A 66,992-nucleotide genomic window follows, 5' to 3' on the forward strand; every position below is an offset into this window, starting at 1 on the left:
GCCATTTATCAAAAGTTTAAGCTGCATCCTTGATAATGTATACTGGGATCGGACTTGGCAGCGGACTTGAGGGACAGAAAGGAGGGTAGTGTTATCAACAGAAATAGATGGGGGTAGATGAGGGAGGTGTGTGTGTGTGGTGGGGGGTTCCAATGTAATATGGCCAAGAGAAAGCAGGAGACACGAGACATAAGATAAGAGCAGAGGTTAGGTTAGGGTGTTAGGTTAGGGAATGAAAGATTTGGTGTCATCAGTATACAGGTGATAATGGAGGCCAAAGGAGCGGATGAGGTCACCAAGGGTGGAGGTGTAGAGTGAAAAGAGCAGGGGGCCAAGAACGGATCCTTGGGGAGCTCCGACAGGTAAGGGAAGAGGGGGGGTGTCAGGCACCGTGCCCGCTGTCTCCCCGTGAAGTGGGGATGGTCGCCTGGTACTTCCGGCCGGGGCCCACGCAACGCCCCGGCCGTCCTTGCGCCGTCAGGCGTATGCGCATTGACACGTCCCATTGCTAGGCAACGGGATGCTTCCCTGTGCGGCAGTCAGCGTGACTGACCGCCCCTATCCTCTCCTCCTCCTATCTCAGGGTGACAGCCTCTATTTAGACCTGGCTCTGGCACCATTAGGGTGCCAGAATATCAGGTCATCTGTTGTCCAGCAATTTGTTTTCCTGCTCCTGTATATGGCTCTGACTCAGCTTTCCTGACTTCCCTTCTGGATTGAGTTTTGTTCCTCTTGTGACCTCGGCTAGTTTGACTATTCTGGATTCCGCTTCTTGTCCTTCCGGGTTTGACCCTGGCTTGGATCTCCCATTGGTACCACCTGTCTCCGTTTGGCTTCTGACCCAGACCTTTCTAACCAATATCTATCACTACACTGATAACTGTCCTGGAGGACCGCGACCTGCGTACCCTGTGAAGTGAAGCCCAAACCTCCTTGCGGGGGTCCCTGGTGAACACCAGGAGTACGTCAGACTCCACATCTCCTGGTTCAGTGGCGCTAATACCAGTTAGTGGTTTCCCTACATTGAGTCCTCGCTCCCCGAAGCCTGACAGGGGGATGTGGAGTCAGATCTAGAGATAGGAACGGTTTGTGAGGTAAGAGGAAAACCTGGAGAGAACAGTGTTACAGAGGCCTACAGATTTGAGAGTTTGCAAAAGGACGGAGCATCGAAGGCAGCAGGATGGTCGAGAAGCATAAGAAGGGTAAAAGTGTCCCTTAGATTTAGCGAAGATAAAGTCATTAGTGACCTTAGTGAGGGCAGTTTTGGATGAGTAGGAGTAAAATCTGGATTAGAATGTGTCAAGGAGGGAGTGTGATGAGAGAAAGGAGGTGAGACCGTTGTAGATGCTATAAAGTGAACTATCCCTCAAAGGAATATCATCATGATTGGTAGCACAAGCGATATTGTATACACTATGGGCCTCATTCAACAAGACACCCATAGCGAACGCAACGTGCGTTTATTTTCAAATGCACGGAATCCAGGCATACACACGCCAGAATTCAACAAGGAGTGGATCTGATACAGGCTCTGACGAATTCGGGTGTAGATCTGCTGTGCTCTACCACACAAGACACTGCAGGATACATCCAATATATATGTGGAATATAAATTTGCAAAATAAACACACAGAGGAAGCAAAATCTAAGTTTTATATTTTTTCTTCCATGAAATACATTTATTAGGATGCTGTTAATATCTACTGAACATAATATACATTTGTACAGGTGCTCCTGATTGCAAACACATGTTATAGCATGCGTACAATACTGTCATCACTACTGATCAGGACTTAGACTAACCCTGTAGCTGGAGAAAGAGATACGGCAGAAAAACAAGAACCATTGAGATGCCCAAAGCTTGAACTGGATCCCGCTGCGTTTGCGCGAGTTTGGCACGCCCTTAGTGTACATTGACTACGGGCGAACAGCCTTTCCCCACCCCCTCCCAGAAATCGTAGGCTGTAGTAAGGGTCCTTTGCGTACGAAGATGAATTGAACATTGCTGCGTTTATTTGCCTATGGTCTGATTCTGGACATGTGCAGATTACATTTGCGGATTATACGGCATTTGCATTCCTTGATGAATCAGGCCCCATGCATTTACATCCATGGGGCCAAAAACATACTAGTGGGTTAATTGGCTGCTATCAAAATTGACCCTAGTCTCTCTCTCTCTCTGTGTATATTAGGGAATTTAGACTGTAAGCTCCAATGGGGCAGGGGCTGATGTGAGCGAGTTCTATGTGTGCAGCGCTGCGGAATAAGTGGCGCTATATAAATACATGGTGATGATGATGATGCTTCACTAACACCCTTTTATGCTTAAATTTACTAGTCATTCATCATCATCATTTATTTATATAGCGCCACTGATTCCGCAGCGCTGTACAGAGAACTCATTCACATCAGTCCCTGCCCCATTGGAGCTTACAGTCTAAATTCCCTAACATACACACATAGACAGACACAGACTAGGGTCAGTTTTAATAGCAGCCAATTAACCTACCAGTATGTTTTTGAAGTGTGGTTGGAAACCGGAGCACCCGGAGGAAACCCACGCAAACACGGGGAGAACATACAAACTCCACACAGATAAGGCCATGGTCGGGAATTGAACTCATAACCCCAGCTCTGTGAGGCAGAAGTGATAACCACTGAGCCACCGTGCTGCCATTGAATGTCTTCATGCTAAGAACACATATTTTCCTCTGTAATCCTCTTGGATGGAAACTCCAACTCTCCTACGTATATATCTGTAGCTGTAGAGCAGTGTAAGGACGACATATGAGGTGTTAAAGGACAGACCACTAGGATGCACACTAACAAAGAATGTATGACTCAGCTACTTCTTCCAGCAGCAGCCCCAGGCAGCTTCACATATATTCCCTGCATGAGACAGTTGGAGTTTCCATCTAACAGGATTACAGAGGAACAAATGTGTTCAAAGCACGAAGACGTTCAGGACCTGATTCATTCAGGGATGTAAACAGTGATTTTGTGCGTACAATCCACAATATCGCTCTGCGCATGCCTAGAAACGGTCAATACGCCACAGAATGCAGCGGCGTTCAATTCATCTTCAACCGCAAAGGACACTTACTACAGCTTACGATTTCAGAGAGGGAACAGGGCCGGGAAGGGGCGTTTGCTCGTAGTCAATGTACAATCATTAGCAACTGTAAAAATGTATTTTATGTACAGTAGACATTAATAACATCATAATAAATAAATTTCATGAAACAAAAAAAATTGAGAAAAACCCCCACTTTTTATTATTTTTTAATGTTTTACCATTAATGCCTATATTATAAACAGGTGACATTAGTTGAATAGTTGTTTATTTTCTGTGCATTTTTTTTGGAATTTTTTACTCCACAAATTTATTGGACGTGTCCTGCAGGGTAGAGTAGAGCAGGTCTGCATCCATATTCATCACCACATGTAAGCGTGCCTTAATGAATCAGGCCCTCAATGTCTAGTAAGTTTAAGCACAAAAGGGTGTTGGTGACCCATGGATGTGAACACAGAGTTGTATATTTACTAAACTGCGGATTTGAATAAGTGGAGATGTTGCCTATAGCAACCAAACAGATTCTAGCTGTCATTTTGTAGAATGTACTAAACAAATGACAGCTAGAATCTGATTGGTTGCTACGGGCAACATCTCCACTTTTTAAAACCCGCAGTTTAGTAAATATACCCCCATAGTGTGTACACAATATCGCTTGTGCTACCAATCACGGTTATATTCCTTTGGTGGATTATTCATTTTATAACATCTTGTCGAAAATACTACACTACATTCTGATTTCTCTGATTGCTTTTTGGGTAAAATGTTGAAGATTATTCTCACATCCATTTGAAGATATAGAGCCATTGCAACAAGATCTTTGTAAGAGCTTTGGTAACCACAGAATTCTGCTGAAGGACTTATACATTGATTTTATTTATATATTTGTATGTACATTTGATGACATACCATATCTTGTTAAATTGTGTTCGGTGGACGCTTTGAATAAGGAGTGGGTTGACAGCTAAAATGTGCTCTAATATGGTATTGTGTGGGGTTTATTGATTTACTCTATGTGAAAAGCTATAGCGTTTAAAAATCTACCATCTTTTTTGTATATCTAGATTGTATCGGTAAGTTTTAGCTTATTTGGTATGATAGGAGTGCTGCAGTTTTGGATTAGAGCGATCTAGGATGTGCTTTAATGCCAAAAGGAAAGAGGGAGATAGGACAGTAATTAGAGAGAGACAGGGACATTTTTTAGAGTATGAGACAAGAGCATGTTTAAAGGAAGAAACGAAGGTACTACAGAAGAGGGACAGGGTAAGGTTGGCAAGGTAGGAGCAAGCCGAGAGAGGGAGCAGAGGAGAGGAGATGGATTGTGGTCAAATGGGCAAGTGGAGGGGGGCGTGAGGATAGGAAGGTGCAGATACCACCTGCAGATACCAGAGTGAAGGAAGGTGGGTGGGCTAACGAGTAGGGGTGATGGTGGAGAGCAAGGGATGGAGATAGCATCCACAGAGGAGGGTGGTAGTCCCCCAAAAAGTGGGCAGGGAGGGGGAGAGCGTGGGGCAAGAAGAAACCGATGGGAGGAGATTTCATAACGTATTGACTCAATTTTGTAGATGAAGTGGGTAGTAAAATGAAGAGCAGAGAGTGAGGTGGGGATTTGGAGGGTGGGAAAAGAGGGATTAGTAGGTGGCAAACACAGCTGTGAGGGTTTGAAGATTGGGAAGAAAGGAGAGTCTTGAAGTAGGACTGCTAAGAGAACTGTAAGAGGCGAGTATGAACTTGAAGTGAAGGAAGTCAGCATGAGTGTGTGACTTCTTCCATAGCCGCTACGCGCTACAGGAGCATTTTTTGAAAATAGCGGGTAAGTTTGGAGTGCCAAGGTTGACCGACAAAGTTTGATAGTGGCAGCCAGGGCAGCGATGAGGGTGTGATTATATAAAGATACATCCTGATTGGGGCAAGAAAGTAAGGTCATGGGCGAGAGGAGCAAGAGCATGGAGGAGGAGAACGTGGTAGCAACAATGATGTCCAGGTTATGTCTTTGGAGAGTAACGTTAGGGGATGGGGATGGCGGGAGGAGTGGGTAAATGCTAAAATCGAGGAGATGGTGGGCAGATAGAGGGAAAGGTGATTTGTTGAAGTTGGAGACAGTACAGAGGTGGGAAAAGACCAGATCAAGTGGCTACTGGGCTGGGAGGGATAGGCAGTCGAGAGAGAGAGAGAGAGAGAGAGAGAGAGAAGTTTGGAAGCAGCAAGATCTGAGGGATTATCTATAGGGATGTTAAAGTCCCCCCAAGACGAGAGGCGGAGGTCAGAGGAGTTATGGAACCAGGTGGCGAAGTGATCAAGGAATACAGACAAGACCAGGAGGACGGTAGATAACGGCAACACCTAGGTGCGCTGGATGGAAGAGGCCAATGTACCTCGAAGGAGGAGAAAGAGAGGGAGGGTTTAGGGGGAATAACCTGGAAAGAGCAGAGGGGAGAAAGAAGTATTCCAAAGACACCACTTTGCCAGGCCCCAGTTCTGGGTGTGTGGTAGAAGGACAAGGCCTGAAAAAGAGAGAGCAGCGGTAGAGGTGGAGTCATCGGGGGAAAGCCAGGTTTCAGTGATGGCAAGCGGATTGAAGGAGCTAGAGATAAAGAGATCATGGATAGAGGCCAATGTGTTACAGACTGACCTGGCATTCCAGAGACCACAGGATAGAGAAGGAGAGGTCAGGTCATAAACCAGAAGTGCCTCAGGCATGCTCATTGGAATGTGCGGAGTGAACCTGTCAGGCTCCGTCTCTGTACCGTTACTAGGTACAGGAGACGACTGCCTGTCTTCTCTGATGATCACGTACCGTTGCCTAGCAACTTCCTCCTCCAGCCTCGCACTGCGCAGACTTCCTTTGTCACCTGTCGGCGGTCAGCTGTGTTTGACCGCTGAAATTATGCTGCCCAATGAGGGCTCAACTTCCTCCTTAAATAGCAACCTCTGCCACCATTAAGGTGCCTGCTCCAGCACTTCCTTGTTGTTCCTCTCTCCTGCATTACATTTGGTTTGTCCCGGCTTCTCCTTTGACTTCTCTTCCAGATTGCGTTTTTGTACCTTATTGACTTTGACTCCCGGGTTGACCTAACCACGCACTGGATTACCCCTGTGCAAATTCTGCCCGGCTGGTTCTGACCCGGATCTGTTCGACCGCGTCTGTCTTGGGGAACCGAGACCTTGCGCAACCTCTGCAGCGACATCCAAACTCCCTTGCCGGGGTCTCTGGTGAATACCAGGGGTGCATTCGGCTCCGCGCCTCCCTGTTCAGTTGCGCAAATACCAGCTAGTGCTCACCTCTGCTTATTACGCGACAGACCCATATCGACGAGTTGGTGCAGATTCAAGACGATTTGTGTTGAGTACCAAGATTGGTTTGTAAATGATCTCCCGCATTTGGTACATAGCTGTCTGAACAGTTCAGCAGCACTACTGGAGTTAATTATGTTTTTATAGCCATATATTCAACAGAGAACTTCCACAGCCAACTGCTAGCCATATATTGTACAGAAAACCACTTAAATTCCTGCTGATATGTTATTACAGATAGAGGTCTCTTTCTTTGATAGGGTTCTCTGTCTTTCATTAAATGTATTGTTTTAATTTACTACTAAGATTAAGGATAACATGTGGCCCTTTTGAAGGTCAGAGGGGGCCCCTGTGATTCATCAAGTTGCCTGTCACTGACATGGACATTCTAGTTCAGTGATGGCTAACCTGTAACACTCCAGGGGGTAAATGTATCAAGCTGAGAGTTTTCTGACGGGTTTGAAAAGTGGGGATGTTGCCTATAGCAACCAATCAGATTCTAGCTGTCATTTTGTAGAATGTACTAAATAAATTATAGCTAGAATCTGATTGGTTTTTCAAACCCGCTGGAAAACTCTCAGCTTGATACATTTACCCCCAGGTGTTGTGAAACTACAAGCCCCAGCATGTTTTGCTAGTAGATAACTAGCTGATAGCTGGCAGAGTGTGCTGGGACTTGTAGTTTCACAACACCTGGAGTGTCACAGGTTAGCCTTCACTGCTCTAGTTTTAAGTTTTTAAATGACAGAAGTTCTATAAAGATGTGCGCATTCTCCATCCAGCACAGTTGAAAGAACCATCAGCACTCACCCTAAATTATGCTTTCAGCACCCCAAAAAAAAATCATGAATTTTGCCACCAAAATAATTTCACTCCAAATTCTGTTTTAAAGATCTTGGATTAATAGGGATTATTGGGATGGGATGGGATCCTACAACTGGTTCACGCTTCAAAACAAAGACAATTACAAAGTCAGACAATACTTCCAGCATTGTAGATGGGTGTCCTGTGTTTGCTAATCATGGAAAGCCTAATCCTAGATGAAGCAACCTCAAATCTGGGGAGTACGACAAAACTTTTATGCTACTTTCAAAGGCAGTTAAAACTTCACATTGCTACCCACACACTTTTGACACCCATATGACGTAGTAACACATTGGCCAACCCGCACCCGGTTTGCAGAGCTCTTAGCCCGGCCTCTGGATGCGCACGCGTATTGCAGTGCTACCGTTGTCCTGATTAAGTTTTCCAGCTCATTGATAGTTTCGGTCCGGAGTTTGCAGGAGTTCAGCCCGGTGTCTCCATTGTCCAGAATCACCGGAGCAGCTACTTTGTGCGGAGCAGGTGGGTACACTGCAAACTAGAGTAGGTAACATTGTCTCTATGTCCTGCCCAGCCCTTTGTATCAACACTGTAATATATCATTATTGTGTCTTTTGTGCAAAGCTGAGCTAGACTGCTGATGCCTATTAATAGCACACAAACTATACTGAAGAGTCTTCCTAGTGCATTATACACACACAATCACTGATGACCATATCACTGATCCCTTGGTCACAATTACTACTATCGTTTGTTTAGTTACATAAGTTGAATGATTTGTCAGTAAACAGGACACATGTGTCGCAGACATCCATATTATTTTGGAAATCTTTTTTCTGACCTAACTCTGAGACTTTCTACAATGTGTGATGTACACTTTCATTATACTCATATTTTTATTAAAAATAGACTGTTGATGAATAGTGGCAACTCCTTAATTACGTGATGTAAAAGAAAACATGGTTTATCAGACCAGGCCACCGTCTTCTATTGTTTTATAGTCTAGATCTGGTGCCCAAAGTAGGCGCTTTCGGCGGTGGGCTAGGGTCAGTATGGGCACTCTGATCGGTCTGCGGCTATGCAGGAAGCAGCGATCGATGCTCTATGTGTTCTGACACTTTTCTATCATAGTAAGCATTACCTCATTTCAGTGCTTTGTGCAACACTAGCTCTTCTGTTGGATTGGACCAGGCAGCCCAGCCTTGGGCGCCCAAGACCCTTTTGCCGGTGCACCAGTTCACCTTCCTTGAACTACTTTATTGGTATGTACTAACCACTGCATACTTGGAACACCCCACAAACCCTGCAGTTTTGGATATGCTCTGACCCTGTCATCTAGCCGTCACAATTTGGCCCTTGTCATAGTCGCTCAGATCCTTACGCTTGCCCATTTTTCCTGCTTCCAACACATCAACTTCAAGAACTGACTGTTCACTTGCTGCCCAATATATCTCACCCCTTGATTGGTGCCGTTATAACGAGATAATCAATCTGAATCTCTTGGCTTGTCAGTGGTTTTAATGTTGTGGCTGATGGGTGTATATATTGTATTGGAAGCTTTTTATCTGACCTGTTACTGAGTAACTCTGTGTCTTGGTACCATGTGTAATGTACACTATCTCGTTAAACTCAGTCTATTTTTAATAAAAGTATATGTTGAGGAATAGTGGCAACACCTTAATTATGTAACTGATTCTGAGTCAAGCGACTAGTTCATTAGTGCCAGCTAAATGAGTTTCTATATGGATGTGTCAATACAACTTTTGAATTATTTATTTTTTAAAATTAGATTTCAAATTGTTTCATTGTTCAACCTGTTTGGTATAATGCCTCATTTATCATTGTAGAATGAGGCACCGCTTGTTCCTTACGTGTTAATGTGTGCTATCCGTACAACAGAACATATTGGTAAAAGTGCAACACATGGAAAATTTATTTTTAAAATGCGTCACTAAAGCGAGCGTTGGCTTTCGTTTATTTTTACTCATTTTAACGGTGCATTCGTGTGAATGAGCCCTATAGGATTACGCTATCTCCTGCGCAAGCAGCGCTTTCCCCCACCACCACAATCAGTGGATTCAGACTGACAGTTATGGGGGCAGCTCAAACTGTTAGAATGGCAATATTACTCGGCCCTGGCGCAGAGGCGTAGGAAGCTTAATTGGCTCCTGGTGGCAACCGCGTGTGAAAGTTATCGCAGCGCCCAGCAGTTACACGCCTGTCCTGTATGTCCGTGTGACCGTGTGAATCACACAGACATGCAGAGAATGACGGGTAGTGGGGTGCTTGAGCACGTGCCTCTTGGGTTCAGCAGCTCTGCCACCTTGTTGGCAGCTTTTCATTTACCAGACAGCTCTCTGTGTAGATCGGTCAGGGGCCGGGGGGGGGGGGGGGTGTCCCCCTGCGGTGGTCCCTTAGTGGGCTACCTTGGGCTGAGCCACTGGACTACCTGCATTTTTTTGGACAAATGCAATTGATTTTTTTAATGTAGAAATGACAAATCCACAATAAGTATATTTAGCTGATGTGTGAAGTTATAAGTTTACATGAATACAGAATATAACCTTGCGTTATGGTATTATAAAGCACCATGTTGTATTTTCATACAGATTACTCTAAACTTAGTTATTAGAGGTGAGTGTGTATCAGGAACAAGCTGACAATTATTCAGTGCTTGAATAGAGAGACTGACGACTTTACACCATGGTGTTTGTTTACATTTAGAGCTTGTTTGGGAATTTCTTTCGCTCTTCACTTTGCAGAAGTGTTTAGCATGTTAAAGTCACTAGTTTCTAACTCCGAGCTGGAAGGAAGTTGCTGACGCCAAAATTCTTTGAGAGTACGCTTGAGAAATTCCTGTTATCTGGGCAGCTTGGGGTTTCCACTTCAGTTGACGATTTATTTTGATCACTTATAATGAAATGTTGTTGTCTGGATTTCAATCATAATCCTCTGTGTATCATTGTTTCGTTACCAGTAGCGACACACAACCTGTGATGTCTCAACCGTCTGCTGGTTGTAATTCTGAGAATGTGCAAAACAATGTAGTGGAATGAGCAGAGTTCAGCAATTCCCAAAGCAAGAGTTTGACATAGTTGTGGACTGTAGTCATTGCACGATGCCTGTAGCATAACAACAAGTAGCTTTTTTTAATGACTTTGCACACATTTTCCTATATAGCATTTAGAGTGTAAGCTCTTTGAAGCAAGGGGCAGAGAGTTCCTTTAGATATCATTGAGCAACTTCTTACATTGTGAACTTTTCCCCATGTCCTTATCTTGTAATCTATTTTGCACGCTGCGGCAACATTGATTTTCCTTGCAAATCGTTATTCCTCTGCTGATCCACTCTGTCTCTACACTGGTTGCCTGTTTTCTACCGAATCCAATATAAAATACTTTTACTAACCTACAAGGCCATCAATAAAGCTGCACCAACATACATCTCCTCTCTTGTCTCAAAATATCTCCCAACTCGCCAACTCCGTTCTGCACAAGATCTGCGTCTCTCATCCACCCTCATTACATCCTCCCATTCCCGGTTACAGGACTTTTTTCGGGCTGCACCCACTCTATGGAATTCTCTCCCTCGCACAATAAGACTCTCCTCTGGTCTACAAACTTTCAAGTGTTCTCTGAAAACCCACCTCTTCAGACAAGCATATAATATTCCTCACCCACCCTCTTAACCTCACTACATTACCCTATTACCACCCGTTACACCATTTCACACAAGACAACTACCCCCTTGACCAACATAGTTGTGTGACAGGATCATTTAGCTTATGAGTCACTTTTACCTTTGCAGTCTGGCTGGGCCGAAATGCAAAATGTAGACTTAACCTCATGTGTCAATCTCCCATTGTCCCATAGATTGTAAGCTTGCGAGCAGGGTCTTCTCACCTCTTTGTCCGTTTTACCCAGTTTGTTTATTAGTTTACTGTGTTTGTCCCCAATTGTAAAACGCTACGGAATGTGTTGGCGCTATATAAATAAATGATGATGATGAAGGTGATACGTACACTGGTCTAGCTATAGAAATGATACAGAAATACAAGTAGAGCCACTAATCTTTTCTGTTAGGTTCTCTAGTGCTGGCTTGGCCAACCTGTGTCTCTCCAGGTATTGTGAAACTACAAGTCCCAACATGCCCTGACAGTTATCCACTGGCAAAGCATGCTGGGGGTTTTAGCTTCACAATACCCAGAGAGCCACAGGTTGACCAAGCAAGCTCTAGTGCACTATTTCAGCTACTTAAACACAGGATTTGAAAAACAACGCTCATTGAATTGAGGTAATTCACCCTGCTTGCCGGGATGCATAGAGATTTGAAAAGATGAACATTCCCATAAAAACCCTATTGTATTTATTGAGTGTTAGGTTATTGATATCTTTTTAATTCAGCACCGATCAGAGTGATTGGTCTGAGTGTTTCTGCTTTACGTCCTGCCTATAAAAGGACAAAATATATTTGTTGCAGTTTTGTATTGATAGTAGGAGTAGTGTGAAATGTAAAGTTTGTTTTACCATTTTTAGTCCGTTTCTTGGAAGTCAACCTTTGTTGGCAGGAACAGGGTCAGCAACATTCCTTTAATACGTACGAAAATGTCTTACTGTCGTACAAGGTTCCAAAACAACTCTGCTGTATGCTGGTTCTTGGAGTCTCCTCCTTCTCTCTACTAAATCATTTTTTTTTTTTTCATCCTTGCTTCCATTCTGTAAATTGTGCAGTTGAATTATATTTATCTCATCGTGTTCCAGTGCAAATCTAAAATGCAAGTTTATCCAATATGACAAGTAATTTAGTAAAGTTTAAATACAATGACAGGGAGAACTCAAGGCACTTTACACTGTATCCACACTTGTTATGGGGTCTGGGGAAAAAAAATCTGCTGATCCTGCTACTGAAGCAGGATCAGCACTGTTATGCCACCCCTCTGCACGTCTGCTTTGGTGAGGTGATGTGGGAAAGAGCCCCGGCAATCTACTGTTATGTAATCAAAACCCTTTATTGTGTTGTTATTGCTCAGATATTTTAATCAGTCACTTTCACCATACAAATTAAATTTATGAAAACTGACTTCACTGTTTCTTATGGAAGGAGTGACCTAGCGTAAGAAATGTTGTGTAGCCTGTGCAGTAATGTGTGTTGCTGAGCCTGGCCCCCAAGTGGCATCACCCCCTGGCCTTTTATTCTGAGGTGCTGATGATGCAGTAAATGTAAAACCCCTAATAATTCTTAAATAAAGAATGACCCACGCGTAGCAGCAACAGTTCTCTGATTGTAATTGTACATGATTTGAAAGGCGCCTGCAAAACAAGTTACCATGATTTATTGTGTGTGTTTATATATGATTGAGAGATATCTATCTATCTATATAATATTTTATTTATAGATCCTTTACAAAAACTCACAGAAAGGTATGCCAAAACTAGTCTCTTCCTCACAGCACTGGGGTCATGAGTTCAATTCCCGACCATGGCCTTATCTGTGTGGAGTTTGTATGTTCTCTCCCTGTTTGCGTGGGTTTCCTCTGGGTGCTCCGGTTTCCTCCCACACTCCAAAAACATACTGGTAGGTTAATTTCCTGCTAACAAATTGACCCTAGTCTCTCTCTGTCTGTCTGTGTGTATGTTAGGGAATTTAGAGTGTAAGCCCCAATGGGGCAGGGACTGATGTGAGTGAGTTCTCTGTACAGCGCTGCGGAATTAGTGGCGCTATATAAATGGTGGTGATGATGATGACTAGTGTAAGTCACTAAATATGTTTAGTAGAGGGTCTGCCTTAGTTATAGTGGCCAGGCACAAATATATACTTTATAAAGCGAACCTGTCAATTACACGAAACTACCTCTTACTCACTGGAATTAAAATTATCATGCTTTTAGTAGCTTATTTCCATGTCGGGCAACCGTTCTATAGCTGACAATGGTTTGTTAATTAATAGCATTCCCACTGCAATTTTATTTCTTAAGCTGTACTATTAATATTAGATTTCCCAAACTGCATGACAGGTGCCCTTTAACGATTTATTTGTTTGTTGTTTCCTTTTAAATGAGGGCGGCTGCTCATGAGGAAAGACTGTAGTAGGTCTCTCTGATTGCCGGTACTAATAGCTAGTCTATCTGCTACTTTTACATCCAGCGTGCACATGATCTAATAGCCCTGATGTACAAAGACTTATTATAGATCTCCTCAATCCCCAACTTGTCCCTTCAGCCAGGGAAATCCCCAGTGATGACAAAGGACGATGCTGAATTGCATCTAGTGAGCACAATACAACCTGATAGTTGCTGGCTGTAACAAAGAAGCCCTATCATTGGTTGCTAGTGACAACTACAAATGTAATTGTTCCACCAATGGTACTTTACGGTCTGATATATATATATATATATTATTTTTTTTTTGTAGTGCTACTGTTGATCATAGTTAAAAAAGCGCAGGTTAAACTGCAGCAGCCTTGTTAGCACTATGCAAACAGAGGACAAAGTATCACTGCACAACAAGGAAGTGTTTTTCAGGGATAAATATGCAAATTCCTCTGCTGTCATCTTGGAGTTACACCCAGTGCCATAACTCCAGTCATTCCCTGGCACCATAGAAAGGCTATTATCAAGAGTGAGTCAGGGTGTAATAGTGATACGTGCTGACGACATGAGTGTGGATCTGTGCAAACCTGGCATCTGTGCAGTTGGGGAAATTCCATGAAGGTTCATGTTTATCTCGTGTGTCAGAAATCTACGCGCTGGGTCTGTGACATAATAAAAGCCAGCCTCAGGCTGTTGTAGACGCAGATGGTCTGCTGAAATCATCAGACAGGTACAGTGTGGAAAACATAGGGGGCTATTTTTTTTTTTTTTTTCAACAATAAGGATGATTTAGAAAAAAAAATTATCATTGCGATAATATCTCTTATTGCTGCAGTTTATCGAAAACCCTGGTATGTGTGTGTATATGTATATATATATATATATATATATATATATATATATATATATATATATATATATATATATGCTCCCTTCAGTTTTCAAACAGGCTGCAGAATACCCTTAATTTCGGCAATAATTAAGCTAAAAAATGATCTCCACATCCCCACTCCACTCATCCCAAAATACCTTACCTGGCCTTATATATTATACCTGCCACTTACACCTTCTACTTGCCCCAAAATACCCCCAAATACCACTCACCTTCCGTGTACTATAAAACGCTTCCACATTCCACTCAGACCCACCCACTATTTTCAAACTTCCCAAACTTGCACTCAGACTTCCACATTGTCCTTTCATGACCAACCTCCCCCCTCCCCTTTGTTGTGGTTTGTCGTCCCATTCGAAAGTAGACTATACATCATTTTCTTATCTATTTATGTAATGAATTGTTGTCCTAAAGTATTTTAAGGCAGGCCAGATACTTATATGAAAAGAATATGCATGGCTTTATGTTAACGGACATATAGCTTTTGACTGTTGGTAAATATGTATTTTTTTTATGAGTACATTGTATTTGTTTTTCATTCCTGGCCAGGTGATTAGTGACTGGTGTAAGCAGCATGCTTGTATTACTGCTCAGGGAAACCATTGTACTATGTTTATTTGTCTTACATTGTTGAGGTATTCCATTTCACAGTTTACTGACATTACTGGAGGAAGCATTTGTTCAGGAAACAATATAGAACTTAGAATATTGAACATAATACCGGTAAAAGCTATTGTGGGTAAACACAATATTTTTAATGGGGTGGTTACATCTTACTGTTATGTAAAACAAAATCTGCAACATTATATTTTTCCTATAAATATTGCATTTAGCGATTGTAAGTAAAAGAGAATATAGTTTATATTATAGCAGGAAAAGGGACCTTTTAAGAAATGGAGATGTTCAGGGTGTAACAGGAAAGAATACTCTGCTTTAGGTATGTTAAGCTGGGTACACACTACACGGTTTTCGTCCAATAGTCGGCTAAATCAGCCGACATACGACCGCTCGTTCAAAAGTCGGGTCAGTGTGTGCAGTGACACGATGGTCGAAAGTCTGCCCAAATGGACGATTGTCGCCTCATTTGGTTGGTTGTACCGTTTAATATTTTCGTTCCAATCTCCTTTCCGCTGTGTAGTGAGTATAAACTTCCGACCGATCCACAACAGTGAGTACGGAATTGCAGTCATTGCTCACGACAACGTGGCTGTAAAAAGTCGCTATAGGGGCGTCCGCTCTTCCCTTTATCGTCCTAAACATGGCTAGTGTGTATGCAGTCCATGGACGGAGCGATCGGAACATCGATCGCCTGTAAAATCGATCAGCATAAAAAGTTGGTGGAAAATTCTGTAGTGTGTACCCAGCTTTACTGATCTGATGCAACAGATCTAGTATGTAAAGTAAATTATAAACTTGTATTATCCAGAACTTAATAGTGTTTTAATTTTATTTTTTGTGTAAAGTTGGTTACCATTCCTTTAATGAAAAATTTTTTTGTCAGTGTAATAAAGTTTTGTTTATTTTATTTTTTGTCCTAAAATACTGCTCAGTTTAGCTGTCTTTTATAGTTTAAATAAATTGTGAAACTCCTCCCCCGCCGCCTGTGTAAACTTTTGTCCTCGAATGGTTGTGCCCATTTTGTTCTGCATGCTATGTGCCCTGGGGGAAATATAGGCACGTTTGCGCAAATAGAAGCGCACACCCGTTTAAAACTGTATTCGCTCTGTGGAACGGCCATTTTGCCCTTCATTAACGACCTTGAGTGGCTAGTGTTTGCCCTTGTTGATATTTTTCACATTTTATTATATCATGGAAGCAGAATGGATATGTTTTGAAATTCTTATCCTTAAGCAATAGAAAGTGTGTTTCAAAAGTACAAATAAAAAACGGACCATATTTTCTTACATATATATTCGCTAAGGTAGAACGGAATAAACCCCAGAGCAACTAGTTGTCTTCAGAGGACACTTGGGGCACTCTTGTCTACAATTAAAATGTTTCAAAATAAATCCACCTTTCAGAGAAGTCCCAGCGTCGCTCAATGTATCTCGAGAGAGCTTCATCGTGAAGATCTAAGAACCTTCAAAGCTAGTCCAAGATAGAGATATTGCGAAGTACCAACCAGGGGAACTATATAAAAAGCAGAGATATATAAATTATTGTTTTACTATCCCTGTGGCAGTGTCAAGTCCACTGATGGGAAAATTCTCTGTTCAGCGCTGCGGAATTGGTGGCGCTATATAAAATGGTGATGATGATCCTAAGTGCATGAAAAAGCTATAGCCTGGTGAGACTAATAGTGAACATTTTGGTAACGTTACGTGGCATTAAGAATCAGCCGGGTGGGGGCAGTTGTAATACTTTGCAAAAATGTTGGAGGTTATTGCCCACACCTACCAGGACTGGTCAGACTGGTGGTCAGTGGTCTAAAATACACTGCTGGCTATAGTGCTTGTTGTAACAGGAGAAACAATGGTTTATTCTATTATAATAGGACTCTGTTGGGCTCCAAGAGCCGTGTGGCAACTAAAAACAGCCGGGTGGAGCCCCCGGGAAATAGGTGCTGGGGAGAACACTGAATATTTTACATGTGGTTCTACATTGGTATCAGATTCTGATGCTCACAGTGCCTGTTAGAACTCTCTTGCTCTCCCCCACACTCTATCTTTTGCTGCATGTCTTTCGTTGGCACTATCTTATTTATTTTTTATTTTGTTTTTTCCTTTCTCTTTTAACTCTCCTCATTTCATTGATGGGTAAGTGTAAGACTAGTATGTATCCTGATGTGTCCTTGTCTTTCAGTGCGGTGATGAGGAATGGATACAATCGCTAACCCCACAACTGACGACCTCAGCTTAATAAAGGTGAAAGAAGAAACCAAGTGTGTCTTGGAAGCCTTTTTAACACGATCCTTGAAGCAAGACGACGGGAGACACGTAGGTCATGTAGGGCGCGCATACCACGACCCTAAAAAGTACTCTCACAGGTAACTAACTCATTTTAATGATCCTCGATCTGTCATTTAGAGCCATACCCATTTTTATTTCATTTGTCATGAAGCAAAGACTATTTAGTAGGGACTTCTATGTATACACACAAAATGTCAACACACGTCTTGTACATTGATCTTGAACCAAGCTTGTGATCTCGCAACATCGGCCTACTTTCATACCATTGCATAGGTGATTGGCTTGGGAAACTATATCCGACTCATTCACCATCATGGCCTACGGTAGAGAACGAATTTGTCTTAGAAGTTTGGATCTGGTTGGACTAATCTGCACTGTTGGTGCTCTAACTTTGTGTTAGAAGAAGCTTTATGGTGTTTTACATTTAGGAATAAATATTAAACAAAATGTTGTCTTATTTCTTTTTCATAAGGAACGGTCAAGAAGAAAGCAGAGACGGAACCGCAAGGAAAGCTAAAAAGCCGGACCGAAAAAAAACGAAGGAGTCTGTAAAAGATCGAGATGAAACTTTGGGTGATGAGGAGAGCAACAGTAAATTGAATTCTGTTCACGAGGAGATCAGTCGGGTGGAAGAGACCAAACATGACTTCAAAATAAACTTTAAGAAGCTGTTGAGAAAAGACAGCCACCCCAAGGAGAAGGCCGCCACACCCAAAGAGAAGAATGGAAGTGTTCACAGTAAGTCTAGAGACTCTATCGAGGCCATACTGGATGACCATGGCAAAGGTACGGCCAAGAAGGATTCTATGAAACGTCCCAAATCTCCAAACCCCCTGCTTGCCTGCACTGTGGCGACTTCCTCAACTTCTTTGGAACAAGACGAAAACGAGAAGTACTTATCTCATGGTGCTCAAAAGAAACCCAATCGAGCGTTTTCCTTAAAAAAATTGCTAAAGAAGAAAAGCCCGAAAGAGAGCGTTGGCTCAGACGCCACTCTTACCCGACCCGACTACTTACCTGTGACGCCTTGTTATGAGGACGGCCGCACTCCTCATCCAAAAACAATCGGTATGAATTTTATTTTTTTACTTCTGTTTTTGAGGTGGGGGTCTCTACGTTTTACCCACTGCATATTGTCAAAGAAGAATAATCAACTAGGACAATCCCATATCCATCGGTATCTCAGATTTCTTGCAGTCTGTTCTGAGATCTTGGGGTATATTAAATTGCGGGTTTGAAAAAGTGGAGATGTTGCCTACAGCAACCAATCAGATTCTAGTTATCATTTATTTAGTACATTCTATAAAATGACAGCTAGAATTTGATTGGTTGCTATAGGCACCATCTCCAAACTTCAAACTTGTGTACTGTGTACAATACCACAAAGCATGCATGAGATTTCATGGAGAGGAGTCAGAGAAGCTGATGACTGTTTGTTTATAAATTTGTGTCATCAGGACATCTAACAACTGTTAAGGATTTAGTTTTCCAGCTCAGGGATTTTCAACTGAAGTCCTCAACCACCCTAATAGACTATGGACCTGATTCATTAATAAACGCAAAACGAACGTAGTGTGCATTTTTTTAAACACGCACGTACGTGGGGTATACACTTATCTGTATTCAACAAGGAGCAGATGTAAAGCACTCTGCTCTAACACAACACACTGCAGGATACGCTACTAATCACCATTTACACCTGACCTGTAGTTGGAGCAAGTGATACGACAGGAAAACCCGTACCTTTGAGATGCCGGAGCTTGAATCAGACGCTGCTGATTGCGCTGAAGCTTGGCACACACTTACTGTATATTGACTGTGCATAAGCCCATTCCCTTCCCCGTTCTGCCTATGAAATCGTAGGCTGTAGTAAGGGTCTTTTGCATGCGAATATGAAATGGACACTGACATATGGTCTGGTTCTTGGCCAGCGCAGAGCGATTTTACACAAAATATGGCACATATTGGCATTTATGTTTCTTAATGATTCCCTATATGTTTTGAGGATTTCCATGTGTGGAAATTGTAGGGTAATTAGTGACTGAATAGTATAGATTCATTAATCAGTGCATAATTAAGCCTGAAAACATGACTTGTTGGTGTTACTTTAGTATTGAAAACCTTAGTATTTGACTCTTTAAAATGACATGAGGGATTTTGATTTAAAATCCTGTTAGTGACCGGTCCACTTTAAAAGCACCAGTGCCCGTTCTGTCAAAATAAAATAGTCCAGAACACAACACTGCCCCTAGTGGACAAATGATTGGGATAAGTAGTAGAATGGTTTCTTGCCATTTCCAAACCAGCCCTTTAGTACCAGTAAAGCATTTCTCAGACATAAGTGTATTCTTCTAGATTGTATTTATTTATTCTTACAAAGTGAAGATAGATTAAACCGAGTCGGCTTTGCTTGTCACGTTAGGAAAAATCGAGGATTCTGAGATTTACAACCTGGCTGCAAAGAAGTTGGAGACGTTGATCAAACACAAAAAAGTGAAGAGCCCCTCGACTCCCCAGATAGTCCCTGAGACCTTAATCGTTACTCCAAGTCCGAAGGCTGCAAAGTACAAAGCACCTGGTAAGACCATCTCTTTGGTTTTTAGTTGTTTGTTTTTTTTTGTATAATCTTTATTACGAAGCTACAAGGATTTCTTCCACTATAAATGGGCAAAGGCATAATGGCGTTTTATTACTTTGTTTCACTAAACATTATTCAATAACTGCTTAATAGCGTCAGTCTGCCTTAATCTGTTTTTGTCTTGTGTGAAAATAGTCTGTTTTTTTTCCATCCTATATTTGGATAAAGACCTGTTTATGTGGGAAATATTATATTTACATACAGCTGGTAACAATGCCAATCTCCTTGGTGGTCCGTCCTGCCGTTTTCTTGCCTTCTCCCCTGTAACCAAATGCCCAAGAACTAATGACAGTACTACTAACCGCTGCTGTTATCTTTGTTGTTTCACACATCTGAAAGAACAAAGCGAACAGTAGTTTTGTTTCAGATTTGTGAGCCTAAAGCTGGGTACACACTACAGAAATTTCAACTAACTTTTTATGCCGAGCGATTTTACATGCGATCGATGGTCCGATCGCTCGGTCCATGGACTGCATACACACTAGCCTTGTTTAGGATGATAAAGGGAAGAGCGGACGTCCCTTTAGCAAATTTTTACAGCCATGTTGTCGTGAGCAATGACTGTAATTTCGTACTCACTGCTGTGGATCGGTCGGAAGTTTATACACACTACACAGCGGAAACGAGATTGGAACGAAAATATTAAACGGTACGACCAACCAAATGAGGCGACAATCGTCCATTTGGGCAGACTTTCCACCAGACTTTCGTGTCACTACACACACTGACCCGACTTTTGAACGAGTGGTCGTATGTCGGCTGATTGAGCCGATTATTGGACGAAAACCGTGTAGTGTGTACCCAGCTTTAGGCTGGGTACACACTACAGAAAACTTCTCCCGATGCATAATCGTTATAGATTTTACCAAAGACTGAAAGTCCCGATCAGCATGACTATTCCTGTGTGCACACTATACACGTTTTACACGATTTACCTTCAGATCTGTGCTCTTCATCGGTCATAACCATCGGCTGAAAAGATGGTGACTCTGCTCACTGCATAGAGATCTATAGACACTGCCGGTCCTGAGTGCAGACACACTGCAGGATTGGAACGACATTGTTCCATCGTTGAATGAGATTTTCAGTCCGTTTATAAAATCAAATGAAACGATACGATGTGCTTTGGAACGATAATCGTTCATCGTTGCAGTGTACACGCTAATGCGATATCGGGCCGAATGCTCGTTTATCGTTTGATTGGTCCGATCAAACAGCCTAATGGGTAGAGGACGGATACACGCACTCCCCACACTTATGGGCTTATGTATTATGCTTACACTTTACACTTGTAAGTGTTAGCATAATGGCGTGCGTTGAAAACAAATACAAACACAGTTCTGAGCTAAATACTTTTGCTTAAACTTGATTTGATCATTGGATTGTGTCTCTTGATACCATGGTAGTTTGGAGCAGGAGTCAGAGTTTATATGATAAAGAGGTTAACGTGGAGTTAAAGTGGTAATTGTTGGTGTTCATTTGTTAAAAGATTGTATATATCAAACAGAGTGACGGTGTAGAGTTGGTGACTGTGTTGCAGTTACCCAAAAATCCGTTCCGTGTTCACATTGCTCCTAGTTTATTATCGTGCGTCAATAGGGGAAACATTTATGAAAACAGTTCTACGGGTGACCGAAGGAGAGGCGGAGTTGTTCATAGCATCCAATCAAATGTCAGCTTTCAATTTTTACCCTGCACCAAAACAAAAAAAAAAACAGAATCTGGCTGCTTTCGACAACACCTCCTTTTGTGCACAGTTACCTCTACAACAGTCTCCCAAAATGTTTTGACTTTCGCTTAATAACTGGTAGATTCTGTTGATGTGACTTGTTTAGGGCAAGATATTGTACAGTGTGAGGACCTATCCATAGTCCCCCCTTCTATGTGAAGTGTAATAAAGGATATATTGTATTACTGATGTACATTTGAAGTATTTGTCTTGTCCAATCAATCGCATCTGTACAATCCACAGAGAACAATAATGTGACCGGCGGAGACAAAGCACCTGTTGAAGACAAGGAGGAGGTGATCCGGAAGCTGGTGGCTCTTCTGCAGGAGCAGGCGGTGGTTATAAACCAGAGGGTGAGAGCTCATTGTGACTGTACCTCTAATGTTGATAAAATGCAGAGCATAAGCTGACCAGTGAGACCTAGATTGGTCGCTTCAACCAAATTGGCCGCCCATTGTACAATCTGTAGGCTTGTCCTACCTAGTCAACGTTAATCTGATTGGAAAGCCGTAGTGAATGATGACCCTGATTTTAGTGTCCGTGGGGGTCACCAATCTAACCAGAAAAATAGAACCCGTTGCTTTGTCTGTAACCCTGTTGATTGAACAATCAGATCTGGGTAAATTGGTCCCAGGCAAATACAGCCCGAATACGGGCAGAACATACAGACACCGCCCACATAGCACCATTGAGAAAACTGAACCCAGATACTATCCGCTAAAACTTTCATTAACAATCTGAATAAAATATTAGTTACATGGAAATGTATGTCAGGGAAATAAAAGATTAAAAGAAAACACTCGGCACTTTGCAATTGTCAACAGTTGTATTAAGCTGTTGTTTGTAGGTTTATCAGTGATGAGGTAAATAGGGTTAAACGTAAAGAACATCAGAGGATAGATTTACTATAGCTTCTAAAAAGGGAAAGTGAAGATGTTGCCCATAGCAGCCAATCAGATTACGGCTATCATTGTGTAGAATGTACTAGATAAATGATAGCTGGAATCTGATTGGTTGCTATGGGCAACACCTCCACTTTTTCTCTTTAGAATCTTTAGTAAATCTACTGCCAGAGGGTAACGCAGGTGAATCTGTTAACAACAGTTTTAGGTTCCATAAGGAACTGTAAAATCAGATTTTAACGGCGTAATCTGTATTTCTGAAAAGCGATGTAAATTTAGTGGGTTGTTAATTGTGCAAGACCCCCATATTGGTTATTTAATTTGTCTTTCCAAGCAATGTGAAGCCATATCTCGGATAAAATAGTGCTTAAATATTGCACATACAATTACCAACAATAGATTGAAATTTGACATCATTTATAAATGGGGCTGGAACCAATAATTTTTTTATTTTTTTTAAATCCACCGTTTTATTTTATTTTTTAACTGTTTATTTTTTGGTGGTACGGCAAAGTACATGCAGCACCTTATCCAATGACCCGCGATCCCTTTTTAAAAATATCTTCTTCAGAATGTCCGTTTATTATCCTATATTCTGCAGTTTATATACGTTTTTGCACTAAATGTAGGACATCCCTCTAAGAGACATTGGGAGTTGTTGCTCCCTTCTCAGCTGGTTGCATTGTGTGACTGCTCCAGGCCTCTGTGGTGACCGAGTGTATTCTGTTCATGGTAATGAGGGGGCCTTACTGCAGGTGCATTGGGATTTTGACCATGGTGGCAGCAGGGACCGAATTTACATCTGAATAAATGTAAATAGGGCTAGGTGTTAGAGTTAGAGATTATCAAGAGGGAACAGTGGCCTGGCTTGAATAGAAAGCCCAGGGTTTGCATTGAAGTGAATGTGTCCCTGTGGGGGGGAGGGGGGGGGCTGGGAGGGGTGCGAGGGGAATGTGGTCTGCAGGAAATCCCATTTTAATGTTATCTAGTAATCTGACACACAGAAGGAAATAAATAGATTGCATGCGGTCGCCTTTTGGTCCCTGTTCTACCTTCCATCAGTTCGGAGATATATATGCCTGCGTGAATATATATATGTGTGTGTGTATATGTATATGTATATGTATATGTGTGTGTATGTGTGTGTATGGATATATATATATGGATTGTCGTTGGTTATTTACCCTCCCATCTCAATTAAAATGCTAATTGCACATTGTTATTTAATTCCTGTACCATCTTTTGTGCCCCTTCTCCAGTGCCCTAAAGGTAAGTACTCGCATCTAAGGCCCACCCATGGCATTGTGACCCTGCCCTTGGGGAAAACAGTGATGGACCATAATGACAATAATGCTCCTACCCTACTCAAGGTGGTTTTAACAAATGCCGCATGGGCAGTAGGAGAAACCTGTTAAACTTGCTATCAGCATTGTAACTTTTTGACCTAGTGATCTTTTTGAGGATGACTGTCAAGTGTTTGCACTACATTCTAGTTTTGGTTGTGAAACTCGCCAACGACCTATGTAGAAAATGCCCGTGAGTAAATACCCCAGCGCTAGGCTACGTTTGCCATAGTGCCCTATAGCCGTGATACATGTAGTCTTTGTGGCTGGCTGTAATGGGTCCCTAATGCCATCTGTGATCGAAGTCTACACTTGTACACGGCTATAGTGACATGTATGACCGCCATGAACTTCTTATACTGGATTATCTGTACCCTGTAATACCGACTATACTTGGCATGCCTGTGGGCTACTGAATGGGTTATCTGAATTGCAGCACGCAAATGTAACCTGTCCTGTAGCAGACCGGCGGTTATAGATAGCCCAAAAACTATTATAAGTATAGCGCTAGATTACCAGAGACCTTACCTCGATCCTGCACATTTTCTTTAACCAGTGAGCGGTGCATAGAACGATTTTGCGTATGCTCAGCAAGATACAATGGTTTTGCAAAAATATATATTTGCTGGTATTTCTGCAACAGCCCATATTTTCCCTATGCAATAGAAAACTTCCATAAAGTATATTATATTTGGTGGGGAAAAAAAAGAAACAGATTCAGTAGGCATTCTAGTAGTATAAAAAATAAATAAGGTTATTATATGAGTCTTAGAGGAAATAGAAAAGGCAATTTCACAACTCTGTTCTCTTTTGAACATACCATCAACCTGACAAGTCCCTATAGCCATGTGGTTTTCTCTAGCGTAGTGCCATGGTAAGCCTATGGGCCTTGCGTTCGTTTCTTATATAGGTTTTGCGTTCTAGAAAAGCAAAGTTTGATTGGGCCAGACTGTGACTGATGTTTGTTCTGGTTTGTCCTCTAGATCAACAAGGATCCCTTCCTCAGGAACGCTCTCAGCAGGATGTCCTACGGCAGCTTCTCCCGTCTTGCAGAAGTCTTCACAAGCCAGGCCGAGGTGGCGGCAGATGAAGTGGGCACCAGCGTGAGCCCCGAGCTGACTAAGATCGCCCTGACCATGGAACTGACCAGGAAAGTGGCCGGGATTAACAGCCACGCCGTACACACGCTGATGGGCTACAGCCTTCAATACATGGACATGTTTGTGCCTTGGCTGCAGAAACAAGGAGGCTGGGTAATTTTATTTTACTTTTTCTAACGTTTTAACTCTGGTGATAATTCGCTAAGTAAATTTAGTGAGCAGCAGCCATGAGAGGTCAGGGTTGTTTGTTGATCCTTAGGTTGACGTTACTGTACACGTGAAAAGATGGTGCATGAGTCCGGCCAAGCAGACGGTCACCACATTGTTACAGATGGGCAGGTCATGTGACAAGATCACAAAGGGAACAACATTTCCTATTGGACGATTTACCCTACAGACTGATGCAGTCATTATCTGAAGGGATAATGCATCCTGCCTGATTAAAGTTCTTAATTGACTGTTTCATCATTTGTGGTGTAAAATTTTCATATTGGCTGATAAAATAGTCATGTGTGTGGCCAGCTTAATTGCACGTGTACCATAGGAATCTTGGTTCTAGGAGAGAAGCAGGGGCACAATAGAACATATTCTGGATAATTCCTCTTTTAGCGAATACCTCCTTTGGTCACAGAAGCCCATACTTGCCAACTCGCCTTGATTGTCAGGGAGACTCCCTGAAATAGGGGTGATCTCCCTCACTCCCTGAAGAGTCTGGCATTCTCCCTGATGCTGAGCCAGTACAAGATGTGGTTGGCTTCACCATCTGTGGCATGATGACACAGTTCAGAAATTGTGTCCTATGTCCATGTATTGTTGCCTATGGAGGTGGCCATTTTCATGGAGACCAAGATTTAATCAAAGACTGACAGGTAAGACAACATGACTTCAGAAATGGAGACAGAAATGTAAAAGACACTTCAGTCTCTAGAGATTCATTAGCTGCTTTTCTTTAATGCATAGTTGCCTACTCTCCCGGAATAAAGAAGTGGAAGTTGCTCAATCAATTTATAGGGAGGCTCCCACATTTCTGGGCAACCTCCCGGTTCTCGCCCCCGCAATAGATAAGTGGTGTGGGGGGCTTAATGATGCAAATATTGCGTCATCTTAGCCCCGTCCCCTGCTGTAATTGACCAAAATTGTGACAATCGTTTAGGGGGTGTTGCCAAAATGATGCGATTCATCAAGCTCCACCCCCGCACACCCACCTCCCCCGGGATCTTCCTGAAGCAAACGAGGAAAAGTTGGCAAGTATGCATAAGCCTCCCACAAAATAAGGATGGTCCCCCAAAAGCTGACTTATACTAAGGTTCAGTCTGTCCATAGCTGTTCACAAGAAGCTATTGCATTGAAATGCTATGGACGGCTTTGGACTATTTTATCTTTTAAGTAGTTGATTAGTGTTTATTTTGCTTCAGTAGCCAGTACCACATATGGCAAGAGATATGTGCTGGCAGCATATGCGCTCTTTACATTGATGTCCTAATATGCCTTGTGTAAATTTTGACTTTTCACCTGTATGAAACTTGGAAGAGGCATTGTAAACACTGATTGTAAAGTATTCCATATAGCTGAACTCTCGGTCTTCATTTTTACCACATTTTAATCGTATTGGCACACGTGTCAATTTTATGAATTTTTTTCAAGTGCTTTTCACAAAAGATCTCTTCATTTGGATTAGGACCATCTACATCTCATAAACTAAATATATTGTATATGCTAGAAAAGACACTAGTTAATTCCGAGCATTCCAATTGCCGATTCACAGAGACGGGCAATTGCCCAGGGCTCGAAAAACAATCACAATATTTCAAACGTGGGCCATCTAATTTATCAAAGATCTTTTTCAATTCAGATTGCACAAACTTACCAATAATTGGAATATTTTGTCAAATATAATTGCATAGCAAGAAAAGTATCTTTTTACATGTGTGAGTACTGCAAGTCCATACATCACAGCGAATTACGTGTAATTGCAAGCTTGGATTCTGGTAACAGTGGGAAAGAAATATCTCTTTGCAAACTGAATTTTATGATTAGGACAAGCAGTCTGCTCATTACAGCAGTGGTGTCAATGGAAACCGCAACAACGAACATGAAAAGTGCACTTGTGTACAGACGGTGGAGGAAACCAATTTGTGGCCCTGGGGTGTCTGTGGTTCCTAGTGAATTGATCGGCTGCAGTATTATGACTATTTGACCATCCTCTATATATCGGTGATGGCTAACCTGTGACACTCCAGGTGCTGTAAAACTACAAGTCCCAGCATGCTCTGCCAGCTATCGGCTAGTTATCTACTGGCAAAGCATGCTGGGGCTTGTAGTTTCACAACACCTGGAGTGTCATAGGTTAGCCATCACTGCTCTATATGCATGTAAACTATTCTCTTTACATTTTAAATATCGCCACTTTTAATATTATCTGAGTACTGTCAAACACACTTGTACATACGTGCTTACTTGTAGCTCCTACAGGAAGGTACCGAATATATAATATTATAATGTACCGAGAATATGTGCACACACACGTACATTGCTTTTTGGGTTTTTGGTCCTGTACGAGGAGACCACCCGGAGGAAACCTATACAAATTCCACACACAACATGGATGAGGCTCTGGTTGGAATTAAACCCAGGACCCCACTCTGTGTGAGATAGCAATGTTAACCACTGTGCCACAGTGCTGCCCATTGAATATATTATAGGTTCACTACAAGAGAGTGTTGCCCAAGTTTTCATGATGGAATCTCTATTATAAATACATACTAATGTTTCATTGGTTTTTTTTTATCCTGCAGGAGAATATCGTTTCTCAAGGCGATATTGCCGACTTGCAAATAGACTGAAGCGGCAAAATGAACCAAATTACCTCAGCTGCGTCCTTCCTGGCAAAAGTGACTATTTCCCCAGTATGTTTCTTTCTTGGAAGCCTCTCGTGGCCAGGCCGGTACTGATGTTTACAACGGTAACACTAGCAAGCTGCTGTCAAGATGGCTACTTCCACCCACAGCCAAATTCCAAGATTGGCAATATACCACAGACCTGTTCCAATACCTCAGGGAGCAACATTTGCCAAACACCACTGGAGACTGTATATATATATTTTTATGTGTAACTGCGAGACTTTTCTGATATGTTGGCATCTGCAGGCATGTGCCATGTATATTTTCATCCAGAAACTAACGCGTTTCACCCCCATTTGGGGCAGGAGGAGATTTTTATGGTTTTATTTTGACTTTTGGGAATTTTTTATTTGTAACCAAATTTTTAAATGTTGAGCATACTGAGATCACCAGCATTGTTAAATATATGGGATGATATCACTATGTCGCCAAAGAAGCTTTATTCCCCATAAAAACTTGTCTGCTGTTCAGGCACGTTGGCGGGCATGGTGGAAACTTGTCCATTGTCGGCCTATGTGTGTGGTCATCTTGGTATCGCACTAACAGGCCGCACCAAATGGCCTGGTCTTATTCAGTTTGACCACCTATATGTGTACCTGTATTGGGCAGTAGATCGGCATGCACCCACCTTTTGTACTGTATGATGCGATTGGCATGTTAAGAACACTGTACAGCAGTTTTGCACTCTAAACAACAGTTCTGTCTTTTTTAATTTGTTTACTGTTTATTTAAATGGAAAATAATAACTTTTTATTACTTTTATTTTGTTATTATGCATTGACAATGATTTGTCAGCAAATGTGTTTTTATATATGTGAGTGGGATCTGCCATACTGCTCTGAAAAGGGTGGCATTGCTTCCTTGCCATTAAATGAACTTAAGCATCAAAACTTGTTTTTTCTATTTTTGTTGGTCAATGACATTTGTAAAATATTGTTTTGAAATCGTCGTAAAGTATTATGGGGTTAATTCAGTTCTTAGCGATGTGTCGCCGGAAATCACAGCAGTGTCCGGACATCGCCGCGGAGCGTCTTCACAGACCGCTCCTGAGGTAATTCCCGGCACATAGCTAAAAATTGAACACGCACACACGTTTTACAGTAGAGAAGCCAATGGTTAAGAGTTTCCAATATTTTACCAAGGATTACAGTAGATGAGAATAAGAGAGGTTCTAGTGTCATACATGAGGAGAAAAGGGAGACGGCTAGCAGCAGAATTAAAGTGGCCCCCCTCCAACAATCCATTCATACAACTTTATTTATCTACCTTATACACACTAATCACTATACACAGGTCATCATCATCATCTATTCATATAGCGCCACTAATTCTGCAGACCTGTACAGAGAACTCACTCTCATCAGTACCTGCCCCATTGGAGCTTACAGTCTAAATTCCCTAATATAGACCCACACTCACACACAGACTGAGAGAGACTAAGGCCAGTTTAATAGCAGCCAATGAATCTGCTAGTATGTTTTTGGAGTGGTGGAGGAAACTGGAGCACCCACAGGAAACCCACGCAAACACGAGGAGAACATACAAACTCCACACAGATAAGGCCATGGTCGGGAATCGAACTCATGACCCCAGTGCTGTGAGGCAGAAGTGCTAACCACTGAGCCACCGTGCTGCCCCACACTGATATCACACACCTGATGCACACTGTCATCACCCCTGTCTTGATGGTCATTATCTCAGTGTTGGCGGTGAATGGCCTCCTGCCTGGCCCACTTCCCGGTTGGCTTTGATTTTACTCTGCATTAATTTGACAGGATCCTCACATCACTGTGGGCAAAATAGCAGCTCGGACATTAATGAATGTGATGTAGTTTTAAAACTGACATCACCACCACCACCCTAAACATAAAAGTGTAAACAACGTAAAACAATTTTGGACTTAAAAAATGGCCACCATGTCCCAGGCCCGAAATGTTACCTATTCTGTGTAACCCAGGTCCATCTCTCATGAGCGTTACATAAGAATAATGCAGGTGATCCTAAACCTGAGAAAAAGGTGCCATCTCTAATGTGTTTACATATTCCTATGTCCCACTTTCAACGGACTGGTCATGCGGATTAGGACGGTTGTGATGTGTGCCCCCCGGTTGCTGCCCCTTCCATGCCATATCCAGACATACAGCCTGAACATCTGGATCTGTATAAAATGTAGACACCTGAGATCTAATTAGAAAGAAGCAACATTCGTTAGTGCGGTCAGCCATTAACTGCACACACATAGTGGTCACTAGTCGACTGTATATTCACGTTTTCTACCTTCGCTGGATAAAATCCAGACTGCTTTCAAACGTTATCAGCCATCTGTAGTTCTTGATAGGGCCCCGAACATGAAATTGGTCAGAAAAAAATCAAAATCCCCACGTATGTAGCCATCGTTACTGGTTATTCCCCCTGCACTGTTGAGGTGAGACTTGAGGACGGCATAGAGAACTACCGTTCTAACACTCTGCAGGCAAATTCGTACATGAGAATGAGCTTTAAGGCCGGATACTAACTGGTGTGTTGCTTTTATGTAAAACAGATCTGGCTAACCTGTGGCTCTACAGGTGTTGAAAACTACAATTCCCAGCATGACCCTCGAAGCTATCACCTGACTTTCTGCAGGCAGAGCATGCTGGGACTTGTGGTTTCACAACACTTGGAGAGCCACAGGTTGGCCATGCCTGATGTAAAAGAAACGCATGTGAAATAGGACATAAACATTATGTGTCTGCAAATGCATCAAGATGCAAGCGGTATGGAGCTCGTTCCCATTCATTTCAAGGGGGTTTCCAGCATGTCTGCTATATGCATTTCTTCTTGTGATACAAAAGGAAAAGGTTTCATGCATGCAATCCAGTATGAAAGTTTTCTGGTATGGCAAAGATTAAAAGTTCTATATTTTGAGTTTATGTGTAGGGAGAAGGCATAGTCCGAATGGATTGCCTGTCATTTTTGCAATTCAGCTTTGGACTTCCATCCACTAGGGCACAGCCACAAAATGTGGAGCAGTGTGTCTAATTTCAGTCTGCATGCCCAGCAGAACTGCCCCTGGAGAATAGCCATCAGTATAGACCAATGTTGGCTAACCTGCGACACTCCAGGTGTTTGTGAAACTATAAGTCCCAGCATGCTTTGCCAATATATAGCAGTTTATTGCTGGAAGGGTATACTGGGACCTGTAGTTCCACAACACCTGGAGTGTCACAGGTTGGCCAACACTGGTATAGACTGAGTATGGTATCCAGAGCAGTAACTTCTAATTAGGCATGTTTGGTTTACTACATATAAAGCACTTGTGGGTCATTAAGAATATTTTCTCCCATTGCTTCTGAGTATTCTGTATGTCTAGCTCCCATTTAGTTGTATGCAGCTTTCCAATGCCATTTTACTGAGCAAATAGGTCATTTTAGTCTAAAACTGGACACAAATCTCAGTGTGTATGGCCCAAAAAGATTGTCCCTATCAATCACCATGTGATGAGGGTCATTGAGATGTCGATCAGGGTGGCCGGTGAATACATGGACACTGAGAGGGTCTTACCATATCTCAACTTCCAACCAAGCTAATGTGGCTCTGTATGATGTAATTTTCATGTGGTTGGGAATGAGATTTTCAGTCTTTGATATCTGCTTTTGTTAATGAGTTTGGAAGCAGCTCTTTGGAGTGTTTTAAAGAATCTCTTTGAAACATGGATGGGGAGGACATGAAAAATAAGCAAAAAGCAAGCAGAGGTATAAGATAAAAACACCCTTAAGTTTTCTTGTAACCTACACAATGGGTATAACAGGAAACTATGTCTATCATATACCTAGCCCTGTGCTAGACACAATTCAGCTGAGTTCAGCTTCGTTTTAGATTTAATAAAGTTAATATAGTTCCAGAAATTGCTGTATTCCCATAAAAAGTCTGAGATTAGAGAATCATATGTAGGTGTGCAAAGTAGACCATTGGGCAAAGGCCTTCGTTCTGTTCATTAGCAAATAGGATGACCCTTCTTTTCATGGGAAGACTATTGTATATTGATATCTAGAATGCTCTCTGTATTGTGTATCGGGCACTAGAATTATCTGTCTATAGTACATTACTTTCTAGAATGCTCTGTATTGTGTATCGGGCACTAGAATGATCTGTGCATTGTATATTATTCTGTAAAATGCTCCCTATATTGTGTTTTAGCGACTAGAATACTCTCTGCATTGCATTACAATAGGCCCTGGATTGAATATCGGTCAGAGGGCCGTTTTCTGTACTGCATAACGGACACTGAGGGGCAATTAATTTAGGAGCGAATAGTTTCGCTACACGTCAATTTTTGTGCACCAATCTGCATGATAAAATATGCTTAATTTAAGCACATTTTATCGCACAATGCCAATTTGCACGCCAAAAGGTACAAGACATCTACGTAACTATAGCTTAATTCAATTTTGCCCAATAAAAAACCCAATTTTTCATATTTCATTGGCTGCATAAAACTATGCCCACTTCAGATACATCACATCCTCAGCAGTCTGATTTTCTTTCTCAGCCTTCTGCTAAATAGCAGTTTGATGGAAACCATTTAAAAAAAACATTATTTCATAGTAATTTCTTTGCAAAGCTGTGTGCATACTTCCCATCTGCATTTTTTGCTTCTGTTTAACTGTAAAATACTGTGGCTGTGACTAAAACACCATTAACAGATCATTAAATGATTTATTTCAAACGTCTTCAGTATTATATAATGTCCCTCATATATAAAAGGCGATATATGTGTGTGTACATTGAAGGGAAGCCCCGTGGTGGATCTCCCACCATTGCGGACACATCCGGGCACAATCCCTAGCGGCCTCTCACGCTGGTGACTCCATTTTATTCGCTCTAGAACGCGCGCGGCGCAGTGACACATAAAACCCATCACGGAGGGGGCGTGGCTTCGCCGTAGTAAACGAACTGCCGAATGAAACAGAAGCTGGGAGGGGCGTGCCTAAGCGAAGCCACACCTACCCCCATACACAGGGAAAGGAGCGCGAAGGGCGCCACACGGTTGTTGCAGCGGTGGGCGGGGCTAGCGCTCCTCTATATATAGCCGGGCCTCGCCGCATGTCGCAGTTCTCTCTCAGGCAGCCTCTGTCTTCACCTCGGGGCTCCTGGTGCGGCGTGTGAGTGTCGGAGGACGAGAGAGGCTCGGTGCGGATAAGACATGGCGGAGGCAAGCATGGAGGTAACAATGAGGGTGTCTATGGCGGCTGGTTTCATTCATTAGGACTGGCAGCGCTCCCGGTGTGGGCGGATTGCTGGAGGAAGGGCCTTCCCGGGGGGGGGGGTGAGGGCCGAGGATTGGGTGGACTGGGGGAGTAATCGGGGTTCTTAGGCCGGGTGACACCAGCAGCCTGTCCCTGGTTATTAGGGGGACCCGGCAGCAGCGGCCCCCGGTCTCTGGGTCTGTGTACTGCTGGCCCCGCCCACATGCCGGAAACACAAAAGGCGGCCTAGTGTGCGGCCCCACGTGTGACTGTGCGTGGCCGGCTTTGTGTCCCAGCCCGCTCTGTGCCGCTCTGTACCCCGCTGGTGCCCCATCTATACCCTGAGCATACCACAGCTCCCCTGACACTAGCTTATACCCTGTGGTGTCTCTGGCAGCCTATCCCCTGCTGGTGGCCTCTGTACCCTGATCATACCACTGCTCCCCTGACACTAGCTTATACCCTGTGGTGCCTCGGGCAGCTTATCCCCTACTGGTGGCCTCTGTACCCTGATTATACCACTGCTCCCCTGACACTAGCTTATACCCTGTGGTGCCTCTCTGTACCCTGATCATACCACAGCTCCCCTGCCACTAGCTTATACCCTGCTGGTGCCCCATCTATACCCTGAGCATACCACAGCTCCCCTGCCATTAGACTATACCCTGTGGTGCCTCAGGCAGCTTATCCCCTACTGGTGGCCTCTGTACCCTGATCATACCACTGCTCCCCTGACAATAGCTTATACCCTGTGGTGCCTCAGGCAGCTTATCCCCTACCGGTGGCCTCTGTACCCTGAGCATACCACTGCTCCCCTGGCACTAGCTTATACCCTGTGGTGCCTCAGGCAGCCTATCCCCTGCTGGTGGCTTGTGTACCCTGATTATACCACTGCTCCCCTGCCACTAGCTTATACCCTGTGGTGCCCTAGGCTGGCTGCCCCTTTGTACCCTGATCAAACCACTGCCCCCTGCCAGTAGTTATACCCTGGTGGTGCCCCAGGCCGGCTGCCCCTCTGTACCTTGATCATACAACAGCTCCCCTGCCAGTATTTATTCCCTGTGGTGCCCCTCTATACCTTGATCATACCACTGCTCCCCTGACAATGGCTTATACCCTGCTGGTGCCCCATCTATACCTTGATCATACCACAGCTCCCCTGCCACTAGCTTATACCCTGGTGATGCCCCAGGCAGCCTATAACCCACTGGTGCCCCTCTGTACCCTGATCATACCACAGCTCCCCTGACAATAGCTTATACCCTGGTGGTGCCTCAGGCAACCAATACCTAGCCTAGGGCTCTCCCTGGCGTCCACTCATAGATCCATTGTGCAGGGAGACCATGGATGGGATGTTTAATCAATATCAGTGCTGAAGTGTGATCATTAATCCTTCCTTCTGCAGCTAGGAACGGCCATAGGCTGTAGGACATGAGGCTAATCCGGTGTCTTTCCTTGTTACTTTCTCCTAGAACTTTGTAGCCAAGTTGGCCAATGGAATGAGCCTGCGGACCGCAATAGAAGATGTAAATATCCTTTGTGCATGGCTGGTTAAACTTTGGCCAACTTGGCTATGAAAGTTATCTATAGACCTATTTTACCTTGGTTTCATTGTATTAAGGGGTATGGTTAACATTCCTGTTATGAGTATTAAGGGTTAGGAATCTGATTCATAGATTGTACCAGCTTTTCCCTCCTACCTTTCCAGCAAGGATTTATTTTAATGTTCTTGTACAGTGCTGGTCAATGCAGCGATTGTATACCAAAGGGTTCAATGGACTTGTGGAACTCCTGAGTCTTAAGACTGGAGCTGCCATAGGTTGGCTATATAAAAGTTAGCTGTATACTGAACCTAAGATTGTTGGGATTGATGGCTGTTTCTAGACCAAAAGCAAACATTTTATAGATATAACAAAAATAAATTACAAAGGATCGCTGCATCGGTAAATAGTCCTGCATACAATGGACACTTGCCCTATGTAATTAAAGATCTTGTGTCTGGGTCAAAAAGGGAATTGAACAGACTGCACTCTAGGAATGAGAAAAAATGATGGTTAACTTATTCCATAAATGATGGTGACTCGTTGAGCCCTGTGTGGCCTCTTATTCAAGTCTTGAAAGAGACCACAGGTCTTGATGTCTCTTATTTATGAAATAAATTATCCTTAATTTTTCTGTGTTCCCACAGTGCAGTCTGATTTCTTTCATATATATATATATATATATATATATATATATATATATATATATATATATATATATATATATATTTTTCACACGTAGCTACTGGTGTCTATTAAGCTCTCCCTCCCTAACCTCCTAGGGCAATGTGTATTAAGTGACTTGTTAGTAGTATGACTAATGTAAACTATATTAGAGTAAATTTATGCCATTTGCCAGGTAAATGAGTTGTGTAGGTGGATCGCATCACTTGTGACCTTTAACAAGTCATTCATCAACTCACTCGCTTGTCTTACTGGATCAAACTTCACTGTTTAGTTATACACTCTCTTGTCTAGGTTTCCTGTACCCAACCAGAGAGCACCATAAAACCTACGGCGGAAGAAATGACTTCGAAAGATTACTACTTTGATTCTTATGCACACTTTGGTATCCATGAGGTATGTCCTTTGCTCTATAGGTCTTGTCTAGTTGTATATCATCGTTGATGTTGGCCTAACCCTCAACAATGTCTTGTTTTGCAGGAGATGTTAAAAGACGAGGTTCGGACACTGACCTATCGTAACTCGATGTTCCACAACAGACACTTATTTAAGGATAAGGTGGTCTTGGATGTGGGGAGCGGAACAGGAATCCTCTGCATGTTTGCAGCTAAGGCGGGAGCAAAGAAAGTTATTGGGGTAAGGAAACTTGCCCGTTTGCCATATTTCTAGTAAGAATCAGCAATTGAATAGGCAAGAGGCATTATGTTACGAAGTAAACAGTCTTAGATTTATAATCTTAGTCTGGAGGGGGGTGGTTATTGGAGGTAAAGTTTTGGGTGTCCCAATTAAGAGCTGATGGGTTTGTCTTGAGCAGGATAACTAAGATGATCACTTGTAAAATATCACTTTTTCAGATTGAGTGCTCCAGTATCTCTGATTATGCCATCAAGATTGTGAAGGCAAACAAGCTGGATCATGGTAAGTTGCTCTAGAAAGGCTTGGTGCCAGACCTATTCTCCAGTAACACTACTGTTCACATGGGACTCACACTTTGCTGCTCTGCTCATTTACAGTTGTAACAATCATCAAGGGAAAAGTGGAGGAAGTTGAGCTGCCAGTGGACAAGGTTGACATTATTATCAGTGAATGGATGGGATATTGTTTGTTCTATGAATCCATGCTGAACACGGTTATCTATGCACGAGACAAGTGGCTGGTAAGTCTCTTTAAATCCCAAATTTCTTAAGACAGCAATGTTTTTTTCCAGATGAGCTTTAAAGGATGCTAAATAATGTAGCCACTGATTGGTGTGCCAGCATCCTCATGCTGTTTAAAATGAAACTCAGCAGATTTGCAAAAGTGCATGTCTATTTCTATCTTCTGCATTTATTTTACATGTATTGCTTATGTCATTTATATTGCCTTATTGCTGGATCCTAAAACACTCCTCTTCTTTAGACACCTGATGGGCTTATATTCCCTGACCGTGCAACTCTCTATGTGACTGCTATTGAAGATAGACAGTACAAAGACTACAAGATTCACTGTAAGTGCTGCCTAAGCTGACATTCGGCTATGAAACTCTTCTTTTACAAATGTATATTTATGGATGTTCCTTGTGATAAACTACATCTAAAGTGGTTCTAACAGATTATGCCCTTAAAACTCAACAAACGTTAACCCTGCGACCTTCAGGCACGGGTAAACGTGCCACTAGCTTGAGCCTTGAAAGCTTATTACTACACTTGAAATGTAACTTTTTACCTGTTGTATATACTAATGCAGCACTAATCTTGCAGGGTGGGAGAATGTCTATGGATTTGATATGTCATGCATCAAGGATGTAGCCATCAAGGAGCCCCTCGTTGATGTCGTTGATCCCAAGCAACTGGTCTCAAACTCTTGTCTCATAAAGGTTTGTAACTTGCATACACTCTATCACTTTACCAAACCTTCTGTCTTATTAAACTATACTGAAAGATGTTGAGGCTTAAAATGCCGCATGAATTGCTTCCATCACTGCAGACGAACTTTACCCAAAACCATTAAATTTATAATATCTCAACTCCATCTAGAGCTTTGCTTTCTATGGCTCAATCAGGGAACATCTCTGTTGTGATCAGGCAGGGCTCTGTTTGGTGTTGTCAAAGCTTCCACCATAAGCTTATCTTGGGTGCAATTTTTTTTGGGGCATGTTTTAAATGCTAAAGTTGTAATTTGAATACTGTAAGTGGTCACTTGCTGCCTTGTGCTATCCCAAAGGCAAGACGCTGGCTTAGTCTTTTATTTTATCTCCCCTCTACAGGAAGTGGATATCTATACGGTTAAGGTGGATGACCTGAGCTTTACATCTCCCTTCTGCCTCCAAGTGAAGAGAAACGACTACATCCATGCCCTAGTTTGTTATTTCAACATAGAGTTCACACGCTGCCATAAGCGGACAGGCTTCTCTACAAGTAAGCACGTTTCTATAGTTGTCACTCTTGTATGATCAGTGACATCTGGTCTGCAAATCAGGTTAAACTTAAGCTAGGTACACACTACAGAAATTTCAACCAACTTTTTATGCCGAGCGATTTTACATGCGACCGATGGTCCGATCGCTCGGTCCATGGACTGCATACACACTAGCCTTGTTTAGGAGGATAAAGGGAAGAGCGGACACCCCTTTAGCGACTTTTTACAGCCATGTTGTGAGCAATGACTGTAATTTTGTACTCACTGTTGTGGATCGGTGGGAAGTTTATACACACTACACAGCGGAAACGAGATTGGAACAAAAACAGTACGACCAACCAAATGAGGCGACAATTGTCCATTTGGGCGGACTTTCGACCATCGTGTCACTACACACACTGGACCCGACTTTTGAACGAGTGGTCGTATGTCGGCTGACTGAGCCGATTATTGGACGAAAACCGTGTAGTGTGCACCCAGCTTTATACTATAAAGTAGTGGTAATTGTCAGACTGAACTCTACTTCATTTGGCAGGAACCTAGCTGTACATGACTAATGGGCTTTGTCATTCCCCATAGGTCCAGAGTCCCCCTACACTCACTGGAAGCAGACCGTCTTCTACATGGAAGATTATCTCACTGTTAAAACCGGAGAGGAGATTTTTGGAACAATAGGCATGAAGCCAAACGCCAAGAACAATGTAAGTCTTCAGTTTGAGGCCCCCCCCCCCCCCCCCCTATATGTAAGATTTCTATCTATAAACATGGAACTTATTTTATTCTCTTTATTGTTTATAGCGTGACTTGGATTTTACCATTGATATCGACTTCAAAGGTCAGCTCTGCGAGCTGTCATGTTCCACGGACTACAGAATGCGCTGAGATGAAGGAGACCCGAGTTGACCAGCCTGAAGAAAACAATGCATCATGTATACATTTAGCTGTGTGTTTTTATTTACATATAGCATACACATTTTAACCCCTGCTGCTATCCTTTGGAGTGGGGGGGTGAATAAATTTTTAGAACATCCCCTTTGACCGGTCTTGAGTGCAGTGTCCTGGCTGCACCAATGACTTGGTCTTCATATCCGTGATGGCCACATGGCTCGAGGAGAATCTCATTCCGCTGGATTCATCTGTAAATGATCCTATGTGGACTGTCCTCAGGCCTCACTATAGAGGTGCAGGGTCCTCCATCTGCTCCTGTCCTTTGAGCTTCCACTGTTGGTGAGGCTTGGGGACCACTTGAACGGTCATTCCTCCATTTAATAGCCCTAACACTTCCTATTAGTCACACACCTACCGTCAGTGCCACCTCTGCATTAACCAGGTCTTGGATTTATTTAACTTTCCCAAATTTTAGAGTTGAGGAAGTCATTACTCCACAGTAACTGCAGAAGGGATATGGGATGCATGGCGCTGCTTTAATAACAAAGAATAGTTTTGAGTCTGACAGAATTGAAAGGACGTTTTTAATTGGTCACTCCTAGTTGCAGGCGAACTTTAAACACAGCAGGTGCACTACAGTCAGTTTAGGTGGAGGATCAGATTTACAGCTCTGCCATTTTGTACTGTTTTGTAAGTCCCTTTTCAGAACACGACATGGAAAGGTGTTTTTGTTTCTTTGTTTTACAGATTGCTCAAAGGCTGCCCATTGTGACTGTTTCATAACTTATAGTTTTTATATGGTTACATTCATAATGAAATTAAAAAGTGAACTGTGGATTAGTATTGTCTAATTGCCTTTTTTGTTTACTTAAGTGTACGTGTTTCTGCTCCCCTATGAATGTAGGAATCCCCAGGGATAGATAGGTTGAACTCCTGTCTGCCGGTACTAAAGGCTGCTCTAGCTAAAAGCAGCCGTTTTAAAAACGGCAGCTACATGCCACTCTGACCAGGTCAACCTCGGACTGCTGTTGTACAGAGTACTTTACTTTGAAAGTAGGGTCTGGATTTTTAATTCCACCTCCCTGTATACATTTATAAAGAGTTGACAACTTAGTGTTGTACATGAGGGAGGGGGGGGGGGGTTGATGATGACATGGTGCAAATTATTTGCATACAATGACTTGTAACAGATGGTATAGTTGACCTTGATCAATTGAGTTACAATTTAAGGTGCAGAAACATTTGATGCATAAAATAGAATAATTGAAACAGCAGGAGGGCTGCGCTCAACCCCAAATCAGGCATTGTGTATAAAATAGAATAACAATTCGACACATACAATTGGGTCTGAAACCATGCGCATTACATAAGGTAGTACATTGTCTCAATGTGTTTTTCCCTCCCCATCGGAGGCGAAGGGAAATTAGCATTGGTACAGGACGGTGAGGAAAGGTAACTGCGATCTCGGGGCCTAATTGAATATGCTCCATACTGGGGAGAAGAGTGGCTACTGCTGGCGGTGATTGGGGACTGGCATCTCTATACGGAACAAAGGGAGACGGCAGAAGGTGTGGTCATGAACCACTCGCACAGAAATCCTGAAACGGTCAGATACTGTCCTTCCTCTGCTGGATCTAGTGCAGGCTTTTGCTTTCTTGACTTGCATGCACTCGTGATGGGTTGGTGTGGTATAGCAGCGTAGAACAGTGATTTTCCTCTGGTGTTTATGCATACTACTGGGGGGAATAACAATAGTTATGTTCAGTGCCAGCTGCAGAGATCACCAAAACATTAAACGTCAAATGGTATTAAACACTGATCTGAGCAACCTTGTCTCGTATGCCAATCCATTAGATATAGCAAGTGAAAGTACGAATGTCAACTTGGTGATGCATAAAGTGAGGGATAACTGAAATGTCAAAAATAAGAGAATATGGAGGAATGAGGATAAATTAGGCCCTGTCTGTTTTACATGGGACCTGAGGGTTTACCTAGCGCCTGTAATGTCACCAATGAGCCTGATTCCTTACATTGTCTGCTCTGCTGTTGACTTGTTCCTTTCAGCATTAGTTCTGTATCCTTAAATTTTGGGGGAAGTTCAATGTTGACACGATCAGGCTTTTGATAAAATAAGCTTGACCCTGCCAAGCCCAGCCTACAATCATTTATGTGTAAAGTGTGTTAAGCTAAATTATACACCAACTATACGTTCTAAGCATTAAGGCCTCTTAAATCTGAGTTGCAATTATCCCCCAGGCAATGCCCCCAGTTCTCATCCCATATGGTACCTAATGGCCTCATCCACACCCTAGAAATTGAGCGATGATCAAATCTTTTAGCCATTTAATTGCTTATGCATAACTAGGTGTTCTGGTCTAAGGGGCAAAGTGATCGCCTCCCCTGTTGCAGTGGATTCTGCTTTCCTTCAAGCAATGTAACTTGGAGCACATGGATTGTCTTCCTCTGCTGCATTGATATGTTAATACTTCATGAATGATTCTGGTAAGGGGGCGAAACCTGTGTGTATGGGTTCATTTGCTTGTTTTCTAGGCTATTTGTGCCAGTGTGTTCAACAGGTGTTAAAATACATTAAATAATGTGTGATATTAAAGTTCTGGTGGAAGAGCCCTGTAGCGTGCCTAAGGATCTAGCTTATTCAGTGTAGAAGCAGAACTTTCATAATGATTTATGCTGACTATCAGCAGCTATCACCTCTGCGGGATAGAAGCGGATGGCTGCAGGGGAACCATGGTCTGAGATCTCCATAACATCAGACTTCTAGATCAATTGTCCGCTAGTAATCTGACATCACTGCAGCTGATGTACAGAGCACACCTCAATTTATCTCCTCTGTCCAAAGGCAACGAGCATTAGTGTGCAGTCAGGTGCTGCTTATGTGAAAATATATATATTTTATCTTCTTTCTCGAACACCCTTCAAAATACAGATATTGATCTCTACAGCAAGTGTGATTTTTGATTAAGCGTTAATAAAGTTGAGCCGTAAACCATTGTGTAGGAACATGACTGAGATGACCATAGATTGTATTTATAAGGTGCTGCGGATGCCTTGTGGCGCCTTATAAATAAATATTAATAATAAATAAAAATAAAATTGTAAGCTTGCCAGCGGGGCCTCCTTAACTCTTTGTATGACCCAGTATTGTTTATTACTGTGTCCCTAATTGTAGAGCGCTAGGGAATTTGCTGGTGCTATATAAATGATCGTGATGATATCACAGGGACACATGGGTGATTTGGAACGCTGCGATTTTCAGTGAGTATTAAACAAATGGTAACAAATCACCAATATAGAGCTACAGACCTGTATATAGCTGTGTTTAATGTATGAATGTAACATAAATATAAGCTCATATATAGAGGATGTTATATACATATATATGCATATGGTACAAATATATATATATATATATATATATAGAGGTATAGACCTATTCTAGATTATTACCATGTATCTGTTTTACTGGATGAATTTTAAATGAGCTTAAGGACTGAATAGATATCGAACGTATTTTGCGTTTGTCCATTTGAAAAAACTATTGTTTCATTCTGCTTTGTCCCAGCGTGACTTAGTATCTTGACAATACCTTAATCTGTATTTCTAGCAGAGATAACCGCAGCATCGAGAACGTGTGCCCACCACTTCGTCAATGTCAGCCTGCCCCACTTCATCTGATCTGCTGGCTCTCTCTCCAGGAAACGGGGGTAATGTGAGACGCAGGGAGCGCACGTCTTGGGCAGAGAGCGGGAGCTGTCTGCAGCTTCACTTACACAACGGACACTTAATACAGGTAACGGGTCACGTGACCATGATGGCCAATGTGGGCCGGATATTCAGAGTAAATGGATCTTTATAGTCCATGTGTTATAGGTGGTTTTCCTGTGTCTGTGTATGTGTTGGGGAATTTAGACTGTAAGACCCAATGGGGCAGGGACTGATGTGAGTGAGTTCTCTGTACAACGCAGCGGAATTAGTGGCGCTATATAAATATAGGATGATGATGTATTGTCTGTAGTGTGTACCCAGCCTAACATGAAAGGGAATGAAACCCAGGATCCCACCTGTGTGGGGGCTAACTTGGGGATGAAACTCCAAATTAGTTTTTTAAAGTTGACAACTGTTTCTAAACACGACGCTTAGTCCATTTAAATTTTCTTTTCTTTTTTTATCCATCACACCTCCTCAATACATCCAGCCTCTATCATTAAAGGTAGACAACACTACAGCAAATAAATATATTTTACAATTATTGCACACATTGGCGTGACAGCGTCGTACACCGGCCCTGAGATCCCTGTTGTAGCACAGGTTATGCAGCGAGGAGAACGTTCAGCACAAGTTCTAGCAGACACGAGGACGATGACTCGGATAAACCTTCTACTTCTCTAATGGCGCGTAGTTCAGCAGTTTCTCTATAAGATCGACGTGAGAGAGTAACATCCGGCGGCAACAGTAACGTTTCAGTCCTAGAGCGTCCAGGGCGTCCCTAGAAACAAAGCGACATTAGTGTAGTTGGAGAGTCGGTTGTGTATCATCGACAATGGGAATTGCAAAAAAAATACATTGTATTTACTTTGTAACTAACGTGTTAGATCAGATTTACCAGATATAGTTTTATTTAAATTGTAGCAAGGCATTTGCTATGGAAGTTCGTTAAACAGAATATAACATAGAAACTAAAGATCCTTGGATTCGACTTAGGGACAGTAGAATGGATACAAGTTTGACTGAAGTACGGAATATGATGTCAACAACAGAAGAAAGGGTAATTGAAGTTAAGCCGGGTACACAGCTCGGCAATCTTACTTCAGATGCTAGTTCTGTAACTATTATACTAACGCCTAAAGTCCTGATAATCATGCAGAGCTATGTGTACACACCTACATGATTTCATGATTTATCTTCAGATCTCTCATAACCATCTGATAGTGTATGTACACACTCTACAGATCATCATCATTTATATAGCGCCAACATATTCCGTAGCGCTTTACAGTTGGGGACAAACACAGTAAACTAATAAACAAACTGGGTAAAACAGACAAATAGGTGAGAAGTCCCTGCTCGCAAGCTTACAATCTATGGGACAGTGGGAGTTTGACACATGAGGTTAAGTCTACATTTTGCATTTCGGCCCAGCCAAAATGCAAAGGTAAAAGTGACTCATAAGTTAAATGATCCTGTCACACAACAATGTTGGTCAGGGGGTAGTTGTCTTGTGTGAAATTGTATAACGGGTGGTAATAGGGTAAGGTAGTGATGTTTTTCTGTGTACAGATACAGGTAACGGGTCACGTGACCATGATGGCCAGTGTGGGCCGGATAGTCAGAGTAAATGGATCTTTATAGTCCATGTGTTATAGGTGGTTTTTCTGTGTGCGTGCGTGCCTGTCTGTCTGTGTTAGGGAATTTAGACTGTAAGCTCCAATGGGGGAGGGACTGATGTGAGTGAGTTCTCTGTACAGCTCTGCGGAATTAGTGGCGCATTATAAATAAATGGTGGTAATGATGATGATGTTAAGAGGATGGTTGAGGAATATTATAAGCTTGTATGAAGAGGTGGGTTTTCAGAGAATGCTTGAAAGTTTGTAGACCAGAGGAGAGTCTTATTGTGCGAGGGAGAAAAATCCTGTAATCGGGAATGGAAGGATGTAATGAGGATGAATGAGAAACGCAGATCTTGTGCAGAACGGAGTTGGCGAGTTGGGAGATATTTTGAGACAAGTGAGGTGATGTATGTTGGTGCAGCTTTGTTGTAGGTTAGTAAAAGTATTTCATATTGGATTCGGTAGAAAACAGGCAGACAGTGTAGAGACATACAGAGTGATTCAACAGAGGAATAACAATTTGCAAGGAAAAGCAATCTTGCCGCAGCGTGCAGGGGTTTGAGTCTGTTTTGGGGAAGACCAGTAAGGAGGGATATCTGCCTACGCTGCTGGTGGTGAGTGTGTAGACACTTCCACATTCCACACACATTGATAGAGTTCAGAAAGCCCAGCTTTTTAAAAATCAGGGTTTCGGGCACAAGGCCACTATGTGAAATTGTTATATAAGGTAAGGTAACCTTTTTACAGTGAGGTGACAGTTCCATGGGATAGCCTCTCCCGGCATTTGTAGTGGGAACTCTGACAATAAAATAATTCAAGAATACTTGGGACACATATTGCTATTGTTGGTGAATATTAAGTAAAAATACAAACACCCCCTCACCCAAAAAAAGTGAAACTCTTTTCTGCTAACAAATTCTGTGTTACTGGGTCTGATTCACCAGGACACGTATCTACTGATTTTGAGCGTAATCTAACGCAAAATCGCTCTGCGTGTGCCCAGAATCGGCAGAAACGTCCGTGAACGTAGTCCTGTTCAGTGCACAAAGGACACTTACTACAGGCTACAGTTTCAGAGACTGAACTGGGCAGGAGAAGGGGCGTTTTGCCATGGTCAAGTTACAGTAAGGGCGTGCCAAACTCAAGCGCACGCAGCCACATCCGAAGCAAGCTCTGATCGTCTCACAGTTACTTGTTTTTCTGCAGTATCTCTTGCTCCAGCTACAGGGCTAGTCTAAGTCCTGATCAGTAGTGATGACAGTCTCGTATGCATGCTATAACATGTGTTTGCAATCACGAGCAACTGTAAAAATGTATTTTAGGCTCAGTAGACATTAAGAACATCCTAATAAATGTATTTCAGGGGGGGAAAATTAACAAAAAACACTTTTCTTTTGTTTTTTTGGTTTTAACTTTCTGTTTTAACTTTCATGCCTACATTATTATCAGGTAACAATAATGCAGGAATTTTTTAAATTTTCCTGTGCATTCTTTTGCGAATGTATAATCCACATATCCACATAGGTATTGGATGCATCCTGCTGCCTCCGGTGTAGTACAGCACAGCAGACCTGCCGATTTCAAAAATACACGCATCCTGAGTTCCGTTTCTTACTGAAATCGGGCGGCCGGAAAGCCTGAATACGTGCGTATAATACTAAATGCGGGTTGTGTCATCAGGCTCACTCTCTCTTTGTCATATAGTTTAAAATTGTTGGTGTAAGATTGAACATAGACTGACGACTATTAATAAGAGACTCTTTTAGTTTAGACCCCAGAGAACATTCTGTTTGGATGTATTCCTAGAGAGAACAGGACCTTAGTCAGAGATATCTATTTCTTTTCTATGGTGTTTTTATGGGCAAATAAATGTATTCTCGACAGATCTAGGTGTGGTATATACAGAGGAAGATTGAGCAAGAGAACGGGATACTAAAGGGGTTATAATATATATTATTATTTAATTATTTTTTTAATTTTGTTTTTTCTCATTTGTTAAGTCTTTAAAGAATTTTGATTTATCTATATGCTATTTTTATGTTATATTTACTGGTTAGAGTTGCATATTGCAGTATAGAACACAAATCATGAATTTAATGAGAAATGGGGGTATATTTATCAAGCTGCAGATTTGAAAAAGTGGAGGTGTTGCCTATAGCAACCAATCAGATTCTAGCTGTCATTTTGTAGAATGTACTAAATAAATGATAACTAGAATCTGATTGGTTGCTATAGGCAACATCTCCTCTGATAAATGTACCTCAAGGTGTATGAATAAATAGTAAATAAAAGCATCTTAGACATGAAGGATGGTTGTACACATAACATTGGAGTGAAATACGACTAAAGTCATAACAACGCTGTATTTTACATAATATGAGGCATTTTTCCAGATAAAACAAGTGTAATAACAGCTGGCTGAGGGTATTTGCACAAATGATGGATAACTGGATGTTTATGGGGGTATATAAGTTCCTGGTTGTGGAACAACAGGCCTCACAAAGGTCGGCAGGAGGATTAACTAGGTACAGAGGGTATTATGGCTGAGGAGACTGGTTTAGAAGTTATCGGGACACCCATGATTTTGGTAACCCCATTTCTTGTACGGGAGAGACAGAGAAACACGAATTTCAATTAACGTCGCTCTAGGACCCACCCACCTTATGGCGATAGTCTTCTGGACATGACTTATAATTAGGTATGACGCTTTACAGTCACATGACACAAGAGTATCCATAATTTCATTTACAACTGTAATTGCAACCTGGGGAACTCCATATTAAATGATGAGGTTGTCCGGAAACATCACGATATTTGGGGCGTAAGTTGTCATGATCTATATAAATGGATTATTGGGAGGTGTATTATGTCTATGAAGTGTATATCTTTGTTTAGTAGACACTATTTTAGGAGCCTCCAGCACCTCTTCCCAACCATCAATATGCAAGGAGCCCACATAGACTAGTCCTTTCATCAACAACTCTGACACTCTTCAAAGCCGGAGGGGTTCCTAGAACATTGACACCAGGGGGTAAATGTATCAAGCTGAGAGTTTTCCGGCGGGTTTGAAAAGTGGAGATGTTGCCTATAGCAACCAATCAGATTCTAGTTATCATTTTGTAGAATGTACTAAATAGATTATAACTACAATCTGATTGGTTGCTATAGGCAACATCTCCACTTTTCAAACCTGCCAGAAAACTCTCAGCTTGATACATTTACCCCTAGGCCTCTGTAAGGGGGGTTGTCAGGGATAAGCACCTCTAGCTACTCCCTGATTAGATATCTTGTCTATATTCTAACAGTCATACAATATATCACCTCTATTCTGTCAGGAAACCGCTCCTGAACCTCTATATCTGTCACAAACCACCCTCTGCGCACTTGTGACTTGGAAGCTTACTGTAAGGGAACACACAGGATTCCAGACACTCATCTCTTTCTCTAAGGCTACAGATTTCGCTGGTCCCGTCCCAACACAAATGTAGGCTTCACACCTCTCAGCAACTGCCACCAGCTACGAATAAGGCCCGTAGCAAACCTATGACTTGATCACCTAATTGCGCACACTCTGTGCACCGGTAGCTAAATAGTTAACTCTTCTCACTCTGGTATCTAAAGAATTAATCCAGCCAAGCAATCTGTCTCTTCTAAACAGGCAATGGATTCATTTAGAGCAATAAGGACAGAACTATTAAATTTTAGATTTAATATACAAAAGGTACAATGCTTACAGATAATAAAAACAATTAGATAAAGATTTGACATACAAATAAAAAATTGCAAACAGTTATAAAAACAAATGGGATGAAAGTACAGAGCATTACTTACATATAATAATCTCTATGCCTGGGGCAGGCAGAAAAGATGGACAGTCCTTCAATTAGATTGATTCCCCAAGAAGCTGACAGTTTGTTATTTCAGAACACAGGTTTTTAAGCAACATGCAATGGGATGGTCTTCACAGCGTTTAATGCTAATCGGGGGGTTGTGTCCTGGGACACTTTTTCAAACCACATTTACATGTTGCCTGATTTACTAACCAATTCTACTATGTGATATATTTTTTCTGGAGAGCGTTACATCGATCCAATTTTCTCATTAATAAATCCCCTATGACTTTGTCCATCTTTTGATATCAAACACGCCTAAGTACAGTGCATTCGCAGAGCTTACACTCCTTTCCTTCATGTCTCTGTGGGGCAGAATTCTTAATTTAACATATGAGCTGCCCTTCATCATGCTATTGAGGAATATGTGGCTGATCACTACTTTTATTGATTTTAAGTGGCAATTTTTAAAACTGAATTCTTTTTGTCTATATTACATATAGGCTATGTCAGCACATGGCCTCTTTGAGCCAGACCACATGCTGAGCGGTACCTAAACGTCTATTCAAGTGTCAAAAATAGTCTAGCTCTCACCCCGGGAGTCCTTTCAAGTTGCCCCCCCAGGTGACACTTCTATCTTTTCTCACTGGGATGTGCAAAGCCATCCAATAAATTTACATCAGACTCTCTAGCTGCAAATCTTACACCTTAACTTATCAATGGATTCATTTGATATCACCTATTTACACTGCAGTTATGAATTATCCCTTATAAATAACTGCAAGCTCTCTATGTTCACGACAGGGGTGTAGACGGATGACTAGGAACAGAGAATCCATTCATTGTGGGACTTGACCAGTACACTGAGATTTAAATGGGTGGATGGTGGAATTGAAGGTAATATAAAAATATAATATTTATGGATATGTAATTCCTTCGCAATGGCCTGATTCATTAAGGAAAATGAGTAAGTTTTCTCCTGGACAAAACCATGTTGCAATGCAAGGGGTGCAAATTAGTTTATTATTTTGAACATAAGTTAAATACTGTCTGTTTTTTCATCTAGCACACAAATACTTGTGAATTTAAAGTTGATCTAGGACATGCCCTATCCCAACTATAAATCAGCTATCACATTTTAAATTTACCTCCCCCTCCAATGCAACATGATTTTGCCAAGGTGCAAAGTTACTCTTTTTTTTTTTACTTTACTTTCCTTAAAGAATCAGGCCCCAAGTGTCTAGAATGGCACTAGAATATTTTCTTTTTAGAACTGACCACAATGGACCAGCCCATATCTTGTCCATACTCTGGTACCTGTGAGATTTGCTTCCTCAGTTAAAGAGAACTTATACCACAAAGGAGTGAATGTGTCTTGGTCCGTGGTATTACATTCTTACACAAGTGCATGTCCAAATATGTGGGTAAAGACATTTCTCTTTTGCCCTTTTCCTTATCTTTTTCCAATATGGATTTTTTTGTCATGGGACAGGGTATTTTTGGATTTAAGATATCTTCATTTATAAAATCTTTCCTTCCCAATGACAATTGGATGAGGAATTTAAAGATGATTGGATGAGGATTTCCATCATTAACCAATCTTTGATCAACATGATGACATACCCTATTAATAGTCTTTATACTCAAATAAAATACAAACACTCTTGCTCGTACATATATATCCATATAATGCATGTAATTAATGTATTTAACACAATAACTGTAATTTACTAAGAATTTCACTTACAATGCTAAATAATACTCATATTTAAATTATCAGCATGTCCTCCCATCACTATAAAATTAGCACATTTTCCTATTTGCAATTGGAACAACTTTATATAATACCTTTTGGTACCTATTAAAGCATCCTACTTATACTTATCTTGTTCAACACTCGTCACTTTATCTCTAATAATTAGAGACTTAGGGTTATCTTCCCCATCCTCACTTTATTATTATTAATACACTGATTTTCATCATATCACCATCACCTTTATTAACATATTTTTTTATTTTTTTATTTTCCTTTATGTATATGTACATATTGCTCGTATATCATGTTTACAATAATACTTTTATATATACTATTTTGTTATCTCTACCTGCCACTATGCAAATGTTTCATACCAACCTTTGTCCTCATGGTATATACTTTTAATTTTAATCGCCATCACATAAAGGTCCCCTCAAGATCTTTATCTCTATCTAACATCCTATCAACACAACCTAAATTATATTCAAAGATACAACAGATAACAATGATCCTTTTTTTGTAATCCTCATTCATCTAACAAGTGGCACATGATTGGCTATTGGCAATGTCAGTCATCTAAGATAGGAGAGGATTGGTTGCCTTCGGGATTGGCTATTGGCAATGTCGGTCATCTAAGATAGGAGAGGATTGGTTGCCTTCGGGATTGGCTATTGGCAATGTCAGTCATCTAAGATAGGAGAGGATTGTTTGCCTAGAGTATATTACACCTAACCTGACTCTAGACGGGTCATTTCCCATGATTAAGCCCTAAACGGCGAAACGTACGTCGGGTCACGTGTGACGCATGACGTCACACACCCGGAAGTGAAGCCGGTCGGCGGAACACAGCCGCGATCGTGCTACAGATTAAGGCACTGTTATATCTTTATATCTAACTTTATGACTCCAAACAGGGTTAAACCATACTGGAGCAACATTACACTAATAGGCATAATAATAAAAATACATTGGAGTAACGCCATACCAATAGGCATAATAAAACAATGTCACGATAGTGCAATATATGAATAAACAGATCACCTATATGTTACAGCCAGTACTCTCTGTGAGCTATTATCATTAATAAATAAGTTTAATCTGTCTTATACTGTGACTGTCATGCCAATGAGTATAATAACTGATAATACTACACCCATATGAGAGTCTTTGGGTGCTTATGGTATCTGAATACAATCAATTTTAAAGGTACTCGATTTATAAGTGACACCTCACTAAATACAAACTTCAAGAGCACCCTTTGTATATACCCACATGTGTGAACATCCAGCAGGCAGGCCCACTCCATGTCTTTATACTAGACCCAAGTAATAGGCCTACTGTGATATGACTATGGGTATACTAGCTTTGTGATATTCTTTATATTTCTTTGGATAGGCTTCTTGGCAGATTTTTCAGAACAAGTTGTACAGTATATGCAATTATACACTATATAAATTATATATAAAGTGAACACATGATGATTAAGCGTGTCCAACGCAGCACTTTGATGAACCTGTGAAATTACTGTGATACTGTTACGAGCCGCCGCGCCTCGTCTCCTGGTCCTGCTAGCGTCCCGGCCGTCACCTTGACGATCGGGACGTCTCTTCCGCTTCCTGGTCGGCCGTTGCCAAGGCAACGGTCCGACGCTGATAATATAGCGCTGCGTCCCGGCGGTACTAGTGGCCGGGCGCATGCGCGTAATTTAACACAGCCTGTGGGCTGATTAATGCAATTATTCATGGGGGCTGTGTGAGACTCAGAGCTAGGCTCTGATTGGTGGCTTGTAGTATTTAGGGCAGACGGGTCTGCAGCCTCACTGCCAGTTATAGCGTTCTGTCCTCAGTTCTGCTGCCTGCTTGTGCTATCCATTTTGGTTCCTGCTACCTTGGATTTGACTACCCGTGTTTTGACCCCTGCTTGTTATTGGACCTGTGACCCTTCTCTTCTGACCTTGACCTTTTGCCTGGAATTCGGATTTTGCTTCTCTGCCTGTGAGTTTGACCTTTTGCTTGCCCTTGGATATTGCATTTGTGCCTGTGACCTTTTGACCTAGGATTCTTCTTATACTACTGTTCACCAATCACTCCACTCCTGGGAACTCCTTTAAGTCAGTATACGTTTCTCGACCCTCGGTCAGCCCGCAGCCCAGTCTGTCCCCACCACTAGGGGCTCCAGCGAACACCGGGCCTTCTGAGTAGTTCCTGAGTTTCACTGTACTGACTTGGGAGTTCCTAACAGATACTACAGTGGACACATTCCATCATCTATTTATCAGTTATATTCTGACCGGCTTCCCGGAAAGGATTTTTAATTATCTACATCACTTATTTTCTATACTTTTTGCACTTCTTTCTTTTTTAATTAATTCGCCGAATATCATTAATACCTGGATAATATACTTTTAACTTGATACCAATAAAATATGTTTTTTTTATATAGAGTAGGGACAGGAGTTGACATAAGCCAACTTCCTTTAGGTGCCATGTGTCACAATTTTTTGTCTCAATTATAGTCTTTTAGTTAATGAGAGCACCCCCTCATATCTAGCCCCTTTATATTGATGAGGCAGAATCTACGAGGTTGTCCCAGCCTTGGAGCGGAAAGAAACTTTTCTCTTTCGTTTACAAGTGCATGTCCAACCAGATTGGTTCTGTATACTTTACGTGGGTGTCCTAAAGTACCTCTAAAAAGGATCTGAGCTGGGTGCATAAAGTAGGCATTACAACATATGTCTATCATAGCAAGGATACACAGGACTAGGGAACCAACGGCCAGTGCATATAGGAGGGGGAACATGAGACATCACTGAAGGACAGAAATCAAGTCAATATAGGAGCTAAATCCTGTGTACGAAGGGCGAACCAAGATAACCAAGAGGTAAGGCCAATCAATAGATTCAAAGGTCTTGGCCACCAACCAAAACTGTGGACACTGTATTTACGGTTAAAAGGTTGGTGAATAGGCATCTAACATGTCTGACCTGGGTGAATAATGGAAAGAATAACATTGTTCAGATGTAAGCCTAAAATCCTTGCTAATATTTTAACTTCAACTAGGAGAATGGAGATATGTAGGACTCACAATAATGAGAGTACTTCTCTAGCTTCCAAATCACAACCATCATAGCCTCTTGAATAGAGTGAGGGCATATATGGTGATAATTCAAATTCATACTTATTTACATGGCAAAATTGTAACACATATATTTTTTAAAAAACAAAAGCACACACCTCCAGACAGATTCAAAGATATATCTCCCCAACAGACTAAGGTATCAGGTAGATATATATACTTAGAAGAAAAAATATATATTTTTAATGTAAGGAAGAAGGGGCAACTTTGTAATTATAATACTTGGTGATTGGTCAGCATTGGGGCACTTTAGCAATGTTCCAATCCTGCATATGCACTATAATTTAGTTAAAGTGCAGGAGGAGAGTGTCCACAATTCCCTGACTGGCAATAAGATTAAGGGGTGTATTTACTAAACTGCGGGTTTGAAAAAGTAGAGATGTTGCCTATAGCAACCAACCAGATTCTAGCTGTCATTTTGTAGAATGCACTAAATAAATGACAGCAAGAATCTGACTGGTTGCTATAGGCAACATCTCCACTTTTCTAAATCCGCAGTTTAGTAAATCTAGCCCTTAGGCTCTTTCAACGTGAAAGCACCTACTGAGTTTTAGGGAATCCTTAATTATACAACTAGATGTAAAACTACATTTAGGGGTGGATTTATCAATCCTTCTAAAAAGGAAGGAGATGTTGCCCATAGCAACCAATCAGATTCTAGCTACCATTTATCTAGTACATTCTAGAAAATGATAGCCAGAATCTGATTGGCTGCTGTTAGCAACACCTCCAGTTGCAGTCTTATTGCTGGTAGATGCCTCATTTAAAAGTTGCAGCAACAGAAAAATGCTTTCTGATGGCTTTTCAATCTGTCGCATAAAAATTAAAAGCTGCAGACAAAAAAAACAGGCAGACATGCAAAGGGAAGGTAAAACATAGAGCTGTTATCTTGATACCCCTCACCCATTTAAGATTACGCATATATGAGAATATATATAAAGTATATTTTTTTTCAGACTAACGGTGCGCATTGAAATGAGGAGGATGCACCAGGTTGTGCAGTATTAACACTGCCCCCTAGAGGAGGGTCCATGTTTTACCAATGGCACTGCAATCTTGCCATACAGCAGCCAGTGGAACTACAAAGACCAGCCACTCTTTGCCTATCGCTGCCATGCAGGTGGAATAAAGTGCACGTTTCCTGGAATATTACCCTTCCGTATATTCCGCTTGTAGAAGACCCAGGTAGGCTTCCCATTTGTTTCCAACTACCTTCCCACAAGTGAAGCATCTCACCGGTATAATCATGCTGCACTAGCGACGTCAGGCTGCAAACAGAAAACAGACACATCATCTTCATTAAATATTCATTTGTATTCCTTGCAGGCAATTTTAAGAAAGACAGAACATCCTGTACACTACACTCAATTTCGGCTGAGCACTTTCCGCTTTCCATCTCCTCCGCACAATACATTTAGACAAGGTTTAAATGTGTGCATTGTCCTGTTGACCTTTCATTGTGGGCAAATCATAATTAAGGTAACTTTAATTTAGTTGGGTGCAGTTAAACAGTTAAGAGAAACAATGAAATCATCCATACATTAACCAGAACCGCCGTGGTGACCGCTGGCGCTAATTATCCTGCTATGTTCTCTCCGTGTGATTTTTGCTTTTTATTCTAACTCTACCAAAGACTATTTTTTTCAAATAGTAAACAAGAAGAGATGTCACAGGAACATCGCAGTAGAGGCTGCTTATACTGTAGCTAACGGGCTGCCGGAGTTGATCCTTTTTTTTATAGAACAATTCCCCAATCACCACATCAAAGATCTGATTGTTGGGTACCAAGGGATTAAGGCAGAGATTAATTCACAAAAACGTGAACGAATGGTGAAGTCTGAGAACAGGTTTTAAAGTGCCGATGCTGTGTATGGTATATTTAGCGCTTGTTTAAAGCCAACAAATTGAAGTCACGTGACAAAATATAGTGGTATTTGCTGGTATTTAGTGATAACCACCAATCAGTCAACATCCTGTGTCTTATTGCATAAATTATTTCAGCCTAAGGTTAGATACACACTGGAGCGTTTTCGTCCAATAATCGGGCAAATCAGCCAACATACGAGCGTACGGTCGGAAGTCGGGTTAGTGTGTATAGTGACACAATGGTTTAAAGTCGTTTCAAAGTGTAGATTGTTGGCTCATTTGGTTGGTCGTACTGTTTAATATTTTCCAACCAATCACCGACTGATCATGTAGTGTGTATGCACTCATACTCATGATCCCCATAGAGTTTACAGAGTCAGGCTCTTTTCAGCCGATGCTAGCGATGAATGTCCCGGTGACTTAAATGTAGAGAGTGCTGTAGAAGGAATAATTCATTTGTTCGTTCTGAGACAGAATATTTAGTTTCAGAGTCACAGAAGTTAATGAAATTGGTTAGAACATGTGGATAGTTATAACAAGGCGGTTTTAATCAGTGTGACAATAATGAATGAATGAATATTGTGCTGTCATTCTCCGGACTAGAGGACCAGATAAAGGACCAGATGAAGAGCACATATCTGAAGGTAAATCATGTCAGTGTGTATGGATGAATCCTCAGACTGATCGCACCTTCAGTTGTAGATACAATCGTTTCAGACAACGGTCAGTCGGAAAATTCTTCAGTGTGTACCTAGCCTAAGTTATTGCAATTTGAAACTGGTGAGAGAGCAGAATCAGGCCAGAGTCAGTGTGGAGGGTATTCCTAGTAAATTACCAAAATGAACAAAGCGTTTTCTTACTTTCTCCAGCCAAAGCGATTTACAGTAGAAATACCCAGTAAAAAGTTCCCATGTATGCATTTAAATAATATCTTGAGTCCCACTGAGACATGCACTGGGCGTAATCAGGAATACAAAAGCACACACATTTATTCTAGTAACTAACCTCCCAGCCATTTTTACATCATTAATTATTTAAAATGATTTCCAGATACACTTTGCTTGTTGTGCAGATGCATCTAAGCAGTACAAGATCTAGAACAGGATTTCATTCCTGATGCTCTCCAATCTGTTGTGGAACTACAAATCCCAGCACACCTTAACAGCCAGCGAGGGCTTGCAATTCCACAAAACCTAGGGAGCCAATGATGATATGTGTAGTGTAAAAAATATTTTATACCATTTTCTCAATTGAGTTGCCTAAGCAAACGGTCAAAAATCACAATTAGAGCTTTTAAATTTCTAGAGCCCTTTAAAAATGAGCCTGGCTATAAATAGATGTCATTGCTAGTCATCAGTTGTTATGGGCTATATATCCCCATCTCAGGACATTGATACATTGTGGCAGTGAATATATTTACTCACTGAATATCCCCAACATGCACACTCTTCACTTACCAGTAACAGAGAGGAGAACTTTCTGGTCTCTATTGCTGCGATGACTCTGCGCATTACCCGCCTATGTAAGGGAAAGCCGCAACTTGTTTTTGTAGTTACTAGGGATTTACACTAGAGGGCAGCAAAGGACGCATATTCTTTATTTATAGAACTGGATCAGTGAGTTATGTAATTCTTATTACACGTTCTAATATTCCATGTTGGTTAGTAGATCTCTGCACTGTATGGATATTGGGAGGAGACTAAGCATATATATATATATATATATATATATATATATATATATATATATATATATATATATATATATATTTCTATGGTAAGGTTTTGTTATGGATATACTAAGCAGTTGCACAATGTACGTCTGAATTGCTGCAGGGTTTAACCATTGTTAATTCTGTATTAATAGTAACAATAATATTTCAAATATTTCCTGATTGAGCAGTCATAAAGTGGAACAATGCTGAATGTTCAGCGTGTGCCTGTACACAGTATAATTCACCTTAACAATTCTATTTATAGTTTTGGTCAGCTTACAGGTACACTTTACTGTCCACGCTACACAGAAATATGTTATATTTTCAGATTTAGTGAACAAGCCGCTATAATCATTATCTATTCTGAACATCTTTACTGTGTTTTTTTTTTGCGAAGAGCATTTCTGGTGCCCAAAGTAAAGTATTTCTCCCATTTGCAGCATTACTTTAGCCTCGTTACTACCATATACTGTAGCTCCACTGCTCCAGCCTCCAATAAATATCAACTGTATCAAGATATAATTGTATTCTTCTACCAGTGTAAAAAGCTACTCTTGGACTATTGTTACCGATGATTTGTCCTTGGAAGAAATTACCGAAAGGTAATGAAACGCGTTAGTAGAAGTGATTTAAGCTTTAAACTGAACTCAAAACAATTGTCGTTTTTCCTCCTATACTAGAAAGTTATTTATATATACCATAGGCAAACCGAGGGGGGTTTCCTAGTGCCTGGAAACCCCCCACTAAGCCTGGGGCACTGTATAATTGAGGTGGCTGGACCCTGCCCCTGCTGCACACGGCTCTGCTTGAAAAGGGAGAGCTGTGTGCACCTAACAGTAGTGCATGCAGCATTGCCCGTGTATATTATGGGGATAGGAAGAGTTGGAGAGCAGCCAAGCACTGTCTAATATTATAGCCACGCCCCCATGCATGCTGGTCACGCCCACTGGCGGCGTGGTGTGGAAACCCCCCTCTACAAATCCTGCGTTTGCCCCCGAGTTTGTTTATAAAATCAAAATAAACGATACAATATGATTTGGTACGATAAAACATGATCGTGGGAGCGTACACACAATAATGCAATATCGGACTTAACGGTCGTTTATTGTGTGATTGACACGATAATCTGGTGAAAAACCTGTAGTGTGTACCCAGCCTTAGGGGCAGATTCAGTTCCACGTAATAAAAAAGTATGGTAATTTCAACGCTGAAGTTTGCTCGCAGCTGCCCGAGCCGTCAGCAGAAATCTTGGTTAAAATTACCATATTAACAGCAATGATGCGCATCATTTACCGTAGTATCAGTAATGATGTGCAATTCTCTAAACGGTGTCTACATTCCCTCTGTTTACTAAGTATTTACTAAAGAGCTGACAGAATTTTAATATATAACTAGTGAGGATTTAAGTCAATTGCAATACAGCTTTGATTGTTGTTTTATATTTTTATTAATAAAAGTATGTATTTTATATATGTATTCTTAGATATCTGTGCTGGTGTTACATTTGTCAGTAGTGTAAGTGACAACTGTAACTTAGTTATTACTACTGCAACTGACTGCGGTTGGGGATTTCACATGTCTTCTGTCCAGCTTCTCACATGATATTTGATGTAATGTTGATAATAATTCTTTATTGAGACTTACAGTGCACCAGTAGGAGATTGTGTGTGTGTGGAGTGAATACTTTCTTTTATCGTTTTACAGTAGATACAGCATACTTGCCAACTCTCCCGGACTGTCCGGGAGACTCCCGAAATCCGGATCAGTCTCCTGGACTCACGGTGAATCGCGTCATTTTGTCCCCGCCCATATCAAAACATCATTTCCGTCGCGGGGGGCGATGCCAAAATTACGTGATTGGCCCCGCCCCCTAGTCACGCCCCCTGTCAGGGATCTCCCGGACTTCAGTGCCTAAAAGTAGGGAAGTATGAGATACAATAGTGTGTACTTCTACCAGCTACTAACGCAAAGCACGTAACTTGTAGACACGGAAATTTAAATCTACAAATCTACTACCCCCACGGTCAGAAACCATTGTCATGCTTCCTAGGTTCCTGGATTCGCCCTTTAACCCCCCTCATCCATCAAATGAACAAGAAGAGACCTTCCATGGAAATCATTCTGTAATTAATACCCTAAACCAAAAACCATAGATCCCACACACATCTTCAGTAGATTGAATTTGACTTTGTGAAGAGTTGATTCAATTTTAACCAATGTATTAGGGAAAGAGAGGATCGGGAGTTAACCAGCTCAAGGCTATAGTCCTTCTAGCGTGCAGCCTAAGGCTGGGTACACACTACAGGTTGTCACCAATCACACGATAAACAACCGTTCGGTCCGATATAACATTAGTGTGCACGATCCAACCATCATGTTTTATCGTACCAAAGCACATCGTATCGCTTGATTTGATTTTATAAACACACTAAAAATCTACTACTATAATGCTGTCACAGAGTAAGCGTGCAGGTGCTCTTAGTTTTATGGAGCAGGGCAAAAACTGAGTTTTGTGCAGCAGAATCATTGACATGAGGTAATGGGGTGGGCTGATGGTGATGATTCCTTCACAAAGCAACAAAACCCTAAACATACCATTTCCCCTTCTAGTTTGCAGAATACTACCGAGTGAGGAAAGAAAGAACAGGACTTGGCCAAAGCAATTTTGTGCTGTACATGGTGTGTGCTTTGTAAATGTGGGATGCAGCATTCATAGGAAAAAGTCAGTACTATGTTTTTAATTCCACACATTTCTATATGTAATTCTAACCATTCTGTTGGTGGTTCCAGAGTGTTGGCGTCTTTTTCCCTTCTATAAAATCATCAGCCGTGGACGCTTTTGTGTGTCAATATTAGTTTGGTGCTTTATAAAATGTTATAGTGTATATATAATATAATTACCGGCTTCAGGGTCATCGTGTTGTAATAAATCAGGCGACTGTCATTATTTCCTACACATTCAGCTCTGCTCATTTAATAGCTGTTCCCTTTATGTAATTAGAGGCAGTAAAATCCTATATAGATCTCCTGCATGCGATGAGGGCTGCACTGGGTTAGATGCGATACACAGCACACGGCAGATTTGTTCTATGTCTCTGGGGTCCGCACTGTTTATGATTGAGCAGTTCTGTGGTTACAGGAAATATCAACTCAGCTGCGTTGTTTAATAAATAGCTCGAGTCCAATGCATACAGCGGTGATTTTATGTTTGTGAACCCTCTGGTGCAATCTTTATTTTTCCATTAATTTGGTGGCACAGTGGTCAGCATTGGAGCCTTAGTTTGAATTTCACACTCTGTGTAGCATTTGTATGTTCTCCCCATGTTTACCTGGGTATCCTCCAGGTGCTGTGATTTCTTCCCACCATATAAAACACGGAAGACATACCGACACCTATCCTGCTGACTTGAAAATGCCGACAGACTACATGCCGGTATTTCAGATTCCCCGACAATGATGGAATACCGACATTGTGATTGCCGACAGTCACAATGCCGACAGTCACAATGCCGACATTAAATCGGCAATGTCAGCTGGAGCCTCCAGCAGTAAAGTCTTTAAAATAAATAAAATGCAAAAAAAAACAACAACTTGTCCTCCCCTTCCCCAGTCATATTAACCCTAGTGCTAGTTGGAGGAAAATCGGGGGACAAACAGCGTGGGGTCCCCCCGATTCTCCTTCATCCAGCCCTAGGCTTAGCCAGCTGGGCACTGTAGCAGGAGAACCTGCAGCTGGAGATATTAACTGCGGGCAGCACGGTGGCTCAGTAGTTAGCACTTCTGTCTCACAGCACTGGGGTCATGAGTTCGATTCCCAACCATGGCCTTATCTGTGAGGAGTTTGTATGTTCTCCCAATGTTTGCGTGGGTTTCCTCTGGGTGCTCCGGTTTCCTCCCACACTCCAAAAACATACTGGTAGGTTAATTGGCTGCTATCAAAATTGACCCTAATCCGTGTGTGTGTGTGTGTGTGTGTGTGTTACGGAATTTAGACTGTAAGCTCCAATGGGGCAGGGACTGATGTGAGCCTATCGACATTTTCATGTTGGCAGGATAAGTGTCTGTATTTTTTCTGTCGGAATATGACTACCACCGATATAGCATCTTGGTAGGGTAATTGGCTTCTGATTACAGTTGCCCTGGTGTATGTGGTCTTTTGGCAGAGGAACTAGATTGTAAAGACAGGGACTACTGTGAATGGATAAACATTCTCTGGTTGTACAGGGCCGCTTAACATGTTGGTGGCATAAAAATAAATCATAATAAACTAAGTGCAATCAAACCATCTAACTCCTAATTAGTGATGCAAATTCCATATACTTAACCGGGGGACAAAAATAAAAATCAATATTCTTTCTTTGCTATTTGAACGTTTCTTGATCAGTTGAAGTTCCTGGTAAATAAAGAGTACTGAGTAACCAAATAATTGTGATTCAGAGAAATCCTAACTCCTACTGTAGGCTAATTGTGTTACCATTTCATGTGATCGCAGCCTTCCCCCCTCTCCCCTGTGTTGTACACAGGAAACTAATGAACTTTAAACATACTACTGTCTGCAGCTGCAACTGCTGTTACCTTAACATCTGAATGTTGTCTATATGTCAGCTGTTTGCTGTGATCTGGATCAATTCTGATGTCTGCAAATGAGGACATTTGGGAGTTATGGTGTATGGCAGCACGGTGGCTCAGTGGTTAGCAATTCTGATAAGGACTTTGTATGTTGTCCCCGTGTTTGCTTGGGTTTCCTCTGGGTGCTCTGGTTTCCTCCCACACTCAAAAAACATACTGGTAGGTTAATTGGCTGCTATCTAAACTGACCTTAGTGTGTGTGTGTGTGTGTTAGGGAATTTAGACTGTAAGCTACAATGGGGCAGGGACTGATGTGAGCGAGTTCTCTGTACAGCGCTGCGGAATTAGTGGCGCTATATAAATAGTTGGTGATGATGACACCGTAATATACATACACAGTATGTCCAACACTTCAGGTATAAATTGCGAGTGGTGAAAAGGCGGCCACTGGTAATCTCATCATTTACAATGGCCAGAGTGACATTGCCGGTTTTAAGGCGGCAATGGGCGGACCGCTGCATACATTAAGCATTTTGTTACAACATATTGGTCATGCAGCCAGCTAACCACTGAGCCACCGTCCTGGCCATAAATGCATCACATGACTGGTATAGTTGTCTATATTTACTAAATGTCGCACTTATACTAATCAGCCTTTTTAGGTCGCTGTAACTATTGTCGGGATTACTGTCTCCGGAAAAATGTACCCCACATGTAGTAACGTTGCTTATATTCGGATATAGTGGTTCTGATGCTTGTTGGGCATAATTTACGTTAAAGAAAGCCATATCTCCCAACTGTCCCAATTTTGGTGGGATATCCCGATTCTCAACCCACCAAAGTGGTAGGACTTAGCTGCAAGTGGGTTGCCCATTTGCGGGCGGAGTTTGGACGGAACAGGGGTGGGGCTTATTTTTTATTTTAGCCCGATTTCGTGATTGTAAATGTTATGAGGTATGAAAAAGCCCCCCATGATAATCGTGTTTATGTCCATACGAGTCGGAGACATCTATAGACGCATCCAGCTCTCCATCGGCAGAATATGCACCAGGTATCACTCACATACACACAGGTTATAAGCACTAGAAAAGTTTAACTTTTTTTTTTTTAATTGCGAAAAAAAACACATTCGCCATTAGGCTTCATATAACGCAACATTTATAATACCCCTTCTCACCTAAGAATGAAAGTAGCAAGATATATTATTTTCAAAATACGCCCACAAAATCCCATAATATATGCGTAGTCATTGCAAAAAGCGCCTATCCGCTCCAGCGGTGAGGTCGCAGTCAGAAGCAGCTCGCTAGCGCTGGAGACGGCCATCATCGTCAGCATGTATTGCTGCTGGGAGCCTTGCAGTCTGCTCTAGGGGCTTGAGGAGCTTTTGCAGAGGAGAGGACCATACTTGCCAACTCTCCCTGAATGTCAGGGAGACTCCCTGAAATAGGGGTGATCTGAAGAGTCTGGCATTCTCCCTGATGCTGAGCCAGTACAAGACGTGGTTGGCTTCACCATCTGTGGCATGATGACACAGTTCAGAAATTGTGTCCTATGTCCAGGTATTGATGCCTATGGAGGTGGCCATTTTCATGGAGACCAAGATTTAATCAAAGACTGACAGGTAAGACAACATGACTTCAGTAATGGAGACAGAAATGCAAGAGACACTTCAGTCTCTAGAGATTCATTAGCTGCTTTTCTTTAACGCATAGTTGCCTACTCTCCTGGAATGTCCGGGAGACTCCTGTATTTCTGGGAGACCTCCCGGGCTCCCGGGAGAGCAGGGCAACCTCCTGGTTCTCGCCCCCGCAATAGATAAATGACGGGGCAGAGCTTAATGACAAAAATAACATGTCAAAATGATGCGATTCGCCCACCTCCCCCAGGGATCTCCCTGAAGCCAACGAGGAAAAGTTGGCAAGTATGGAGAAGACATTAAAAAGTAAGGTATTCAAACGTTTTGTGGAGCAGTGCAGAAACGAGATTGAAAAATTAAAAATGAATGATTGAATTGTGGATGGCACACCTTTAGGGGTGTAGCTTGCTGTTTAGAGGAACAGTGGCGCACGCAGAGGGGGTTTCTGAGTCTCTAGAAACACCCCCCCCCCTGCGCTAACGAAGTGGCCACTGTCCTATACAGCAGCCGCGGTGCTGTCAAAGAAGCTTCCGCGGCGGTGTATACAGCACCGCCGCAGACGCTTCTTAGACAGCGGCGCGGCTGCTGTATAGGACAGCGCTGGCGAAACGGTCGGTGGGGAGAAACCGCCCCCCCCCCCCCGACAATCCTCCGTGCGCCCCTGAGGAAGGTACACCCGGTTTCACTTTGCAAAATGACTTGAGTTTTCCAGCGGTCTTTAGGTCTTTTTCTATATTTTTGTTGCCACCCATATTGTACTTTAGCAGAGAAGCACATTTATAGGTATAGTTCGAGCAATGTTATGAAAAGCTTCGCGTACAAAGAAAAATAAAAAATATATAATAGAAGACTCCTGTCTGACTTGATTGCACAGTGCGCCTCTTTGGATTTTCCCACCTCTCTGCAGTGAAGAAAGCAGATCTGAGGGTCTATTTGCAATGGATGTGTCACCTCACACCACTAGGGGCCCAAAACCTGTGCATCTTCTTACAATCTAACACCATTATGTTCGTCTAGCATAGGATGTCCTGTAAGGTCCTATGCCATTCAGTACTGTTCTTTACATGACACCAGGGGGTAAATGTATGAAGCTGACAGTTTTCCGGTGGGTTTTTAAAAAGTGGAGATGTTGCCTATAGCAACCAATCAGATTCTAGCTGTCATTTTGTAGAATGTACTAAATAAATTATAGCTAGAATCTGATTAGTTTTTCAAACCCGCCGGAAACCTCTCAGCTTGATACATTTACCCCCACGTGTTTGGAGGCGCTGCACATATTTTTCCATTCTCTGCTAAAAGTAGACAGGTAAAAACTGACTCCCGTTCCCAACAGTCAGCTAAGAAGTGCAATATAGCTCCTAACATTAATGCAGCCATAGCCCGTCCTTGCCAGGAAGACAGCGCTAGCAGACAACAATGCGGTTACCCGTAGGGACCCTAGAGAACATATCAGAAGTTACTACAGGTGTTGCAAGCGGACGGACGGTAGCAACGATGGCTTGGCCCAGGCATCCAAGTTATGGTTAAAGAACATAAGAGATGTTGCCGAAAGGGACACACACCCAGACAACAAGTATTAGAAAACTTGCAATTATCTCAAAGTTTGAAAGTTCTCCGCAGAAGCTACATCTCTGTCAGTAGCGCCTTGCGGCTTTATCGGTGCCAAGCTGCCTTTTGCAGGGGTGCTGCTCTCCGATTGTAGATTGCTTCAAACTATTTATAAAAACACAGCCAGTAAGAGTTAATTTCCAGCACAAGAGATGCAATGCAAGATGTCAGCTACATTAAACTGTTGACAACTGTCATTAAAAAATTGTACCGACATTGTATTTGCATAATCATTTCACTCTTTGATTCAGGGGTACATATGTAACTTTTTATGTACAGACTTATATAAGCAGAATTTTTTAATGACATTTTATCGATTTACTGCCAATTTCTTTGGCATATTTCTATTTAATGACATTTGGCATGATCTTTGATTGAGGGGTTAAGTACTGGTTGTTTAAATAAGGACCCCCCTCTCCCCCTTACATGGTATATATCCAAAACTTATATAACCTCTACCAAAGATTATAACTGTATTTTTTTATTTTCCAATAAATCACTATCACTTTATCTCATTCTCCATATTATTACTGATAGAGTATTGCAAACATTATTGGAATGGGGATCCCATAAGGGATGTAGAAGCAAGAACCCTTTATCCAAGGACGTAATATAACGTTTGCAAGCCAGCTTGGAGAATTAAGCCTGAGTACCTTGAAGGTTCAAACACGCACATTGTCAGTGCTAAGAGGTATTAAGCATTTCCTATACATTCTGACATGGAAAACATTTTTTTTTCCTGTCCAGTTACAGCTGCCAGAAGGGTCGTGGAGGTTAATGCTTTGAGAAGTTCAGTTCCATGCCTAATTTTTCACCGGGACTAAGTGGTCCTTTAACCAGATGTCGAAATTCTTCCTAAGGTAGTCAACCTTTACAGCCTAAATCAATCATAAAGCGATTTGATTACCAAGGCCCAACGCAGTTGGCCAACAAGGTGAAAACTGGAGTAACTTGGGTGTTGCCCACTATTTGGTCTATCTACAGAGGTGGGAAGTTTAGGAAGTTTGACATTCTTTTGGTACTGCATGCAGGAGAAAGAGCATCAACGTGGACAGTAGCGGGATGGATTATATCCTGTATCAAGCTAATTATAAACAGAGCAACGGTAGAGCTGGATGAAACTCAATGGGGTCGATGTCCACTTTGTGTCTGTCCTGCAGTGTGGTCTTCCTCTTCCATATCTACATTCATCCAGCTCTACACATTGGATGTAGATGCAGCTCGTCAAGACAATGTTGACTTAAGATTCCTTCAGTCATCCTGCTCTAAGTAATACAGATTTTTGTGCCCACCGCCATGTGAAGGAAAGAGGAACTTACGGTAATTTTTCTTTCCAGTACTGGACCGTGGAGGTGGGCAGAGGGTTGACCTACCCAACATAATTCAGCTCGGGGCAGTTTAGACTTGGAGGTATGTGTAGAGGATAATCCTTTTATGATTATTTCCTGTTCCTTCACCTGGCAGAGGGGAGATTACCCATTCCAGTCCAGGAAAGGGCAATTACAGAAAGTTAGGATAGGCTCCCTCTGCCACCCTGACCCACCTTGCTTTATGGGGTTTCACTGGCTGTCAGCAACTTGTTGTCACTGACTTTTCCTACTAGCACCACTTAGTCCAACCAGCCAATGTGGTGCCCCCAGTTGAAGGAGGATAATCGCTGCCACCACCAGGCTCCATCTCTGGCATCTGGAACCACTGAGACTTCTGGGTACTGTATAGCTACAGTACTCCACACAGGACAGATGGGAGATGGATCATGTCCTGCCCAACCTTTGTTTCAGTACATCATGCTTCTATCAGGAGTGATCCCCTCCTGGGGAAGTTCTATGCAGTAAAGAGAACGAAACGCGTTGGGTTAATCTTCACACTACCACTCTAGATCATATTTGTGCAAATCATATATATATATATATATATATATATATATATGCACCAACAGGGACTGTAATGACATTGTATTCAAATACATATACTTTAATATGGAGTTGGTCGCCCTATTGTAGCGATAACAGCTTCCACTCTTCTTGGAAGGCTTTCCACAAGATGTTGGAGTGTTTCTGTGGGAATTTGTGCCCATTCATTCTGTAGAGCATTTATGAGGTCAGGCACTGATGTTGGACGAGAAGGCCTGGCTCGTAATCTCCGTTCCAGTTCAACCCAAAGGTGTTTTATGGTGTTGAGGTCAGGGCTCTGTACGGGCCAGTCAAGTTCTTCCTCACCGAACTCATCAAACCATGTCTTTGTAGTCCTTGCTTTGTGCACTGGACACAGTCCTGTTGGAATAGAAAAGGGCCTTCCCCAAACTGTTGCCACAAAGTTGGAAGCATAGCATTGTCCAACATGACTTGGTATGCTGAAGCGTTAAGATTGCCTTTCACTGGAGATAAGGGGACTAGCCCAAACCCTGAAAAACAGCCCCCAACCATTATTCATCCTCCACTAGCACAGTTTTGGGCTTACATTGATGCCAGTGGAAATTCGGAACTCTGCAGCTATGGAATCAGCAGAACGTTGGTGACTTTTACGCACCATGCGCCTTAGCAGTTGTTGATTTTACGTGGTCTTTTGCTTTGTGGCTGAGTTGCTGTTGTTCGTAAACATTTCCACTTTCTAATAACATCACTAACAGTTGACTGTGGAATATCCGGCAGGGATGAAATTTCACGAACCGCCTTATTGCAAAGGTGACATCCTATCACAGTACCACTCTTGAAGTCACTGAGCTCTTATATATATTTATATATATATATATATATATATATATATATATATATATATATATGCATACACACACATGTATACATATATATATATATATATATATATATATACATATACTTCTTTACACTTATTAATTCAGTTAGAAAATAATCTTTCAGTGTTTCAAGACAGTCTCCAAAAATAAGTGCATAAAAACTTTTACAAATTCACTTTAAGATAGCAATAAGAGTGGTGGATATCGGAACATCACACTTTGACTGGGTCCACCCTCCCCTCCCTGCACAGTGTATGTGTGTGTATGTATATATATATATATATATATATATATATATATATATATTTTACAGTGGACACTTTCATCACGCTAAAACATTTCCACAA

At 41.9% G+C, this 66,992-nt stretch overlaps 3 protein-coding genes across 4 annotated transcripts; 2 read left to right on the forward strand and 1 right to left on the reverse strand.

Annotated features, from left to right (window-relative positions):
• The first annotated feature begins 7,607 nt into the window (after positions 1–7,607).
• Positions 7,608–28,580, forward strand: BCL2L12 (BCL2 like 12). The gene is made up of 7 exons (XM_075191722.1): positions 7,608–7,711; positions 16,972–17,155; positions 17,551–18,146; positions 19,501–19,656; positions 21,689–21,798; positions 24,674–24,943; positions 27,586–28,580. Exons 2-7 carry the CDS (start codon positions 16,986–16,988, stop codon positions 27,631–27,633), a joined length of 1,350 nt encoding a protein of 449 aa, XP_075047823.1. The 5' UTR covers positions 7,608–7,711; positions 16,972–16,985; the 3' UTR covers positions 27,634–28,580.
• A 4,132-nt stretch (positions 28,581–32,712) lies between these two features.
• On the forward strand, positions 32,713–39,268 carry PRMT1 (protein arginine methyltransferase 1). 2 transcript variants are annotated; one of them, XM_075191208.1, is made up of 11 exons: positions 32,713–32,896; positions 34,391–34,444; positions 35,438–35,539; positions 35,624–35,779; positions 35,998–36,061; positions 36,157–36,299; positions 36,542–36,629; positions 36,883–36,998; positions 37,389–37,539; positions 38,120–38,241; positions 38,339–39,268. In XM_075191208.1, the coding sequence occupies exons 1-11, from the start codon at positions 32,876–32,878 to the stop codon at positions 38,420–38,422; spliced, it is 1,101 nt and encodes a 366-aa protein (XP_075047309.1). In that variant the 5' UTR covers positions 32,713–32,875; the 3' UTR covers positions 38,423–39,268. The 2 variants fall into 2 exon arrangements, with proteins under 2 accessions (XP_075047309.1, XP_075047310.1); XM_075191209.1 differs by lacking the exon at positions 34,391–34,444 and having other exon boundaries at positions 32,717–32,896.
• A 3,325-nt stretch (positions 39,269–42,593) lies between these two features.
• Positions 42,594–55,916, reverse strand: LOC142107646 (DNA-directed RNA polymerases I, II, and III subunit RPABC5-like). The gene is made up of 3 exons (XM_075191200.1): positions 55,821–55,916; positions 53,651–53,765; positions 42,594–42,935 (listed from the first exon to the last, which is right to left on the reverse strand). Exons 2-3 carry the CDS (start codon positions 53,743–53,745, stop codon positions 42,827–42,829), a joined length of 204 nt encoding a protein of 67 aa, XP_075047301.1. The 5' UTR covers positions 53,746–53,765; positions 55,821–55,916; the 3' UTR covers positions 42,594–42,826.
• Between the last annotated feature and the right edge of the window lie 11,076 nt (positions 55,917–66,992).

Source organism: Mixophyes fleayi, chromosome 11 (assembly GCF_038048845.1).
Source record: "Mixophyes fleayi isolate aMixFle1 chromosome 11, aMixFle1.hap1, whole genome shotgun sequence".
In the NCBI taxonomy this organism is placed as follows: Eukaryota; Metazoa; Chordata; class Amphibia; order Anura; family Limnodynastidae; genus Mixophyes; species Mixophyes fleayi.

What these genes read in the sequence shown, in the direction of transcription:
- BCL2L12 (XM_075191722.1), top strand. Translation starts at nt 16,986, where the DNA reads ATGGATACAATCGCTAACCCCACAACTGACGACCTCAGCTTAATAAAG. An exon ending in CCTAAAAAGTACTCTCACAG is followed by an intron (nt 17,156 to 17,550) that starts GTAACTAACTCA and finishes CTTTTTCATAAG; the next exon opens with GAACGGTCAAGAAGAAAGCA. An exon ending in TGCAGAAACAAGGAGGCTGG is followed by an intron (nt 24,944 to 27,585) that starts GTAATTTTATTT and finishes TTTATCCTGCAG; the next exon opens with GAGAATATCGTTTCTCAAGG.
- PRMT1 (XM_075191208.1), top strand. Translation starts at nt 32,876, where the DNA reads ATGGCGGAGGCAAGCATGGAG. An exon ending in TGCGGACCGCAATAGAAGAT is followed by an intron (nt 34,445 to 35,437) that starts GTAAATATCCTT and finishes TCTCTTGTCTAG; the next exon opens with GTTTCCTGTACCCAACCAGA. An exon ending in CACACTTTGGTATCCATGAG is followed by an intron (nt 35,540 to 35,623) that starts GTATGTCCTTTG and finishes CTTGTTTTGCAG; the next exon opens with GAGATGTTAAAAGACGAGGT.
- LOC142107646 (XM_075191200.1), bottom strand. Translation starts at nt 53,745, where the DNA reads ATGATTATACCGGTGAGATGCTTCACTTGTGGGAAGGTAGTTGGAAAC. An exon ending in CAAGCGGAATATACGGAAGG is followed by an intron (nt 42,936 to 53,650) that starts GTAATATTCCAG and finishes CTTTGTTTCTAG; the next exon opens with GGACGCCCTGGACGCTCTAG.